Source organism: Sardina pilchardus, chromosome 7 (genome assembly GCF_963854185.1).
Source record: "Sardina pilchardus chromosome 7, fSarPil1.1, whole genome shotgun sequence".
NCBI classification, from domain to species: Eukaryota; Metazoa; Chordata; class Actinopteri; order Clupeiformes; family Clupeidae; genus Sardina; species Sardina pilchardus.
In genome coordinates this window covers 10,533,273-10,605,361 of record NC_085000.1, presented here as the reverse complement: position 1 = coordinate 10,605,361, position 72,089 = coordinate 10,533,273, and the positions used below count along the sequence as shown (strand labels likewise).

Here is a 72,089-nt window from a genome sequence, read left to right as displayed (position 1 = left end):
AGCAGCCAGACTTGACAGCAAGCATGGGCCAGTGAGCACATGTGCATTGGGAGAGGTGAGAGGTCTCTAAGGGTAGCTTAGCGTAGCCTCAGGAAGAGCGCCACAGCATTTAAAGCACATAAGGTGGGGAGTTCAAGTGTTCATCTCAAAAAGCGCATTACATAAGCAACGTTTGAAAACTTCTCCCCTGACCTCAGTGTGTTCTTATTATGGGAACGTTCTGATTTTTGGGACAAGGCAGGATTACGTAACCTCAATGGTGGAGTAGTTGGATATCAGCCTGAAATGGACTAAAAAATGACCCCCCGCCCCCCTCGAGGGTAATATGATGAGGAAGCTCCCTAGCGAACATAACGCACACACACACAAATGCGTAAACACATAAACAGACACAAACAAATGAGCAAACACTAAGTCAGGGTCATTCACTCAGGCTGATTCAATACTGACTAAGTCACTCGTGTATGTATTTGTTCCTGTCACTCTCTCTCTCGTCTACATGGACTCGTCCAGTGCATTTGTGGCCATTGTTTTCCCCTGGCCCCACATCGCTCTTAGGGGATGTCCAAGGACTTAAGCCTCTTCTCCTCTGAGTCATATCTGTTAAGAAGCATCTGAAGTACACTTATTCACATCAGGGGGCATTTGATGCTAAATGTACTGAGCTAAGCCCAGACATTATACCTGATACTGTATCAGGCGATGACAGGGAGACAAATATGAGCGTAAACAAATACATACGCAAGCTATCTTTGTCTCTCTCTCTCTCACACACACACACACACACACACACACACACATAAACAAATACATTGAATGCACGGTACAAACAACCACACACACACTTGGAGAACCACAACAAATCCCCTCTAATCTGAGATAAGGTACACTCCGGGTGGATTTCAACAAAAGCAGGCCAAAAGGGCAGCATTACGGATCGCAGAAGCAGCTTTCACCCCACAGACACACACACACACACACACACACACACACACACACACACACACACACACACACACACACACACACACAGTGGGGCACCAGGAGCTGTTCCACTTCCTAAAGCACCAAAATTACATGAGATTAAATCAGAGCATTTTTATGGCCTGCCTTTATTGTGGCTGATGGCTTTTCATTATGGAGGCCTAAGCCAAAAACACGTTATAAAACAAAAATAATAGACGTATGAGATTGTCCATCTGTCCACCAGATCCGCAAGGACACTCACGAGCGGACACACTTGACGAGACGACAGGAGGACAGAGGAATAAAACTGTATTTAAAAGGTTGGTGTGATGTTACATATGTGGATTTGCATATTCTCTGAAGACCATTTAACCAAGACATTTAACATGGCAGCAACAGCACTGCACAGAAGGATAGAAATATAACAAGACATTTGCACAACACGCAGGACTGTTGACCTTGAGTAAGTTATTAAAAACACACACACACACACACACACAGACAAACACACAGGGGGAATATGGTATAAGTGAAAGTGTACTCTGTGCCATCTGCTCTATCCATATGTAAGATGGACAGTATGACTCAGAGGGGGAGAGAACGGAGCGCGTTTTTAAATACGGGACGCTTTCCTGCATTACTGCGGCTATCGCAGGATTTGGGGATTGATGCGAGGCAGGCGGGTTTATTTCCCTTCCAGTTTTGGAGATCGTCCACGGAGAGATTTGAACAAGGAACACAGGGGAGGTAGAGTGGGGTTCAATGGTGGGGGGAAATAAGGATTGAGACAGAAATAGGAAAGTGAGAGAGAGAGAGAGAGTGAGAGATGACGGGCTGGCAGGCAAAGATCACGCTAGTCTTGGCAAGAAACACCGCAGCCTATGGTTTATGCAGCTTGGGAAATAAGTACACCAACATACACACACACACACACACACACACACACACATACACACATACTTGAACGCAAGCATGCACATGCACACACACACACACTTGAACGCACACATGCACACACACACACGCACGTGCGCATGTGCGCACACACACACACACACACACACACAGAGAGAAAGAACTGAAGTTGGCATCCCCACAGTGATACTGGAAATGGAGCCAAGATTTAGCCGTGTGCTCACACCTGTGCGTGATAATGTACTGATTGTATAGGTAAAGGGACAGCTGGGAGAAGAAGACATGTAGAGAGCAAGTGAAAGAGAGGGAGAGAGCGAGGGAGATTCGAATCCCCTTCTCCCTCCTCCACTGTGGCCCAGACTGACCCTCTCCTGCAGCCCAGAAACCTCTGTCCCTCATTCATCATTGTGATGCATCCCAGAGTGCAAAGAAGTTTCCAGAAAATGCAAGCACGCTGTCCCTTCCCTCCCTCACATGACTTTGTGCTCAGAGCCAGACGCCTCTAAAGTGATGCTGCCGCTGCAACGGCTACTGCTAGGAGCTACAGGCAAGTTACCACACAGACACGAATAAATTGATCTCCAAATATACAGCCAACGCTCCAGAAGCTTCTGTCCATTTGGTAAATGATGGGCCTGGTGTCGACTCGGCAGTACTGTCAGTTCAGCACAGTCCTAAATAAGCACTCTGTTCTCGGAGCTCCGGAGTTCAGAAAAGGCATTAATGTAACTATCAGAGGATAGAACTGCCTCGTACAAAGCAGCCGTATGGAGCATTACAATGGACCCAACTATTAGCGTTGCACTGGCCAAAGGAATGAGTTTAGTGAGATAAACAAACAGGATAGGATAAATAGTACAACAGGTTTATGTTTAAATTATGTCTCTCTTTCTTTCTCTCTCACTGTGTGTGCATGTGTGTGTGTGTGTGTCTGTGTGTGTGTGTGTGTGCTCGCGTGTTTGCTCTGTCCTCACTGCTGTTTGCATACAATACACAAACAGACACCTCTGAGCTGATGCAACAGCACAGTGTGTACACTCTACCTGCCTACCTGCCTAATTAAAAATTGTCTACACACACACACATACACACACACACACACACACACACACACACACACTCACTCACAAAACAAAATAAATAAATAAATATGAATCTGAAGACAAGTCTGTTTACATCAACATCTCCCGAGAGTCATTTCCTGCTGTGGCGTGTTAATGCACATTCACAGCATCATCCGGCACCTCACTCTCATCAGGACCCCAGTGGATGAACTGGAGGGGGGGGGCGGGGGGGGGGGTATCAGGGGGGTTGGGGCAAATATGACGGAGGGAAGCAGAGAAAAACAGGGATGGGCCAGGAGATTAGGGCAGACAATGCAAGAGATGGAGTAAGGTTGAAGGAGGAGAGGGAGAGAGAGAGGGAGGGAGGGGGAGCAAAAGAAATGGAAAGATAGAATGAGTGAATCAGAATGAGAAATGGAGGAGAGAAAGTGTGTGTGAGAGAGAACAGGGGAGACAGAATTAAAGAAAAAGAAGGGGAAAATGAGAAAAAGCAAAAGAAAGATGGCCGAGAGAGAGAGAGAGGGAGAGAAATTGAGAGAGAGAGACATTTTCGGATGGCGGACTCTATTTTGAGGGAGGGAGGGATGGCGGAAAGGTGTTCATCATCGTCAGCCAGAGACGAGCGAAACGGAAGAGAAATGACTGGATTCCTCTCTCATGTTCGCACATATTTAATGTCCTCATTACCTAGCGGCCGAGCTGGCCGCCCCGCGATAATACCAGGGAAGCACGGTGTAATTGCTTTTTTTGGGAGAGAGGGAGAGGAGAGACTGAGGGGAAAAGGAGAGAGAGAGAGAGAGAGAGAGAGAGAGAGAGAGAAAGAAAGAAAGATGAGGGGAGAGAGCGGAGCGTGCCATGCATTTCTAACCTTCTGAAGTTGGGCACCAACACACATGCAAGTGGCCTGTGTGTGATAAGGAATCCGGCAAACAAGCATGGAGCAATCCGTGACAGCTTGCGCACGTGTGCCTGTATGCGTATGTGTGTGTGCGTGTGTGTGTGTGTATGTGTGTGTGTGTGAGAGAGAAAGAGTGCTGGGGATTGTTAGGGCCTAATGGGGACGTTCAAAAGGACATCCAATTACCACCGTCTACCTGGAGAGACTTAAACCGGGAACTGTTCAACCATTTCAAATATGATTTGGGATTAGATGGGGGATTCTTATGGCCATTAAATATGGGAAAGTAATCCGCTCCTCAGCTCGCGGCAACACCGGAAAATGGTGACAAATGTTGCCGTGGCGCCCGTCTGTCTCCTCCGAGGCCGTGGCGTGGGGATGATGCATGTTCCTACAGCAAGCCACGGAGGAATCCCTGACCTCCTCCATCACCACTATCATGGTATTCACATGTGTGGGACAGAGAAGGGAGGAGGAACCAAGAGATGAGAGAGAGAGAGAGAGAGAGAGAGAGAGAGAGAGATAAGGGTGGAGGAGAAAGAGCAATAAGAGAGAATGACAGTGAGGAGAGAGAGAGAGAGAGAGAAAGAGAGGGAATGAGATAAACGTGGAGAGAGCAAAAAGAGAGAAAGACAGTAAAAGAGAGGGAATGAAAGAGAGAGAGAATGAAAGAGAGAGAGAGCGCTAGATTGAGAGCGATTAATGAAGTGCAGTACAGAGACCCCAGCGCCTACATAAGGGGACTGAACTTGGCAGGGTAAGTTTTGTAGCTCATGGGTACAATTTTCGCTCCATCTTCTTCGTCGAGCGGAAATTGTCGATTGCACACACGCTCCAGGCCTCGACACCACCGCCATAGCTGCTCGTAGCTGCCATTAGTGCTTGCATGTGACGAGTGCGGAATAAGAGAACCTACTCTGTGAAAATTATTCTTAATTAGTATTACCCTTTGAGCTATTCCTCATTTTCAAATAATTCTTATCCTCAACACACACACACACACACGCACACACACACACGCACACACACACATACTGTACTCATGCACGCATGCACGCACGCACACACACACACACACACACACACACACACACACACACACACTTACTCTTTCACTCTCTCTCCCTCTTTCTCTTTGTCACTCTCTCTCACACCCACACCCACACACACTTCCCCCTTAAACTCCTATCCTTCTCCAGCCTCAGCATCTCGGAGAGGAGACCACTAATTAAAGGAGAGATATTGGACACGGGCCTGTGCGTTTCCTAATGTGATGGGAGGAGGGGAGGAGGGGAGGAGAGGATGGGAGAAAGGAGAAGAGAGGAGACGGGAGAGGAGGACAGGAGAGGGAGAGGAGGGAAAAGGAAATGAGAGGAGAGAAGGAGAAAGGAGGAGAAGAGAGGAAAGGAGTGGAGAGAAGATAAGGGACAAGAGCTGGAGCCACATTGAGATTGCTGGGCCGGAAACAAAGACTGAGCACTCTCTGCTTCAGAGGGAAAAATTAGCCAGGAGCCAGGAAGGGGAGAGAGAGAGAGAGAATAGAAAAGGGAGGGAAAAAGAGAGACAGAAAAAGAAAAGTAAGATATGAAGAGAGAGATAAAGAGAGTGAAAGGAAGAGACAGTTAGATTTAAAGAGAGAGAGAAAGGAAGAGACAGACTTAAAGAGGGTGGAGTAAGAGAAAGAGAGCTATGAAAAGAAGATGGACATCTTTAGAGCTGTGGAGAGAGAAAGAAAGAGAGAGAGAGTTTAAAAGAGAACAGAGTAAGAGAAAGAACTATGAAGAGAAGATGGAGAGCTAGAGAGATGTGGAGAGAGAGAGAAGATGGAGAGCTAGAGAGATGTTAAGAGAGCGAGAGAGAAGATGGAGAGCTAGAGAGATGTGAAGAGAGAGAGAGAGGGAAAGATGATTACAGTAGCTGGCCGTGCCAGTGAAGCGGATGACAGGCGCTCCCTGATGGCGTGCAATTAGCTAAAACTCAACACTGCTAATGCTCAGCCACAGAGGTGGTCACCACTGTCACGTCGCCCGCCAATCTAAACTCACGACACTCCCTGGACGTCACCCACCCACGACTACCCCACCCAACCACACCCCGCCCAAGCCCCAGTCCACCACTGCCCCACCCCCACCCACAATCTCAACACTGGTCCTCTATCTGCTTCAAGCACTCACTCGGAAGAGGACACTGTTGATTTAAAGGAAATTGATCGCCCTCCACTGCGAGCACTTAATCAATGTGTTTGAAGTCTCTAAAGAATCATGGGTAAATGTTTATTAGCCTACTCCACTCCCCCCCCCCTCCACACACACACACACACACACACACTCCATCCAGCTGCTTTTCTCTCTCTTTCTCTCTCTCTCTCTCTCCCTCTCTCAGGGGATTACACAAGTGCAGTCTCAGTATCCCACTGAGGCGAAAAGAAGTCTCTCACAGTTTGGTCTAACAACACTTTGCTCATCAATAACACACTGCTGCATTCTTGTCCAAATGTCCATATTAACAACCCCAACCCCATCCCCAACCCCCCACCCCTCCCCAGCAATCCTCTCCAACCAGCCTCTTTCCTGGCTCCAGTGGAGACCCAGTTCACAGCCTTTCCTTTCTGCCTGGCTGAAGCAGGAGCTCGTTTGAGCCCGGGGGGCAGTGAGTGGCACAGGTGTTCCTGAAAAGCGTAAACTGGACGTCCCTGTGCCTCAGCCTCTCATTAGACGGCTGGTGGGACGTGACGGGAGAGAGAGGCTCTCCGCTCGCTGCGAGATTTTCAATGCCTGCTTCCGACTGCTCTTGTTCCCTGGCCACAATGGAGGGGCTGATTGGAAATAGGAGTCGTTTTAAACATAGACATGGGGATGTGTTCCGAAGACAAAAACAACACCTGCTCACCTATTATTCTCTTTCTTTCTTTTTTCTTTCCCTCTCTCTGTCTTTTGCTCTCTCTCTTTTTTCCCTCAGGGTTAGCTTGGCTGTGATGGGGATGTGTGAGAGGTGGGTCCCATGAGTGGATACTGCTAGAGTGAGAGAGTGGGAGCGTGGATAAGAGGACTAGAGAGCAAGAGGGCATTCAGCCCAACAATGCACCATGACAGAGAACATGTTGTGACCAGGGTCCAGACACACACACACACACACACACACACAGACACACACACACACACACACACACATACAAATGTATATGTACCAGTATATAAGATATATATATATATATATATATATTATTAAGACATACTATACTACAAGCTCACATCCATCCTGCCCCACTTCAGATTAGGAGCATAATCCACTATCTGTTCAGAGAGGGAGAGAGATCGAGGGACAGAGAGAGAAAAATGGAAGGATGGAGGGCTGAAAGGGTGAAAGGATGGGGGAAGGGAAGGGAGAGAAAAACCCAGAGACCCTGGCATGAGGAGCAATGAGATGGATCAGAGGGGCTGTGTTGAATCCCCCCCCCCTCTCTCACACACACACACACACACACACACACACAAACAGCCAGGCACATGCATGCGAATACACACACTTTCCACAGCATGACATATCACTCACTCAAACAGCCACAACACAGCACACTGCATCACGCCACAACCCCAAAATACACACACACACACACATTCACACAGCTTCTCGTCACTGTGGCCACACCAACGGCACACGGATCCCGTATGAAGCGGGCGGCGCTACTAAACCACCTTTTGGGAAGAGCACCAAATGGCAGCCGAGACAACAGCTCTGGCACGGGCCAGCGGGTGACAAACACAACAAATCCAGCTCCACGGTAACAAAAGAAATAAAACAGCTGTTTCCTGTCTCTCCCTCCCTCCCTCCCTTTGGCTCTTTCTCCACCCCCCCAGCCTCACTCTGCTCTCTCTGCTCCGTAGACTACCTTAGGCAGGCGCTCAATAGGCCAGCATTCAGTTCAATGGGCAAACGACTGTTCAATCTAATCAGAGCCCTTCAGGGAAGTCTGTACACAGCAAAGAGCTTTCTTTGACCAGAGAGGGTCACAGTTCCAGAAAGGGATCACGGCTGGGTGGTATGGGTCCTGTCGGGCACAAATGTGTCTCTAAGTATCCATGTGCCTTTTCTTCAATGGAACATGGTGGGAGAGAGCTATAGCCCGACAGAAAATGACATTCCGAAGCGAGGCGAGAGCTGTTTGCAAAGCAATTAAACTGGGGCTGCTTACTCGAACAGATAAATTAGATTCTAAAGCTACGAGATGTGTGGTGTGCCAGGACGCGTGCAAACAGCCCCCGTGGCACAAGTGGCCTGGCAGAGAGAGAGAGATAGAGAGAGAATGAGAGAAAGGCTAGAGAGAGAATGAGAGAGAGAAGGATAGAGAACGAAAGAGAGAGAGAGAGAGAGAGAGAGAGAGAGAGAGAGAGAGAGAGAGAGAGGCACGCGATCAGCTGTTAGGTTAAAAAACAGTTCATACACATTAATCTGCCTCCTCCCCTCCTCCGCCAACAGACGCCAGGCACACTCAAACCCACAACCCAGAAAACCATTCAATTAGTGTCAGTGTGTGTGAGTGAGTGTGTGTGTGTGTGTGTGTGTGTGTGTGTGTGTGTGTGTGTGTGTGTGTGTGTGTGTGTGTGTGTGTGTGTGTGTGTGTGTGTGTGGTGTGTGTGTAAATGTCTTTATGAAGATTTATCACAAGAAGGGATGTGAAGCCTATATGAGTGCATCTGGGTCTGTGCGTGTGAGTCTCTGCATATGTGTGTGTGTTTGTATGTATGTTGATTCATTGACACATTAAAAGATGTGTTACCCATAAGTGTATTGTGCGCTGTGTCTGTGTGATTCAATTCATCAATGTGCATGTTTGTCTGTGTGTGTGTGTGTGTGTGTGTGTGTGTGTGTGTGTATCTGTGTGCATTTGAACATGTGGCTAACCTTCGGTGTGACCATGGCTAACTCTGCTCCAGTCTGCCATTAGTGCTAGATTTCATTAGAGTGGGATACCTGGTGCCATGACCTTCCTCTCATAAACAAAGTCCATCTGGAACACACATGGCCAAATTGGTAAGAAAATTTAGCAAGGTAGGCGAAGGTAGGCCCTATGGAATGAGAGAAGACCAATGATCAATTCTAACCTTCTGTGGACTTGGCTGTAGCCGAGAAAATGCACATATGGTTAAACTGTCTTTATCGTAGCAGACCGACTGATCCCACTGCGCGCTAACAGACAAGGTAATTGTGTTTATTTAGTCAGAATGCTAGTAAACACACTGGAGCCTATTTCCGGAGAGCGTCATGCACTTCTCATTTATGCCGGAAAGCCAGACGTTCCCATGGGTTCAATGTCCCTGTTAATTAGTTTAAGCAAGAACAACCAATGCGCGTTAAATAAATATTTAAATCGATGTTTTGTTTGGCCTGCCTTTGCCGCTCTGTTGCACTCTTTTTTATATTACATAAGTCAAAATAAGAACTAAAGAAAATAATATATATTATATATCTATAAAAACAGCTTTTGATATTTTCTGCAACATAGTTGTAGGTGGAAAATCCTTTACATTTCCCGGCGGTTCGTCCATTTGCCTCCAGACAAGCTGCTCTAAAATACCAATTAGTGTTAAGTGCTGATCAGGATTGAATGGGAAAAAAATAAATAGCTCCCTCCTTACCATTACCACCGCCTCTACACATACGCTGAACCATAGGTAGGCCAAATACACCCGTATTCTAGTACCTTTAGCCAAATTGTGAAAGACTATAGGCTACTGCTCACATTGCCTAACCAGTCATCAGTCCAAAGGCGTGATGAGCGTCTGATAGCTTTCTCAACGCCATAGAAGAGAAGCGCACGAACTGTGCTTTCCATTTCAGCACCATGCCATGGCGGCGACCGCGGGCAAAACCGAGTAACAAAGCTTAATGAGCTACTGCATAAAACTGCTTACTTCATCACAATAAGGTGGAGATTTAGAGTAGGTTTAGAGTAAACTGGGGGAAAAGCTTGGGTTGGCAAAATTGAGGAATGGGGGGGTGGGTAATAGGGATTTTCTTAAAGAAAACAAAAACAACGCATTATCAAAGACAACTTCCCAGACGTCCAAGAAGTTAAACAACAAGAAAAAGGTGTTTGGTGCAACCCAGTGTTTGCCATTAATAACAATTATACCGTTGTGTCCAGCTCTGTAGGCCGTCCTGACCTCAACTAATTGAGAAACAGACCGACTTCCTTAAGTCGATTTAGCCTTTTCTGATAGGTTAGGCTGTAGGCTAAACAAGCGCGCATTTAGTAATTAACAAACTTTCAAACAACTAGCTGAAGGTTTTGTCAACTGACCCAAAGACACAAGCAGACATGAGCGTATTTCTACATGGAGAATTGTCTCAAAATTATGGTCAGGAATCCAGAGACAAATTCGTCTAAAAATGACCCCACCAGGTTGACATTTAGCCAGACTAACCCACATCTGCAGATTATTTATGTATCGGGTTAGCTGTTATCCTCGACACAAGCTGTCACACACGGCACATCTGTGCACGTAAAGTAAATAGGAAGTCGTGCGTTCTCCTTACCGTCCACAGCCATGGAGGGTATCAGCGCGTATCTCTCCGTGGTTGTTTTAGCAATAGACCTCCATCCTTATCGGCTTGTGGCTGAGAGAGAGCGGGGCTAGACCTCCTCCTCCTGTAACGTTAGAAGACGCGACGTCGGCAACCGCTTGGCTTCGACTGGATTCTTCCCTCCTACTGTGGCAGCTTGCAATAGCAAACGCGCGACTTTCTAGTGTCTCTCCACTCCAAACCCTCCCTTCACTTCACTTTGCATTCACAGAAAGTAGAGTGAAGCATCCGGCGCGCTGAGAAGGCAGGCAGCGCTCGGATTTTCTTTTTTTTTAACTCCTCCCTCTCGCACCTGACCACTGGGGAGACAGGGTCAGATGAATAGCCCAGGCATGACCTTCTTCTGGCTAGCCGTAAGCGTTGTGCTGTTTTTCAATGTGATCTTGGACAATACACAATTTCCGCGATATCTTCAGTTAGGATAAGCAGTAGGCTAGTCTAGCCTACAGAAAATGATAAAATATATTCTGCAACACAAATTGGTCAGTGGCAGTAGGCTGGGTCTTATTTATAACGTTGTGATACGTGGTCATTTTAGTATTGGACATATCGTGAATATAGTGGATGTATCACTGCGTGGTAATCTTAAAACCTGTTTGGCAGTAATTTACTCCTTTGACATAAGGAATGTAATTTGACAGACTATTTTATTTGCAGTGGCACAAATTAGATAAATATAGGCTACATGCAATCACATCAGCAGATAAATAAATACAACAGAGTCAGAATAGTAAATTAAGTGATGATATTCACATTTTTGCAAATGCGTTATTTCATTTAAATGGTTTGAGAAAGAGAGAGTTGGACTTAACAGCCAATTGGTTTAGGTTGGCTGAGCGACTATAATAGCAGGGTTTGAAGCCACAGTCCAGATCTCTCTTGTGTGTGCACAGCTCACTGAACCATCCGCTTGTCTTCACAACAGGGATGTCAATTTACCCTACGTGTGTGTGTGTGTGTGTGCGTTTGTGTATGTGTGTGTGTGATGTGTGTGTGCACTTGTGTATGTGGTGTGTGCGTGGGCACTTGTGTGTGTGTGTGTGTGTGTGTGTGTGTATGTGTGTCAGCATCTGTGTCTGTTTGAGAGAGATACAGAAAAAGAAGTTACCCACTCAGAGAAAAGGCTCGTGGACAATATGATCAAGGACTCCCTTTCCCTCCTTGGCTGTACCTAAAGAAACGAGGCTCCTGTGGACCTGAGAGACCGCCCGGTGCACCTTTTATCCACCTGTAAAGTAATGGATTGAGCACACCGAGCAAACAGCTGCTTTGCGGATCAAAGAGCCTTCACAGGAGCAATGCAGGTCTTTCAAGCTCTTCAGAATAATGTTCCTGGACAGGCAATACTGTCGAACAACATACACTGGCCATGTGTGCTCTTTGATGTAGCATTCAAAGTGGAGGTGTTCTTTGTACGTGCGCTAGGGTGTGGCTGTGGAATGGCCAGGCATGGAGGGAGTGCATTACTCTAGACAAGCTCATGGCTTCTGCTTTACCCATGCTTGACTAAAGAGGAAACAATGCACACAGCAGCAGGGTCTATTTCTGTCCTGTGTGACCTGAAGCCAGTTATGGACTACTGCGCACAGCCCCAGGGTCCACTCCCCACACAGTCACATGTGGACCACAGAGAGGAAGTGAGCTGGAGACTATATGGAGCAGGACGCGGGCCAAGGACATCAGAGCACGCTCGTCTGAAACCCTGCAGCTCTCGTCCTGCTGGTCCGCCACCATAATGCTATGGCCATGAGGGCAGAGCATGTTGGCTTCCATCATGTATCTCTCTCTCTTTTTTCCCCTCACTTTGTGGCTCTCTCTCTCTCACTCTCTATCTCCCTCTCTCTCTTTCTTTCTCTTTGTAGACCTCATGGGCAGTGGTCCATTTGTGAGTGTAGCCATACACATAAACGCTGTCAAGGATCCGTCTGGCCGAAAACAGAGGACAGGCTCTTGTGCTGGTAACTCCATTTAACACGGATTGTTTTTCAAAGCTCTATGGTTGTCTGTAGAAGAGGATGCAGTCCTCTTTGCAGTACTCTTTGTTCTGCTGTGCTCCTCAGTTTTCTGAGGAGCACCGCGAGGACTTTTATTTTCTATTTATTTATTATGGGTTTTTTTGTTGAAGGAAAAGGCTTTGCACAAAGAAATCCTCCTTGGAGTTGAAGCATAGTTCACAGAGACTTAAAAAACAAGACAACAAAAGAATGGTTGTTTTAGCATATATAGCGTTTCTGCATGCTTCATACTGTATTACACAGAAATAGAAACCTTGGTCTGTATGCGCATCCAAGCTGTTGTGCATTCATGCAGCTCACTGTGTGCATGTTACGGACATTACTGGGCATGCATGGATATGTGACAACCTTATTCAGCAGAAGTAATGAAATCTACTGAAATCTACTGAAGAATAAGCAAGCAATTGGGAAAGCATTTTCCATTGACTGACTGCGTGGTCCTCCAAGGTGACATCCTTCAGCTGAAAGAACATTGACACGAGTCCTTGTCGTGTCATATCGGACCAAACTGAAATAGGATGAATTGCCATCTGTAATGGGTGGGATGGGGTAGAGAGAAAAGAAGAAAAACAACCTTGCAAATACAAGTAGCCTACATTCCTCTGTGGAAGCATTGAAAAAAAACATGATAACAGAGACAGAAAATCAGTGGACGGGTAAACGTCTTTGTGGGCGCAAGTCAGCTGGAATGAAATTGTGGTGTGTCTAATTTGTGATCGGCACACATTGCCAGCAGGTGCCAATCTTTCCTCTGAAGGCGCGGACCATGAACCGAATGGCATAGGAGCCGCCTGATCAAAAATTTGATTGTGCCATCGCCTCCTAGTATGACTATGTGCCTGGCAGGGGACAAGTGTTGCCACGGCAACCCGCACAAAATAGTGAAGTTTACTTTTGTCGACATACTGGAACTATTGATTTTTGACGTTCCTTGCTGAGGCGGGTGGTGTTATTGAATGGCAGACGCATAATACTAGCTTTACAACAGTGCTACACTAGTGGAACAAAGCCTGTAGCCCAATGCAAGCCAGTCATTGTTGAAGAGCCTGCGGATTTGAGAAGAGGGATTGGGCTGACATCTTGTATCATCTTAATCTTAATGGCTGAGACTGTTAAAGGCTGGGGCCTGCTATAATCAGACTGTGGTTTCTACTCATACACTGTAAACCTTACCGCCTGGTATCACATTTCCAAGACAGTAAAGGTGCACAGGATTTATGTAAGTCATATATTTCGTAAACTACCATTGTTATCACCACATCCCATACCTCCACACCATGGCCCAGCTCCTGTGATTTATACTTGTGTGTGCCATGTGCATGCGTGTCATTGTGTGTGTGTGTGTGGGTCTGCATTTGTGTGTGCGTGTGTGGTGTGTGTGTGTGTGTGTGTGTGTGGGGGGGGGGGGGGGTTGTTAGAGAGTTAGAGAGAGAGAGAGAGAGAGAGAGAGAGAGGGCGTGTGTTAGAGAGTCAGTCAGTGAATGAGGGGAATGAGTATCTGTGTGTGTGTTTGTGAGAATATATGGTAGAGAGAGAGAGAGAGAGAGAGAGAGAGAGGCGAGACAAAGAGACACTATATTAATGTCTGCGATCTGAATAGCATGAAGACAGGGGCCATGGCTGTTTTTTTTTACCATTCCCCTCACATCCTCTTTCCTGGGCCCAGTCTTATGCAAATCAGCAACAGCGGTGACTAGCGACAGCATCACGCTTTCAGCCCCGGAATCTTCTCTCTGTTTATCTGTCATGCTCATTTGGGCGAACACAGCATGGTCCAGCACACGGCTTATTGGGGAAACATCTCTCTGGCAGGCCACAGCCCAGCACCGCACAGCGCCGGCCTTGGCTAACAAACACCGGGAAAAATGAAAGCGCCCGAGCCACATCCATTTGCTGCCTCTGATGCTCAGATAAGATGAAGAGAAATGAGTTTCTCCCCGTTATGCAGCCACCAATGCCTGAGCGGAGGTGTATTCACTTCAGCAAAGACCTTAGTCGTGCCACTGAGCATGCCACCCACTCCAACCCCCTGCTCCATTCAAGACAGCAGTATAGGCCCAGCTGAACCAAATGAATGAAGTACCCTTTTTAAAGGAGAATTCCGGCGATTTGTCACATAGATCTCTGTTTCTCAAGGTCACCAAGTACTGTCGGTACCAAAAAAAAATAAAAAATAAAATCTATTGTACCTAGCTAGAGTTGCCAGGCAGCTACAGTGCTGAGGGCATCTTCAAGTTCAGGGTGTCATTTTTTTTTTTTTACACCACTTTACAACCCTGAGAAACAGAGATCTATGTGAGAAATGGCCAGAATTCTCCTAGTGCACAGGCACTGAGATAACAAGTTGTCTGAGATGTGAATGCATATTGTTGCTGCCATAGCGTAGCTACAGTATGAAGGTGGCATCAAGTCAAAAAGACATGCAGCACACTGTGCCCATGCGGTGTACTTACGGGTTCTGCGTAGAGTTCTTACCCAGGGGGCAAAACCCCCTTTTTAGGGAAATCAGACATGGGCTGCTGTAAAAGGTTGTCATACAAAAATAAAATCTAGGATGTCTCAGGATCACAACCTGGGTGGCCAACCCGGTCAATAAGCTGCTGTTTGTGTGTTATCACCCTCTTTATGCCCCATTATAAGTCTATGGACGAATATATTATGGGGTGAATAGGGTAAAAAAATTAACAAATAGATATTCCCACAAAAAAATCCTTAGATGATTACTCACTGTAAGATAATACTTTTTTGTATTGCAAGTTTTCTGAAATACTACATTTGTGTAGATGAAGCATTATCAAATATGCACGAATTTGAATAGCCTTGGGCTTGGGGGGCGTGCACCTCTATCAACCAAACAAAGTTTTGGTGAAAGGTCCGGCTATGCTGAATATAGAAATGAATGTTAACATGGGACAATTTTGGGTTACACTAACCTAAAGCTACATGGGTGTACATTGAGAATCAATGCATTACAATACAATGCAAATACTATAGAGAGATTCATTGTCAAATGTTGTGGAAGAAGGTGAGACTTGTCTCAGCACATATTAAATCATATCTACAGGGTGTAAGATCCTAGAAAATATATAGGCTAGGCTCAGCCTAGGCTATTTCTTACTGTATTTACCCATAAGGTACAGGTCAAACTTTTGATAATTAGTCTATTGCGTACATTAGTGTATGATGCTTCATTTACGTATTTGTACATGATATTTTTTTAAAAAAACTTGCAATACAAAACAGTATTGCCTTAATGTAAATAATCATCTGAGGAATTTTTGTGGGGATATCTAATTGTTACAAATTTTACCCTATTCACCCCATAATATATTCGTCCATAGACTTATAATGGGGCATAAAGAGGGCGATAACACACAAACAGCAGCTTATTGACCGGGTTGTCCACCCAGGTTGTGATCCTGGGACATCCTAGATTTTATTTTTGCCTGACAACCTTTTACAGCAGCCCATGTCTGTAAAACCCCATTTGCCCCCTGGCTATCTGCTTAAATCTGCAGAACCCAGGTTCTAGTCGGACCTACAGACCTGATCTCCACCCCATCTCTTTCTTACACATCGTTTTCTCATCTTTCTCATCACTTTTCACCGTCCTATCTGAATAAAGTCAAGAGCCCCAACAACCAAAAAAACCCAAACAAGATTATTCTTACATAATAGTGGAATAGCGTGGTCTCTTGGGATGCGCAGATTGCTTAAAAGCAAAAGAGTTCACAGCCTCAGCGCTTTTGCTCTGTCCAACATTCATTCAGCGCAGAACACAGCCGCGCCTCTGAATCAAAGTTTCAAATGATCTGTAATTGAAACAGGCCCGCTGAGAACCAAGACGGAGCCCATCCAGACTCCTTGTCGCCTGAAAATGAATTCTTGAGGCACGACGCGCCAGGAATTTCATTTTTTTTAATGTGCCATCTTCTGTGTTTTATTCTCACTTTAACAGCTGCCGGCGATGAACCTATTTTGAAATCATTATTTTCTTTTTTTGGTTCTGCAGTTACTGTATTTGGTCCTACTCTGCTATGACACCTGCATAGCTGATATATCCTCATCTCTCTCTCCTCTCTCTCTGAGTGGATGCTGTCCGGTAGGAGCCAAATCAGTCAATGTCACAGCCAAGGTCTGGTTAGATCCACTGTTGTTCTGAGAAAGGTAAAAACAATCCGCCCGCCAACACGCTGAGGATGTGGGGCCAAGGACTGTGGAACAAATATCTATCACTCTCAAACTAATACCAAGAAGCACACAGCCTCAAACAGAGACTGGTTTCAGTCAATAATGTTATTTATTTGAGATGTTTTCTCCTCAGGATGAAAAGAAGATTGAATGGAGAAGGGGGAGATGCATCATGTAATGATAAATAGAGAAATAAATGAACTGACAGAAAGCTTCAAGCTAACATACTTATGTTTAAAAGAGGTAGTATCCTTGTTTGACCCATACACTTGGGATAAAACACTTACACACTGTTGTAGACACACACATAAATACACACAGACAAGCACACATACACATTCACACACACACACACACACACACACAGACAGACAGACAGACAGACACACAGACACACACACACACACACACACACACACACACACACACACACACACACACACACACACACACACACACACACACACATGATCACACACTCAATTAAATGAACACAGAAAATTGATTAACTTGAGCTTTTCTTAATTAAATCGATCAATAAGATGATAATTTAAGTGTGCAGTCATGGACATCAGATAGATAATCAAGTCTCTAGTTGGGCTGCCAGCCTCCACACATGGACCTGCGCCCGATCAGCCAGTGGCGAGGAGGAGAGAGATGGGAACGTCCAGCAGTCCAGATTGGGTTCTAAATGTAGGGAGTGCAGTACGTGCAGAAGGCTGCCGGTGCATGTATGAGTGACCTGTCCCTGCCACGGCTGCTGAGCCTCTGCTGCTAGTCCGTTCACTTGTACTCGGACAGGTCCACAGAGAGAGGGGATAATGAGCAGCCTCAGCCAGCTCCCTGGAGAGTTTCTATTACCAATGCTAAAGCTCACTCTCTTCTCTCTCTGGTTCACTCCCTCTTCACTCTCTGTCAAGCTCTTCCTCTCCAACTCTCTCTCTCATTCCCCTCCTCTTCACACTCTCTCTTTCCACCTCTTCTTCTATTCAGATTTTTCCTCTCTTCTTCCCCAGCTTCCTTCTCACCTCTATTGCCCTGTCTTACCCCCACCTCTCTCATTTCTCTTCTTCCTCACACCAACTGAAGGCGGTTGATAGACACACTTTGATTAAACTCTCCCATATTAACTACTACTTTCTCTCTCTGTCTTTTCTCATATCTCCTCTTCTTCCTCTTTCTCCAACATCTCCCACTCTGTCATTCTTTCTCCGTTCTTATCTTCTACTCTCACTGTTTCTGTTGCTAGATATGCCTCTCACCCCCTCCAGCTCCTTTACCACCCCTCTCTCTCTCTTTCTCTCTCTCTCCCCTACTCTCTCCTCTCTCGCTCTCTCTCTCTCTCACACCATAGGGAAACTTGTCGGAGCTGCAGACAGCTCGTCACACTGCTGGCACAGTCGTGCACTGCTGAAAGCCATGCCATTGTAAGAAGCAGTGCCTCCCGTTCGCTATACCCAACAAGCCAGAAGGCATGGCCAGGCTAGCTGGCATCTGTGTGGAGCTTTGCAAAGTAAGACGTACTGCCAAATTAAAGCTAAATTGCTGCCTTCTCTTGTTGGTTTGAATGAATGAATGAAACACTCTGTCTGTGCTGTTGCTGTGTCTTACTGATATAAAATGACAGTGAGTGTGAAATGTGAACTGTCTTCTGTAATAACAAAAAGACAAATGCAAAATATTACATGGGGGAAAATGGGAAAGGGTGGTTGGTCAAGGGTGATACTTAACAAAATGGAGTCCTATAGTCCACTGAATTTTATTGACTCTGAATGCTCACCCCAAGTTCTCTCTTGCCATAGGCTTGCTTCCTTCCTGTTTTCTCCAAGGACTGTATAGCCTGTGGTGTAAAAAACAAATGGTAATGTTTTATTTACTCGTTAAGTCTGGCTACTATTATACACAATCACACACACAAACACACACACACACACACACACACACACACACACACACACACACACACACACACACACACACACACACACACACACACACACACACACACACACACACACACACACTCTTTTCTCTTCCTCAGTATGTATCTCATGGGCTGCACCGGCCCTGTGCATTTCTGCCCCATCAGCAACATGCTGCGTTGTGCCTCGGTCATTGAGGGAAACAGGAGGGTCATGTAGAGGATACGTTACCTGTGTTATCGCTGTCATTATCAAATGCCACACACCCGCTTCCTGTTGACCCTTGCGCCTTTCACTTCCTCCCATCTGATTAGCTATAATGCTATTCAGATTCCTGGATCGATCGTCCTTGACATCCTTGCCGCTCCTTATTTGAATGTTACGTAACTTTTTTCTTTTTTTGTCGACTAATTATTATTTTGTCCTTAGACGAACTCCCGGATAATAGGCAGCCAAGTTTGTCTGACGATCAATGGAACTTCAATTGGCTATTTGTTACCTAAGCAAACTCTCCCTGCCTGCTTTAATGGGTTGGCCTTAATGGCATTTTCTAGTGTCCTCTCTTGCAAGGGCACGGGCATTTTTGTGTTCATATTGCACATAGTAATCATTACTAAATGAATCATTTATCTGCACAAATATTTCCTTTTTAATATGCAGGATGTTCTTATGAGAATGCATTTTGGCCAGTGACAGATGGTAATTGAGTTTTAAAAGAAAGCAAGAGCATGAAGAAAATGAATTAACCCAACTCTTTTTTTCTGTCACTTGTTTGTCCTGATCCACTCCCAGAGGAAGCAATCTGCCTCTCTCTTCCTCTATCTCTGTCTCCTCCATTCTGTCTCCCTCACTCTGTCCCTCTCTCTTTCTCCTTCACTGATTTACTTCCCTCTCTTTTTTCTCTCTTTCACCTTCTCTCCTCTAGCCACCCATTATCGCTGGCCCCTCTATCTGTCCCCCTCATTAGGCCAATGCATCATCTGTCCTTGCGGGTGTGTATGCTAGCCTAGCCACCGGGGGCCTTGCGCACTGCCTACTCCTACCTGTGCAGAGCAGAGCGCGCTCGCTCAGCTAGTGATCTTAATCAATGGTGAGCCACATGGTGAAATAGCGCAGAAGAATGGGGCCATCGCTCCCGTCAATATTTCATGGATCACCGTCTCCTGCTGGGACAGGAGCGCACGCTGTGCTGTCTGCTAGACAGTTGAGTGTGATGGCGTGGAGAGGTAGAGAGTCTCATCACAGCCTGCGTCATTTACAGTGCTAGTATTTGGATAATGATATTTCCAGGACATTGGAATGCTTACAGTGATTCACTTGAATATACTGTACAGTTAGGTCCAGAGTATTTGGACAGGGACGCAATTTTGTAATTTTGCCTCTGTACACCACCAGACTTGAAACGAAGCACCACATATGTGTTTTTAAGTCAACGGGTTCACCACAAAAATAGGAATTACAGGAATTAATTTATGTCCAGGTATTCTACTTTTGAGGCTCAAAAATTATAATATAAATATAAATATAAATATAAATATAAAAATATAATTGTAATCATTGCCATTTTACAGTATTTAATATGAGTAGGGACATAATTTGCCGTTAATGACTGCTTGAAGTCAGATATACATTACTAAAGAAATTAGTTCCCTCCACTGAGATGCCAGACCCTTACTGCAGGTCTTCAGTAAACCAGGCCCAATTAGGTTGAAGTTGCAGTAGATGACCAGCTTTTGCAACATGTTGTGCGTCCTTATCCATCTGCACTGTGAAGCTCCTGTGGTATCATTCGAATTCATCCTGATACCTAATTCCAGTTGCATCATTAAATAAGTCCAGTCACCTTGCTCCACTGGCCGCAAAACATGCCCATAACTCCCTCCACCATGTCTGACAGCTGATGGGGTATGCTTTGGCTCTTGAGCCGATCTTTTCATTCACCATACATCTCTCCCCCCCAGCATTCTGGTATAAATTCATCGAGGTGCAATTTGTCCAGAGAAACTTGTTCCAGAACTGGGTTTTTATAGGCTATATAGCCACTTCTAATCTGGCCTCCCTATTCTATCTCTCCTTTGTAGACTTTAATAATGGCTACCTCCTTAAGAGTGTCCTTGACTTGGCTAGATGTCATAAATGGAAAGAATTGGCCAATCATCCACCACAGGTGTCTTCTGTGGTCTCCTAGGCCTTTTGGTGTTCCTGAGCTCATCAGTAAATGCCTTCAAATAGTAACTGATAGATTTTGATAAATATTTTCTTATATACTTTTTTCTGCCAAATGATGGCCTCCTTCACTTGCATCAACAAGTCTTTGGAGCGCATATTGATAGTTGTAATGAAGAGCTGAATGCAAATGCAAACGCCTGGACTGAACTCCAACCCATTTATCTGCTTCATTTGTCATGGAATGACAAGGACACAGAACTGGCCATGAAACTATTTGTCAGTCAACTGGCCAATTACTTCTGGGCGTCAAAAATGGGGCGACACCATTGTTGGTCATTTCTTCAGATAATGTCATATTTTTTGTTCATTACCTTGAATTAAAGTGGAAGAGTCTACATTTCAAACACATGTGCTTCGTTTCAGAAAATTGTGCAACCATCCAAATACTTACGGACCTAACGAAAGATGTTCTCACACATTTGGACAAATAGCTAATGGGGTTGATAAAGACAAGGTAATAAAATACTCTCTAACACACAAAAGACATAATAATAATGATAATGATAATGATAATGATAATGATAATAATAATAATAATAATATATTTTATGTATAATGCAATTTACATCAACTCAATGATCTCAAAGTGCTACATGAAAAGCTCTCAGTCAGTTCCTTTGAAGGTAAATATGTAGCCATTCATGGTAAATAAAAGTTGGTAAATGTTGCCATGTTATTCCTTCTTGAGTATGGTTGTATTAATGCAACTTGTTAACTTCCACTGTCTCCTGTTGTTCCTCCATCTTACACCTCAGCCTTATGGTGGTATGTCTTAAAATCCCTCTGTCTCTCAAATCCTAAGGGATATCACAGGAAGACGAACAGACTTGATCTCCCCCTAGCTGTGTGCTTCTCAACCACATGCTTTTACATCGTGCACATGTGTGTGTGGTTAACGTTTATTGAAGTGGTCATTGAACATCTGCAGCATGTTGTGAGTGTCTTTTGTTTTAATTTATTTATGGTACAGTAAAGTGATTAGCTGCTCATGGTGGGATCCTGTAGGAAAAGCTGCCATCTGTTTCATGGGAGTACATCAAAGGGAATGATTCCATTCCTGTGGTGGACTCCTGTGTCTCTGTGTGTCTCAGCCTCTAGGCTCAACAGACATGATTTATGCTCTCCTGCTGCTCCTGGGTACCATAGGAAAACACACACACACACACACACACACACACACACACACACACACACACACACACACACACACACACACAGACACACAGACACACAAACAGTCTCCATCCCCCAGACCCCGCATCTTCTTAAGAGAGATAGACAATTAGCATAAAAAGGCAGGTAGAGGCACTCACAATGTGAGCTTAATTGCAGAGGCCCTGCTAAATATATGCTGGCGTCTTGGATGGCACGCTGATAAATCTCTCAGGTTGATTTTGTGCTCCGCCCTTGTCAGTGAAGCTTCGGGGGAAGAGCTTAGGCCGTCTCTCCGTGAAAAATGTACGTTGTAGTGTCTGTGGAGTCTGACCGCTCTGCTTACCTAGGAGTGAAATGAAAGTTAGGCAAGCGATGAGTGCGACAGGAGGGTATTACTGTGTACTTCTATGTGACTTTGGGGTGGGTTTACTTTACACAGGGGCAGTTGGGGTGGAGATCAGTGCAGAGAGGATTAGTGTTTTGTCATACAGCTGACTGCTCTCACCTGTTTGGCGCTTGTTGAGAACACAGTATGAATGGGGCTATCTCTAAATGCACCACCACTGTTATTTTCAGCATGACTGGTGGTAGTCATATGTGGCTTTGCCTGTGTGTGTTCAGAATCAGATGAAGAACGTTCCAGTTCTGGAATTCACGCTCTCTAGAGTAGCACAAACAAGATTGTTTTCCCCAGTGTTCTGCTTCCTGGTCCTAATTGGGCTGAAACAACATTCTCATGAACCCATCCTCAGTAGGTTATAGTAAATGTGCTTTAGACAGCCTACACAACAGGAGCCTGCCCTATCAAAGCCTGGCTTGATTTGTATGCTGTTGTCCACAAAATTAGAAGGCTGGCAGGCCAGCAATGGACATCCCTTTACTGCCATTCAGTGGGCCCTCAAGGGAAACAAAATGACCTCCTCCATTCAAGGCATGGCCAATGGAAAGAGTGCTGACTGCAGCAGTATCCAGTAGCAGTTTCAGCTATGTTAAACTTCACATCAAGAGACTGATGTGAGCGCTAAAGAACCTTATGCCATGTCACGGACAGATCCAATTACATTCACTGACGCCTGTCCACATGAGTGCATTTTGTGTCCGAATAGGGATCTGCAGATATTAACCAATTAATCTGACAGAACAGCTGACAACACATTTGGGATTTCTGGGGTCAATCAAATTCATTTCGACCGCTGAAAATATCCAACAGGAGAAGTGATGCCGTCCACTCTCATTAGTTGGGCTTTTTGACAGCCTTGAAAAAAAAATATGTGTTTGTGTGAGTGTCTGGGTTTGTGTGTGTGTGTGTGTGTGTGTGTGTGTGTGTGTGTGTGTGTGTGTGTGTGTGTGTGTGTGTGTGTGTGTGTGTGTGTGTGTGACTGTTCAGGGCAAAACGATGAACGCTCTCTCATAGAGGATATAATGGACGATTCAGTGTCAGTCTTCATTTGCGTTTGCAGACCCCTGTCATGAACCCACTTACCCTTTGGAATATAGAACGCCAGACCAAGGAACGTTGCTAGGAATCTGGCGCCCTCTGAATACAGGGGGCCGCCCTCCTTTTGGGCATCTTTGTGGGGCCTCTCTACCTGATGGGAATGAAACTGGTCAACACAGTTCGCCGTAGTGGTACCGTGCAAATCTAGACATGCTGATCCTGCTACCAAACCCAGGTAAAGCAAACCGATAACATTTTGTGACAGAAGTGATGTACGTTGTCTTTATGTCCTGCAAGCGGGACTGCACAGCCTTGAAGAGGCATCCACAGCTCATCACAGAGACATTGGTGCCCTCTGCTGTTCTAGTAGCATACTCTGTCTGCTTGGGCTTCCCTCATAGGTCAAGAAGACTGAAGCCAGCTCAATCGAATAAGTTGCAAACATATAAAATACAGACCAAATGCCTAATGATGTCTGCTTGCAATCACATACATCTGTATTCATCTGTTTCTTTGTTCTCTATTCAATAGGCTCTTTATGTAAAATGTGTAGGCCCTAGCACCACTGAGTCTGTTAGGCTATTCCATGGCCCTTGGAAATGTTAAACATTTTGGATGCCAAGATAACCTAGATTGTGTTTGGTTTGGAACTAGGCTACATCGTTTTTAAAAATATCTTCTGTGTAAGCATTCTTTTAAAGAAAGTGCAAGATAATTTCCCAGTATAGGCTATTTAGGCAGCAAAGCCTATCACAAACTGTGAGTGAGTAGGCGAATGAATAAAACCAGAACATATTCCATAAACGTCTGAGCATTTGTGTCAGACTGAAGGAGAGAATCATGACAATAAAAATACAATCTGTTTCGTTAAGGATGTGCATGATGAAATTGATGAGAAATTGTCAGCTGATCATGTAAGTGACTCAAAAAAGCATGTGCGTGACCTAACACCCCCTAACCTGTAGGGGCGCTGTGAAATGTCCTTCCCATGTTCATACAGGTCACTCAAGACAGGAAACACGACAGTTGTTATTCAGGAAGTGAACCGTGGTGTCGGCAAAGAAACGATGGCTAACTCGGGGAAGCAGCCGAAAACGGGGTCCAAATTGGCGACTGGGGCGCCAGGTGGGCCGGGAGCGGCCAACAATGCCCCAGTCCTTCCACTGGCGTCCCCCTTGATGGGGGGGCTAAACAAAAAGAAAAAGCCCTTCCTAGGCATGCCTGCACCCTTGGGTTACGTGCCTGGTTTGGGAAGAGGGTAAGAAGCTAATGGCCAGCGTGCTGATCAATAACAATCAACCACCGTTTGTTTTGCATGTCCTGCCATCGTTATCTAATCGCCATCTTATCGTTCAACCTGGATATCATCATTGCATGTCGTTTCATATTTGTATGCATTTGTGGGCAGAATAAGGTCAGCAGCTATAGCTACCTATGTGGCTTAGAGGCTAAAGGTAGCAGCTAAATTATCTTGTTGACGTTGTTCTGCGCATGTACATAGGCTTCCATTATTGCAGGGTGCAGGACACTTAATTGACTTATGATAACTATGACAAAACGTGGAAGAAAGATAGGATAAACAATATGTACGTAGACAGCAAGCTTATAGTGTTCCGTAATGTACGTTTTGACTCAATGAAATTTAAATCGAAACTGACTTGCTGCACACCTCTCTGTCCTCAGAGCCACTGGTTTTACAACACGTTCCGATATCGGTCCAGCTCGTGATGCAAACGACCCCGTGGACGACCGTCATGCTCCTCCAGGGAAGAGAACCGTGGGGGATCAGATGAAGAAGAATCAAGATGATGATGATGAAGATCTGAACGACACCAACTACGATGAGGTGTGTAGTGTATCTTACAATTTTAGTTAAGCTAGTAAAGGGTGTACCCAATAAGAACAAATGAAAAGGATTGTGTTTCTGGTTGACACAAAACATTCACATGATACAATATCATACAAGTCTGATCTCATGCAACCTACCATAAATCTCTCAAGCTATTAATTTAAGGTAAAGCATAACAGACAGAAGTCTGGAATCAAACTTATTGTACAAGCATGCAGCAGTACTTGGCATATTTAAGCATTTAATACTGACAGCATGTAATCTCAGTGTAAAAGGTCGGTCTTGTGTACATCTTTGACTGGAGAATAAACAGCCATGCCAAGAACAACTGAGGTGCCAAAGGAGAAGTCAGATATTGCAATCCTGTCGGCACGGGACACAAGGCTCTTCTCATTCGTCTTTTTATCTGTTCTCCCTTCCTTCCTCGGTCCTCCGGCTCATTCCCATATAAAGAACATTGGATAGACTATCCCATTGTTGCCGGCTTGCCGCCCCATCATTCTTTATCTAGATCAGTGGGAATGAGCCGGGGGATCGAGGAGAGAGGAGAGAGGTTGAAAAGGGGCAAGCGAGATCTCCGGGATGCAGAGTGTAGGGTGACAGCCACAGGAAAGAAGATTCCTTTGAACCTGCTGGTTTGGGTGTGGAGAGACCTGTAACGTCTCCTGAAGCCTCCTGTGCGCCTTGCCCTGGATGGCCTCGATGGAGGGAACCGCTGCGTTGGGCAGTTCTTTGCTTGTGTATCATAGAGCATTCCTAGACTGGGTAAACCCAGACCGATCTGCCGGCGATTGGATTGATGTCTTATCGATGTGGCTTACTCAGATAGTTGTTCTGATTGAAGGACTATCCAAGCGTACAGAGTCATTTGAACTAGTATGTCCATTGATCATGCCTCTTGTGCAGTAGAAATACGTCGCAGACTCCCCAGACTAATGTTCAATCTCAAAAGATTAAGCTTGGTCTGGTGATAGCCAGGCTAGAATATTCCAACTTCAGAACAAGAAGCAAACGATTTAGTGTGAATCTATAGGACATTAGACAAGGTACTAGCTGCTTTTAGCTTGAGCTTTTCTAATAGTTCTGTGGGACAAGCCACTGTTGAATAGGCAGGTAGAACTGAAATAGGCAGGCCGGCAGATCTGTTTTCTTTCATGGATTAGTAGAGCTTCAGATTGATTGATTATCTTAACTGAAACTAATTAAAAGCCATTTTGTTTTGCAGTTCAACGGCTATGCAGGAAGCTTGTTTTCCAGCGGTCCCTACGAGAAAGATGATGAAGAGGCTGATGCCATCTATGCAGCCCTGGATAAACGAATGGACGAGAGACGCAAAGAGAGAAGGTGGGGCATCTCTCCCCCTAAGGGAGCGTCTGGATATCTGTCCGTCTCCACCTATCTGCACTCTCCATAACACAAACCTAATCTTCACTTACAGGGAACTGAGGGAGAAGGAGGAGATCGAAAAATACCGTATGGAGAGGCCAAAGATCCAACAGCAGTTTTCAGATCTTAAGGTTTGTATGAGAGTTTGTGAATGAAACAGTATCTCAGGCACTACTAGATTTGCCCTCCTCTCAGCTGAGGATGATGGTCTGGCTGCTCGTATTGTAAATGATTATTCCAACACATCATTTTAGCATTTTAGTTTTCATACATGATCTCCGGACAATGTCCGTGCAATTACGCCCAGGTCTCAAACAGAGTTGAAATTCGGACCTTGATTAGGCTTGTTCCTCTCTTACACACGGGGCAGTGATGAATTTTTTTTTTTTTTTTTTTTAAAGTATATTTTTTGGCTTTTTGCCTTTATTAGTACAGGACAGTGAAGTGGTAGACAGGAAGCAAGTGGGAGAGAGAGATGGGGTGGGATCGGGACATGACCCCAGGCCGGATTCGAACCTGGGTCCCCGTGGGCACTCGGACCCGTAAATGGTACGAGCGCTGTAGCCTGCTGCGCCACAGCGCCCCCCGGCAGTGATGAATTTTTGACCAGGGGTCTAGTTCAATTGAACATTGGACACACGGATGTTCACAGTGTGAACATGTGTAACAGTATAACATTGTGTGTGGTCAGGGGCATGATCCAAAAATCACTATATTATACCCACTGAAAATCATTATGCCACTGATAAAGAAAAAAGCAAAAGGCACATATAAAGTACAGCTATTTCAGAAACACTGAACAACGTGCATGCCGTCTGGCGAACTTATTACACTATCAAGATAGCAATTTTGGACTGGCCACACCTCAAACGTATATAAACATTCTGTTTCAGGTTGTGTGTTTCAGATTGCTAAAATGGAGCCCTGTGGTGTTCTGTTACCTGGACACTTAGGAACCCAGTTTCTTAAGCAACACAGTGTTTTAGCACAGTTTTAATGTTGATCATTTCTAGTTGATTTGTAATTGACTTCATGAGGGTGCTAGTGTTGGTACTGTAATTGTTTTTATAAGTTCTAATTTCTCTGATTCATTCTCTGTTTCAATCAAAGCAATTGGTCCATGCAGTGGCAACTTGTTTGTTTGTGTTTCATTTCTCTCTCTCTCTCTTTTTTATTCTAAAGAGGAAACTGGCCGAGGTGTCGGAGGAAGAGTGGCTCAGCATCCCTGAGGTGGGGGATGCCAGGAACAAGCGCCAGAGGAACCCACGCTATGAGAAGCTCACACCCGTCCCCGACAGCTTCTTCTCCAAACACCTGCAGGGGGGAGAGAATCACACCAGCGTGGATCCACTGCAAGCGGTAGGACACACACACGCACACATATTTTGCAATTACACAAGCACACACACCCACATACACTCATACACTCACATAAACACAGACAGACACGCAGACACTGACTGACAGGTTCACACACATATTTTGCATTCGGACACACGCACACATTCACAGGGTGCTTGCTCAAGTCTTGAAAGTCTTAAAAAGTATGGAATTTTAAAGTGCCTTTTTCCAGACCTTGAAAAGTTTGGAATTTTGTAGAAAAGTCTTGGAAAAGTCTTGAAGTGTAGCTCATGAAGAACTGATGCAAGTACGCAGACTGAACATGACTGACACACCCTTCAGAATTTTACGACTTTTGCGATTTCATTTTTTTTTTTTTTCATTTGCAATCAAAATCCATAATTTCATGGCAGTGTTTTCTAAAACATTACAAGGATTTTTGCAATGTTTTTCTTTTAAACCTCATCTAGGATGATCTCTAGATATCAGTCTCTCAAGTCTGTTCAAGATTCAAGATTGTCTTCATTAATTCAACTCAATTCAATTCAGTGATGGGAAGAAACCTTGGTTAGTGATGGGAAGAAACCTGTGCAGTTCCACAACTCAAGGGGCTGACCCATGCAGTAAATCAGTAGCTAGAGTAGGCTACAGGATGTCCATAGATTTTGCAGAGGCGATATCCAATATGATGTAAAAAGATCCTTTTTTCTTGAGTTGACATGTTTTTTTCCCTGTTGGATTATATTTAAACAATCAATTTCAAATGTTCAAAAATGTATTTTTTTGAATATGGATGATGGTTCCAAAATCACTGAGTAATCACGTTTAATAATCGTGATGTCAATATTGAACAAAATAATCGTGATAATGATTGTTACCATAATCGAGCAACTCTAGTCCAGAGTATGTTACAACCACCAGGCTCGTTTGTGGCGATTGCAACATAAGGGAGACCACACGTGGATAAAGCGTTAAGAAAAGATATTTATTAAAGTAAATATGTATAAAAGCATGAGGTGTAGTCAGCATAAATGAGATGGTAAGAAAGCATAGTGTTGTGTCAATCAGAGTATATGCAGAATCCTAAACGCAAGACAAAGGCGACGCATGTTCGGATGGAGAGAGAGGGAACCCGAAACTCCAGCCAGGTAGCTTCTTATAGCACAGATGCCCCAATCAGGTGATCAGCAGCACCACAAGATGCACGTGGTTAAAAATCTGTCCACGATGGTCTAGATGGGCGTGTTTTCGACTCGGCAGTCGGTATCACATGGCCTCAACTTATCGCGGGAGCAAGGCGTGGCCAGGCGGCTGCTCCGCAAAAGAGCAGCCGGTCTGGAGGTACTGCGGAGAGCAGCGGAGCCTAGACCCTGCCTTCATGACGTCAGGTCTTTGCCCTAATTGGCTTTTACATCCCTGACGTGTGTGCAGATGTTTAGATGCCTCCCCATATCCACAAGAGTTCGTGCGGGTCCGTGCCTCGTGATTCGTCACATGGTCAAGTCTAGCCAAGTCTACACTACGGGAAGTAGAGAGTGTACAACTTCATAGCAGCGTTTGCATCCCCGCCCTTGCTGCCACCGGCAGCTCTCGTTGCTGCAAAAGGTCATTTGGAGTTGAACTTGAACACGGCTAAAGACAGACAGGCAAGCAAAGACCGGCAGGGTCGTAACACGCCCCCCCTTAAAGACAGAGGACCCTCAAAGAGGACCTCTGTTCAATCACGACACCCAAAAATACATGAATAAACAAATAAATAAATCAAGACAATACATAGTACAAAATATCAGTCACATCTTACTTTGAGTCCTGCAATGCATGTGAGAACTAAGAACCATGATCCCCCGCACAGCTGCAGAAAACCATCTCCCCTATCTGCATATCCCCACCCAGCAATTCTTTGCCACTAAGAAAAGCATTTAAGGAAGGACGATAGACAGATATAAGACAGTCAAAACTACAACTTGATCAACCTGGATCAATCTGGGCCTGAGACCAAGCTAACACAGTAGCCACACTCCAGTGTTGTCGAAAATACAAGTTGACCGACTGCTCGAACATCCAATGCTCCAAGCACTGGCAAAGAATCATACTACTATTAGAGAGTAACAATTATTGCGTGTTGGCAGCCTGACTCTCAAAACTACAAAATGTTGAGGTCTTGAAGAAAAAATTATACGTTTGGAAAAAGGTTGGAAAAAGTCTGGAATTTTTAGTTGACAAAAGAGCAAGCACCCTGATTCAGACACACACACAAACCATACAGAAAGGGAATGAATACGCTAATGAAGAGACTAGTTTCCTAATACTGAAAGAGCGGCTTAAAACTCTTGTACTGCTAAAGCATAAGACTGTGACTCTCTGTGCATTTGTGTGGATTGTGCATCACTTGTCAATCACTTGGGATGAAGCATCTGTGGAAATAATACTGTACAATTTGTAGGTAGATTTCTGTTAACAAGTTGTAATTCTGATGATATCCAGTAGGGGTCAGCTTGTCTCCAAGGTTTTTTTTTTTAGCTGAAACTCAAAGTAGGTCAGGTAATGTTAGAATCAGAGATTCTTAGAAGCACAGGTATTAGCATTTCATTTTCATGTGTGCAAGGCTGAATGGTTTTTTTTCAGAGAGGTTGTGTTTCTGTCAAAAATATGTCAGCAGGGAGTTTTGCTTGATTACATGAATGCTATGTATGTCGATTGCTTCATTTCTCACCTGTGTTATGTGCGAATAGCAATTTGGAGGCCTGAACACCCCCTTCCCTGGCGGCTTGAACTCCCCGTACCCAGGGGGCATGACCCCGGGCGCTGGGGACCTGGACATGAGGAAGATCGGACAGGCCAGGAACACGCTGATGGACATGAGGCTCAGTCAGGTGATGCTCACCATATGCCATTTGTTTTATTGCACTGATTCAACAGCTAACAAATTGTTTTGTATTGTGTGTGTTATTGATATCAGTATTCTCCTGAACAGAGCTGTTGCTGTTGTGAAAAGGCTATCGTTACCTACTTTCCATCGTAAAAAAAGAAATGTGAACAAAACCAGAACCCGTTCTCTGACAATACCAGATCTGTCAGTAGCATTGGTGTCATGGCAGTAGTGACTCAACTAGCCTCTGTGATGATACTTCAGACTTCGGTTGTTGCTATTCACAAACTAGGGGACATTGCATCGCTGGCATAGTTTACAAGGTGTGTGAAGCTATCTGGCTGGCACTGACACTGGTTTGTCAATTTCAATTTAATTTCACTTGTAGAGCGCCAAAACATTACACATGTCTCATGGCACTTTACAGAGTGTTAAACATTCAGAGAGAGCCCATGAGTGACAGGGGCTAGGAAAAACTCTCTTGAATTGGGGATACATATAGGAAGAAACCTAGGGCAGATCCACGACTCTAGGGCCGCGACTCAGTTACAGTACAGTAAGGTTATTTTTAAGTGTCATTTCCTGAAATGGAAAGAGATGTTTTTCAGGTCTTAGTAGTAGAGCTATACTTAAATCTTCAATAAATAAATAAGTTCTTTACCTTTTGCTGTATTAGTACCATGTCCCTGGGTCCTAGTTCTCTTCTCTTAGTTCCCCGTGTTGCAACTGCAGCTGGTAACTTTGTTAACTTCTCCTCTGAACTGCAACTCTTGTTGATAGCCTAGCCAGGTTAACTTCCCTCTCTTCTCAAACTGACAATTCAAACTTCATGACTACAGTCATTTTCATTTCAATGACTCAGTTTAATGTGGGCTTAGCTCCATAAAATGCCTGATGCTCTGCATTGATTTATGAATGAACTTAGCTAAAAGCCAGGAGTTTGGCAAAAAGCACCTGAATGACGCTCAGACCATGAGAAGCAAAATCCCCTGGTCTGATCAAATGAACATTGAACCATTTGGGCACAATTCCCAACGGCGCGTAATATGGAAGAAACCAGGCACAGAGCTGCACTGATGGCCTCTTTATCTTCCTGATAAATAAAGTAGATGTCGATTAGGAGTCTTCAGTGTGCGTACATCTACTTTCTTTATCACTGTTCCATTCTTGTGTCCTGCAGCTGGCCCCAGGGAGGTGGGATGTGCATGCACCTACTTGACCTAAACTCTTTCTCTTTCTGCCTGCAGGTGTCTGATTCAGTCACTGGACAGACAGTGGTGGACCCTAAAGGCTACCTGACCGATCTCAACTCGATGATCCCAACCCATGGTGGAGACATCAGGTAAGCTGCAACACTCTCCGTCTGTGTGGTGGGACTAAGTGCAGGTTAAGTCCGACTGTGCCTCAAGAAGCATTCACATCAAAGGTGTTTGCAAAGTACAGCGTAGGGTGGTGTCGGTGGAATGCTACTCCTATTTGCTCTTACCCGACACAATGAGTATCCTACCCGCACAGTGTGCGCTCATAACAGGGAAGAATAAAACATCACCGGCTACAGATGAGAAATAGCTTAATGGTGAGCAGAAGTCAGGGAGTCAAGCGCAATGTTCCACAGCTATGCTTCTTAATGCAGGCGTGCATGAGGAGACATTCCTTGACAAGTTACAGTACAACAGTAATGAACTTGATTTATTTAATCTCATATTGTGTTACATAATTGCTTTGTATATTTAATCTGCAGCTTCCGCTGTTTCATTTCTTTGCTAAAATAACCCACTCTGGCTTCGGCCTTGTAGACTAGGACCTACAGTATTAAAACTAGAAAATGTTTGCATGGAAAATTTGAGGAAAAGTGGGTTTATTTGGGTTTATAGTTTATTTTTCCCCATAATTTTGGATGCTGAATATGAATGTTTTGTTTACTAAGGATAATTTTTAATTAAGCCTGCTAAATAGCATAATAACGTGGGTCTCCATAGACAATACCATGCAGGGTAGAAAATGTAACTTATAGACATCACCCTGAAGATCTGTGTAGTAAATTATGCAGCTGTTTTACCAACTTTTCCTCAAATTGTCCATCAGAGGAGTGTCTAACTGTACATTGAGGCTGTTGTATGCTTTGCATTAAATCGATGGCGTTGTCCCGCAGAGCCCTCTGCGTCGCTGTGTACCCCCTCCAAGCCCTCCGGCGTCTCCTGACGTGTACCTCCAAAAATGTGTCACTTTGTGTTGAGAGACAGTGCAGACCACAAAGACTTTGATTGGTCAACTCGCCCTGTGTGTTGAGCTGGCTGCGTCAAGCAACCTGTGGTTGGGAGTAGCAACATGCTAGTTCACAGACATAAGCTTTGCAAATAAACGGTAAAGTGTCTATTTGTCGGTAACGTTTTAAAATCAGCACTTCACCAGCACCTTGCGAATAACCTCAGACTTATTTTCTGCTCACACGTGTAGTGACGGTATATGGAGTTCGCTGTTCGTTTAGGTGGTGAGGTTTAGGTTCAAAAGAATCATGCTGACATTGAGGCAATGGTGTCTTCTCTGTGAAGAGTCAAGACCAAACCATAAAACAGTCTTGAGCTTGAGGCTTCTTGTAGTGTCTGATGTGTCTGATGTGTGTGTGCGTGTGTGTGTGTTCGCAGTGACATCAAGAAAGCCCGTCTGCTGTTGAAGTCGGTGAGGGAGACCAACCCGCACCATCCTCCGGCCTGGATCGCCTCCGCCCGTCTGGAAGAGGTGACCGGGAAGCTTCAGGTGGCCAGGAACCTCATCATGAAGGGCACCGAGATGTGCCCCAAGGTGAGAGGATGGTACACACACACACACACACACAGAGACAATATACAGTCTAGGCTGAAATTGTATACCACAAAAAGAGAAAAACCCTATTTTTTTCTTCTACGTAGATAGTTTGAAACTGACAAAAGTAATCACCATTCATCATAGACCTCTGAAATTCATCTACCAAAAGGGACCAAAGCTGCCTTCTTTTCTTTTCACCTTTTCGGAGCAAGTAGTTACAGGAACTTGGTGATAGGAGCAGTGCACTTCTAAATCAGTTCTACTAGCTACTTTCCCCCAAAACCCATTTTTCATTTGCATTGGGACTAGCCATGTGGCCATAGGAAATGGTATGAGGGCGTGAGGAGTAGCGTAAGCACGGCGACGGTGTTTATAGTGTCCTCACTTGCTACAGGGTTTAAAATAGGCACCCACTCATCTCACAAATGTGACTAAATATTTGAATGATCCTCACTGTCTACTGTCGCTTCAAGCAAATCCTGATGCTGCACACGTTTTGCTTTTTTTTTGCTGTGGAAACCAAACATGCAGTAGCCTAACATTAATCATCAGACTTGATTGGGAAATGGATTTATTCCGGGGAGTTCACCGATGTTTGATTTTTGTCACTGAAGTAGGAAAAAAAAAGAGTATATCTGGTATTTTAGTGCGATTGTTGCCGTGTCATAGTACGCTCAGTTACAGATTATGATGAACATGGTGTCATCTACAGTAAATGTCATTTAAAGTAGTTTGTAGTAGCGAAGTATCGTGTAGTAGTTAAGTGTTATATTCAACTTAAAAAAAGGACTAATACTACAGAAGAGGAAGGGCGGAGAGAAGGCATCTGTCACTCTGTCTGTTTTTAGAATTCCATGCTATTCTGTAACTTCCACATGCAGTAGGTGGCTCAAAAGGGGATTATTGTGCAAGTCAAGTCAGTGGGCTGGAAGCAGCTTTCACTTCACTTACAGTTTTTTTTCAATTGCTAACAAGCGTTTGTCCATTCAGTTGACACATTTTCAAAACTCTAAACACAGTTAGCACAGCATCGGTCTTTCGTGGCCATACCATTCACACATTTCATGTTGTTTTCACACAGTATGCAGTCAGTGAATACATTTTCACAATGCTTACATTTTCTTAACAGACAAACTATACCTCCCAACAAAATAATGGATCGTTTTTGTATTATTTTCCAATGTTAACACACAACATCCCACAATAGTTAAAACAATATTCCAAACCTTAGATACAGTATAAAAACCTCTGCTTCTGCAATGTTATCAATTCAAAAGCAATATATCTCAGCTGATAATAAACAAACAATCGAATAATTGACACACAGATGATTTATGTTGGGTAAATTGGGCCAACCACAGCTGATTTCAGTCTGTCTTAGACTCAGTGGCAGGGGTCTCTATTACATTGACACTTACACAGTAAAAAGAGGAGGTGATGTTTTTGGAAGCAGAAACAGAAAAAGACAAATACTGTAATGTCTGGACAAGGAAGAGCAAGAGTAAGGGGCCCAGGGAGAAGAGCAGGCCTTGTGAGAGATGCAGTGAGAGGTGCAGGAGCACTGAGAGGAGCAGGTGCAGAGATTAGACACAGTAATATTGTGCTTTTTATTTTGTTCACCCCCTTTTTATCTGGGCTTTTTGCTGTTATTTTTTGTTCAGAATGCTGTTGTGTATCATGGATATTTTGTTCACTGCAATGCTGTAAAACTTTTTCTGTTCTATCATAGTCTTTATGATAGAACAGTATTTATACTGCACCTCCTGTAGGCCTAGTGAACAGTAAAAAATGCTTTTTACCGGAATGCATTTGAATGTGAACATTACATCTGGACATACAGTTCCTAACCAAGAAGTTTACAGTAGTGTAACAATGCTGGATTGCATGTTTTGCATGCAAATACCTGTAAAACTGAAACATAAAAGTCTATGCAGTTTTTGTAATGTGAACAGTAGCCAGTATTTTGAAACCTAGTGTACTCTGATTGACTGCATGTATCTTGTGAAGTGAAAACAAGTTTTAGTCTTTGACAAAATAACTTCATTTTGAGTCAGGTTTCCAGTGTTTTGGTAAAGTAAGTGTTTGCAGAGAAATGACGAGTTAGTGTATATGTAACAAAATGTGGTGTAAGAACATGGGATGTGCTTTTGAGAGGAAAATGATCCATTCGGCCAATTGTGTTTTGTAGGTGAGAGTCTGTGTTTAGAGTTTTGAAAATGTGTCAAATGAATGGACAAACGCTTGTTAGCGATTGAAAAAAACTGTAACTGAGGTCATCTCAAAATTGCATTGAATTATGATTGCTTGACAATCGTATGGGGGGGGGGGGGCTTATGTCTGTGTAGGCTAGACAGGATTTGATGTCTGATAAACACAACCTAGAAAAAAACCAAATAGCCGTTTCATTTGAAACTATCAGAAATTATAATCAGAAGCTCTTGGTCACTGAAAACCAGGATTATTTGTGTCCCGGACAATATTATTCAAAATTAGAGAACAATCCTGAAAAATCCAGTACCTGTGGCAACACTTATTGGAGCATGCACCACGCAGGCCCATGCTCCCATTCCAATTAGACAGACTAGATAGACAGCTTCTGTGAAATTCCCCCTAAAAGTCATAAAGACATTCTGTCGCCCAATCAACAACTGCATACCCATACTGTGCCAAGATCAAATAATCTTGATACCCCAACGTACTGGAGCCCAAATGTGTGTGGCACAGCTTAGTTGTTTTGGCATGGTTCACAAAATGTTGACAATGTAGAAATAGCTGCGTACCGTACTGTGCTGAACTGAGCCGTGCCAGTCAGTGGACACGCCATCACAAGTCCCACTTTCCCACATGCAGTAACACAGGCTGGCATATACAGTGCCTATAGAAAGTCATCATACCCTTTTGAAATAGTTACTTTTTTTGTCTTACAGCCTGAAATCAAAACCCATTTAAAAAAAAATCTTTTCCAGTGTTATTAACAAATTTAGCTGTACAACATCAAAATAATGAAAAAAAAGTAAACAGTTCTGAAAATTAATAAAAAAATGAAAAACTAGAATAACAGGGTTGGAAAAGTCATCATACCCCTGACTTAATACTTTGTAAAGCTTCCTTTTGCTTTCATTACAGCCATCAATCTGTTTGGATATGTCTCTATTATAGCTTTGCACACCTAGATAGGGGAATATTTGCCCAATTTTCCGTACAGAAATGTTAAAATTTAGTCAAATTCTGTAGGGAATGGCGATGGACTGCTCTCTTCAAGTCAATCCACTATTTTCTATAGTATTTAAGTCAGGGCTCTGACTTTGCCACTCAAGGATATTCACCATCCTATCCTTAAGCCACTGCTTTGTTCTTTTGGCAGTATGTTTAGGATTATTGTCGTGTTGGAAGGCGAATGACCTCCCCATCCTCAGCTGTCTAGGAGAGGGACGCAGGTTATCCTTAAGAATGTGGGTGTACTTGGCAGCATCCATTTTCCCTTCTATCCTGACCAATTGCCCAGTTCCCGCTGAAAAGAAACATCCCCACAACATAATGTTGCCCCCACCATGCTTCACACTAGGTATGGTGTGTTTTGGGTGGTGTACTGTGTTGGTTTTCGCCAAACATTGCGCTTGGAGTTCAGTGCAAAAACACATCTGGAATATTCTGCTACCATGTGGAAAAAGCTTATATGGTCAGATGAGACTAAGATCGAACTTTTTGGAGACTAAGATTGAAGTTTTTGGACTGAGCTCCAGGCGCTAACCAAACACAGTATACACACCCAAACACACCCAAAACACACCATACCTACTTTGAAGCATGGTGGGGGCAACATTATGTTTTGGGGATGTTTCTCTGCAGCGGGGACTGGGCAATTGGTCAGGATAGAAGGGAAAATGGATGCTGCCAAGTACACCAAAATTCTTGAGGAAAACCTGCGTCCCTCTCCTAAACACCTGAGGATGGGGAGGTCATTCGCCTTCCAACACGACAAAAATCCTAAACATACTGCCAAAAGAACAAAGCAGTGGCTTAAGGATAGGATGGTGAATATCCTTGAGTGGCAAAGTCAGAGCCCTGACTTAAATACTATAGAAAATATGTGGATTGACTTGAAGAGAGCAGTCCATCGCCATTCCCTACAGAATTTGACTAAATTTTAACATTTCTGCACGGAAAATTGGGCAAATATTCCCCTATCTAGGTGTGCAAAGCTATAATAGAGACATATCCAAACAGATTGATGGCTGTAATGAAAGCAAAAGGAAGCTTTACAAAGTATTAAGTCAGGGGTATGATGACTTTTCCAACCCTGTTATTCTAGTTTTTCATTTTTTATTAATTTGCAGAACTGTTGACTTTTTTTTCATTATTTTGATGTTGTACAGCTACATTTGTAAATAAAACTGGAAAAGATTTTTTTTTAAATGGGTTTTGATTTCAGGCTGTAAGACAAAAAAAGTAACTATTTCAAAAGGGTATGATAACTTTCTATAGGCACTGTATAATTGGGTAGTTGGGGTTAATTGGGAGTTAACAGGGTAGTATAGTTAAGCTTGGGAAACCGGCCCTTGTAGGGCCATACATTTCCGTTGAGGTGTGATATTGGTCTGTCTTTGTGTGGGTGTCTGTGTGTGCTCTTACTTGTGTGCGTGTGTGTGGTCATGCTTTTGTGTTTCGTGTGTGTGTGTGTGTGTGTGTGTTGTGCAGAGTGAGGACGTGTGGCTGGAGGCGGCTCGTCTGCAGCCTGGAGACACGGCCAAGGCTGTGGTGGCTCAGGCAGTGCGTCACCTGCCCGGCTCCGTGCGCATCTACATCCGAGCGGCTGAGCTGGAGACGGACGTCAGGGCCAAGAAACGCGTCCTCAGGAAAGGTGAGTTCCTGCATCTTCACACACACTCTTTCTTTCTTTCTTTCTTTCTTTCACACACACATATTTCATTGTATTCTGATCCAGATATGGGTAGGTGCCAGACTGTTGTCAAAGATGTCCCAGCATGCAAAAGCATACTTGTGAATATATGTTTCTGATATTTCGGTGTTCACACACACACACACACACACACACACACACACACACACACACACACACACACACACACACACACACACACACACACACACTGTATATAGATATACTGCAGAGTCACAATGACCCCTAATTCACTCTTTGTCAGTGACCATGTGTGCCCATGCACCAAACTCTTATCAGACGAATTGTAATGGTCAGAATACTCTCAGACCTAACGGTACATACATGCATACATGCATATACATGTTATCAAGGCCTTGGTTTTCAATCCTATTTTTTGTGTCTCACTTCCGTAGCACTTGATCCCCCCCCCCCTCCATGTGGCCTCTAAGAGTCCTCCCCCACAAACAACCCACCCCCATCCGCCCCCAAGCAACTGCTGCTGCCAAGGCTGTCCCCTCTACCCCTCTCCCATCCACCCTCCACCCCAGACACTCTGCAGCAGCGCTTCCCGCTCACATACCTCGCTGACAGAGACGGATAGCCCCTATTTCCACACTCTCTGCCCCAGCATGTTCACACATACTGTATTCTCACTCCCCGTCCCAGCCAAGTTTCTGGGCCTGCTCGCTCACTGGATCGTAGTTCACTGCTCTCACTTACACTCGTAGCACACACAAACGCACAAACGCACGCACGCACGCACACGCACACGCACGCTCACATGCAGGCACACACACACCCACACACACAAATACTAATGGTACATGTGAAAATACACACTCAAACTCCTGGTGTGCTGAAAGTCTCATACTTCCTCACGCATAAAACCAGACATCCACACTTGTATATGGGGATTAGCACTGAATGGGGCTTGTGTGGGTTTCACCCTCAAGCTGTGGGCAACGTGGGAATCAGGACGGCTTTATGATACTGTATTTGGACTGTAGTCAAGCGTTGCCATAGTAAACAGGTGGCTGTTCCCACAATGCCTCAAATTGATGACGTCCTTCCTGCTAGATATTTGGCATCGTAAATGTGCACTTGTAAATATAATTAGACTTGGGCAGGGTGCTTATCTGTTTTTACTACTATGGGTGGCACTGTGTTGGGCGTTTTTTTATAATTGAGATCATGTTTAATCCTTGTGTGTATGCGTGTGTGTTTGTGCGCGTGTGTGTGTGTGTGTGTTTAGCCCTGGAGAATGTGTCCAAGTCTGTGCGTCTGTGGAAGACTGCCGTGGAGTTGGAGGAGCCAGAGGATGCGAGGATTATGCTGAGCAGAGCAGTGGAGTGCTGTCCCACCAGTGTAGAGGTGTGCACACACACACACACACACACACAAAGAGAGTAGCATGCACATACACAGATACACATCTATCCATCAACACACATGGGCCGTGCATGTATACTGGTATGCATGCATACATACGTGTACAAACATAGGTAGAGGTAGAGGCTGATGCAGGCAAACACGTCTATTGGATGCATTCATGAACACATACAGGGACATGTGCACACTGAAGTCACGCACACGTATATAGTACAGGGTTCCCCACGGGTCGTGGAATTTCTGGAATGTTATGGAACTTTGGAAAGTGCATTTCAGACATGGAAAGTCAGGAATGGAATTTGATGATTTTTGAGGCAAAATCATGCAATAGCAGGGAATGTTGATACAGCAGTTTCAAATGTACTTGCCAAAAATAATACAATATTGCAAATATTTCCTCACAGAATGTGTGTATATCTGGTTATTAGCTTGACTGCTTGCTTGAGGAGCCCAACTTATTATTATTTAATGCCCTTTTTTTTTCACCTGTTGCTCTGAAAAAATTAAGCGCTATGCAGCTGCTCTGAAAATCATTGGTCGGTGTATTGTACAATTCATTATAATTAAGTCCTGGAAATTCAGCTTTTTTGTCCGGGAAAGTCAGAGAAAAGTCATGGAATTATATATTTGACTTTGAGTGGGAACCCTGATAGGATTATAATACAATTTGTGTACGTAGTCCATGAGATGAGAGGAATGCCATGAATTTCCCATAACAGTTTCCTTTCTCCCCATTTCTGTCTATATGTAGCTGTGGCTGGCGCTTGCTCGACTGGAGACGTACGAGAACGCCCGGCGTGTGCTCAACAAGGCCCGCGAGAACATCCCCACGGACCGGCACATCTGGATCACCGCCGCCAAGCTGGAGGAGGCCAACGGCAACACACAGATGGTAGAGAAGATCATCGACAGAGCCATCACATCGCTACGCGCCAACGGGGTGGAGATCAACCGAGAACAGTGGATCCAGGTCAGACACACACACACACAAACACACACACACACACACCAAAACACACCCCTTCCATTCCCGAAAGCAGTTTTTGCAAAACAACTTGTCAACTGTTGCGCCAAGATTACTACATTTTTATGGTGTGTTGGTGTCAAGGAGGTGCATCAACCAAGCCAACAACCGCTGTGTGCGTAGGTGCATAGTGGCACCTAGTCAAAGAATCTGCAAAAAGGTGTATGCTCTGAATTTTACATTAGTATCACTACTACAGCCTCTGGGCGCACACCAAATTTTGTGAAATTCCGTCAATGGAGGAACTACAATTTGCATATTTCTATATCTCAAGAACTACTTCAAGTATGATTTTGACTTTGGCATACTTGCACTTGGCCACATTTGTTCGTAGGTCCTAAAGTTTAATTTGGCTCATCAGAGAATGGCTGCCAACGGCCAATCAAAATCCAGCAGTCTGAACAATTTTTGGGAAATGAAAAGATTTGCATAAGGCGTTTTTAAAAAGAAGAGGTCATGCTGAGAGCGGTGTCTTTGCCGTGCATCTCTGTTCTATCCCTAGCACAGTGTATCTCTAGTGCTGCTGACTAGGCTCATGCCATCTGTCTCAAGAAGCTCTCTTAATTAAGAAGAACTCTAAAGGAGAACAGGGGGAAAACCAGTACAGTGACATGTCACAGTATTGTCACAGTAGTGTTCAAATATCAATGCATGCAATGTCAAAGCCTAGTGCCTAGATCTCGGTCAGCCATGACCTCATCATCGTTGTAGTTGTTTCAATTTACATTTATCAATTTAGCTGACGTTTTCGTCCAAATAGACTTAAAAGTGAGAACTTCACTAAATACAATTATAAGCATACTCCTCCTTTGCCGATATAACCCATCCACCTCAAGCTGTGTCGCAGAAGGAGACCTTAGATTAACAATAGATACTAAATATAATTGCAAACAGCATACGACAATCATAGGATGAGAGTGCGGAAGCTTAAGTATGAGATTGGGAGCGCACAGAGTTTTAGGGCCAAAGAAAAGAGTAGTCAAGAGATGGTAGATGGAAAAGGAGGTGTTTGCTAAGTTCATGAAGGTCATGTTGTCATGGCCTCAAGGCCTCTTGTGTTTGAGAGGAAATTCCTCCTGACTTTCGTCTTAGTTGAGTTGACTGGGTACATGCTGTCCATCATTTGTGGCCCCCAGCAATGGTCTTTAACTTTTGTGTGTATTGCGGGTTCCAGCGATGATGTCTTTTGTGTAGTGAAGCAGTAAGTTCCCCACTGCCCTGGTTTTGGTGTTGCCTCTGTTGTGTAACCAAGCTAGTGATATACTGCTGTGCTACATTAAAGGCATTCCTCATTGGTGGAGTCAGCAGTTCAAATACTCACACACACACACACACACACACACACACACACACACACACACACACACACACACACACTCCTCTCTCCAATTAAATTCCATTCAATGCAAATTGGCTTTATTGACTTGGCTACACACACACACACACACACACACACACGCACACGCACACACGCACATGCACATGCAATTATATATTTGTGTAGAAGTAGAAATAAAACTTATACTAGGTCAAGGTCAGTATAAGGTCAAGGTCAAGCCAAGGTAACCTTTATTATCCCCTAGGGGAAATTCATGTGGTCGTTGCACGTCTCACAAAACATAAACGAGTGACAAGACAGACAGACAATAAACATACCATTACAAACATCACAGAGACATATCATAAAAAGTAAATAAATAGGAAGATGAAAGATAGAGAACTGCAATACTTAAAAAGGAATTACATGGATGTGCAGAGAACTAAAGTGCAACAGATATTGAATGAAGTGATTATTAAAAAGATGTCAGGAAAGGCAGGAAGGAAAAGGGAGACTCACTTTCTCAGTTTATGAGTTTGTGGTGCTATTGTTGCACGACTACTATGCCCTGCCAACAAACAAGGCTCGTCTTGTCTTCATGGATAATTTGGGAGAAATTTGATCAATTTGGTTAAAGAATTTTGTCCTAACTAGGGATGGCGAAAACTACACATTTTCTTGACCGACCACCGAGTCTCATTAGCCGGTTGAAACCGGTTAACTGATTCGTTTAAAATATGCAACGCCATTTGAAATAACAGCCACGCAATTTCGCAACTCTGCATCTCTCAGTCCCCCGCTCACACACACAGCCCTGGCGCCGTCCTTTCACTCACGTCACTTTTTTTAAAGTCCCCTACAGCGCGAATCATGAGTCCCGCAAACCAAGGCGCTTGCAAGTAAGTGGAGGCTCCTTCGTTTCGAAATGGTTTGGGTACAAGGTGATCGCGTTGCAAATAAAGGCTTTTGACTAGCGTTAGAAGCTAATTGGAAAAAGAAATGGCCGATTAGAAAATGACAGCTCCGAAGAGACGCAGCTTTGAGGAAGTGCTAACAATAATAAAGAAATATGATTACCTTATTTGTTACATTTGATGACCCTTCCTGAAATGTATATGTAATGTATTTCCAAATCTAAGCCCATCTTATGCGGAAAGTTGGCTAATAGACTGCAACACGAGCAAACCAATGGAGGCACCTCCAGATTGCAGAAGACGCGTCAGCCAAGGCAGAGCGCTCATCTCGTGCCAAATGTTTTTATTGGTTTATTAAGTAGCCTAGCCTACAAGCAGGCGATTATGAAAAATTGAGTGTGAGGTATAATTTGCTAACACACAAAAAAGATCTTGGAATGAGATGGCTAGCTGTAGTAGCACTTAGTCCACTGTCTATAATAGCCTAATTTAGAGATCTTTTTTTTTTCTTTTTAACCGACTAGCGAAAACTTTGATCGGTTAACGTGGATACGGTCAACCATCGGTCAAACAGTCACCGGTTAACATCCCTAGTCCTAACCAATGTGTAGTGTTTGCATTCAGTGAGAAAGTATACTTTGCGTTCAGCCACTCTTGTCTTGGCGTGTAAACATACCATAATTTCCCAACTATTAGCTGTGGCTTATACATTGGCTTATACAATGCCTTTCCAGGTTTGTCTGTGCCCACCTCCCAACTTCCATAGAGTGTTTGCTAAATCTGTAGGAAGGTAGTTTTTTCTGTCTTTCTTTCTTTCTTTCTTTCTTTCTGTCTTTCTTTCTCTCTTTCTCTCTTTCTCTCTCTTTCTCTCTCACTCTCTCTTTATATATCTCTCTTCTTCGTCTTTTTACTTTCCCTTTTGCATTTTGTCCTCTGGTTCAGTGCCATTGTTCTGGCTAATCTTATTTGTTAAACATGGTTCCAATTCATAATTTTGTTTTTCAAGCAGATTTTTCTATCTGTTTTAGATTCTCTCTCTGTCTCTCTTTCTTTCTCTTTATATCTCTTTATCTCTCTTTCTCTTTGGCTCTTTACTTTCCCGTTGGCAGTTTGTCCTTTGTTTCAGTGCCCTTGTGTTGGCTTTGGCGCGACCGACTTGCACAGGCCCCCACAGGCCTCTAGAGGGGAGGGGCTCTCGGCTTGATGGGGGCACAAGACCATACTATCACATCCCACACAGATCCCTTAATTAAATTCCAGGGACCCCTCCCCACCCCCTGAACTTTAAATGAACGTTAAATCAACCCTTTTGTGACCCTTCCGTGTTGTATAAAACAACCACTCAAGTTGTAAGTTTGTACGGGTTTGCATATGTGCACTTGATGTAGTCCTGTGTAGGTCTGTGTGTGGTGATCTGCAGAAGTTACATGTGACTTTGTGTAGCACTATGGTCCTGGACACGTGTAGTTTAAGTTTCCCCTGACTGAGCACTGAAGGGGCATGTAGATGGTTCAAATGACCGTTTAGCCTGTCTCCAATTCAAGTGATTGTAAAGTGGAGTTGATAAGGCAGATAGCCATGTGTTCGGTGTCAAAGTCCTTCTAAACCTGACGTGTGAGTGTTTCCCTTTTATATTTTGTAAGTAAGTAAGTAAAGCGGTCAGCGAAGCGGTCAGCAAAACACAACCAAGAGTGCCTTTGTACAAAAGGTCGCAAAGCCATCCGGACCAATGAGCTCCTCTCCCCACATGTTGTTTTGAGACTGATTTTACTGCCTCCTTCCCAAAAACACAGCTTTTATTGGATCTTATATAAAATCTTTCTTTTCTTTTTTTTTTCCTTCCTGTGTGTGTTTGTGTGTGTGTAGGATGCTGAGGAGTGTGACAAGGCGGGCAGTGTGGCGACGTGCCAGGCCGTCATCAGGGCGGTGATTGGCATCGGCATCGAGGAAGAGGACTGCAAACACACGTGGATGGAAGATTCCGAGAGTGTAAGTCTCACTCACTCACTCACTCACTCTCACACACACACACACCTAGACACACACACACACACACACACACACACACCTAGACTCATAGACACAAATAGACACACGTACACTTGTTGCTGTTATCTGGGAATTCCCAAAAGTCTTTGTCTCGTTTAGATATAGTGTAGTGTCTCTGTGAATTGCAGAAACACTGTGCTCACTGTTTCTTTTATCTCACTGTTTAGTCTCTCTTTTTCACCACACACCTGTTTGCATCCCCGAAACTGGTTTCAAGTTCTTGAACGGTGTTTCAGTGATTCTCTGTTGCTACCTTTTACCTTATTGTCTTAATCATAGTCAGACATGTTAAAAGTAGATGGACTAAAGGGTTATTTTGGGAATTACTTGGGGCTAACCTGGAAACATTTCTACATTCAGCAGAACAACTCTACACTGTGTAGCACTAAGTACAACCATAATTGACTCTCTCTCTCTCTCTCTCTCTCCCTCCCTCTCTCTCTCTCTCTCTCTCTCTCTCTCTCTCTCTCTCTCTCTCTCTCTCTCTCCCCCCCCCCCCCCCCTCTCTCCCTCTCCCTCTCCCTCTCCCTCTCCCTCTCTCTCTCTCTCTCTCTCTCTCTCTCTCTCTCCCCCTCTCTCTCTCTCTCTCTCTCTCTCTGGGGTGTGTTCACTAGTGTGTGGCCCATGGTGCTCTGGAGTGTGCCCGTGCCATCTACGCTCACGCCCTGCAGGTGTTCCCCAGCAAGAAGAGCGTGTGGCTGAGGGCCGCCTACTTTGAGAAGAACCACGGCACGCGGTGAGAGAACCAGAACATGCAGTGACAAACCGCTAGCACCGACCTTCCAGCCAATCCCTGGGTCCTAAAGCCGACATGCCACAATTTCCCGACTATAAGTCGCGGCTTATACATTGATTATACACGGGGACAGTAAATATGGTATTAATATGGTTTTGTTTCTTTTAACTGCCATAAAACATTACCCTGCGGCTTATACACAATGCGGCTTATATGTGGGAAATTACTCTATTACTCATCTTTGATTGATTAATTATGTGTAATAATTCACATTTATGGATATTATTCACTTTGGACCATAGTGTCAGCTGTAGGGTCCACTATCCTTTTTCCACCAGTCCACCAGGAGTGTGTTTTCCTTTTTATTGATTTGATTTGCAGCCAGTGGGAATAATGATTCCAATGTCCAATTCTTTCATAAAAAAATCTCCTCATGGTGTAACCTGTGTTCTTCTTTTCTTTTTTCTCTCTTTCTCTCCCTCTCTACCTCATTCTCCATCTCTTCCTCTCTCCTCGGTCTTTCTTCCCCTCTCTCCTTTACCCCCCCCGTCTCTTGCTCTCCCCCCTTTTCCTCTCTCTCTCTCCTTCTCTCCTTTACGCTCCCTCCCTCTTTCTTTCCCTCTCCCTCCCTCTTTCTTTCCCTCTCTCCCCCTCTCTCCCCCTCTCTCTCTCTCTCTCTCTCCTCTCTCCTCTGACCACAGTGAGTCACTGGAGGCTCTGCTGCAGAGGGCTGTGGCTCACTGCCCCAAGGCCGAGGTGCTGTGGCTGATGGGAGCCAAGTCCAAGTGGCTGGCTGGAGACGTGCCCGCTGCCAGGAGCATCCTCGCCCTGGCCTTCCAGGTGAGCTCGACGCTAGCAGGCACACACAAGGCTATTTTGTGAATATACAAAAAAAAAAGACACTGAAACCAGGTACAAAAAGCATCTGTCTAAAGATCGTTTGGTGTCTATAAACAGGCTAGTTGAAGAGGGCCTGTCAAAGACTTCACGTCATTACAGAGTAATTTCTGGTCTAAACTTCACTGCTTTTTTTTTTATATCTTACTGCTATATCAATGCAAGAAAATGGAATGTTTAAATACTCCTTCCGTTTGTTTACATATGTGTTTGTGTGTGTGTGTGTGCACATGTACGTGTGTGTCTGGATGCCTGTTCGTCTCTGTGTGTGTGTGTCCTTGCAGGCGAACCCCAACAGTGAGGAGATCTGGCTGGCTGCCGTAAAGCTGGAGTCTGAGAACAACGAGTACGAGCGAGCCCGCAGACTACTGGCCAAAGCCCGCAGCAGTGCCCCTACTGCCAGGGTAAGCGGCTCTCTGTGCGTCTGTGGGTGCTTCTCAACATCTCTCCTCGATCCTCGATCCTCGATCCTCGAGGGGCGTTCCCACTGATCTATAACTTATACTGGATAGACTATCCCATTGTTGCTGTCCCATCATTCTTTATGTAGGATAGACTATCCCATTGTTGCTGTCCCATCATTCTTTATGTAGATCAGTGAGGATCGAGGCCCGAGGAGGAAGGGAGGATGTATAAACGCTGAATGAGAGGCACCCTGTGTGTTTGGGTGTTGGGGTTGGCTATGGTGGGGTAGCCTGACAGCAGCATCAGGGATGACTTGTGAGTGTCAGTGAGAATGAATCCTCTGGATCCTGTCCAAGCATTACACACTCTGGGTTTAGAGGGTGTCTTTGCATAAGCGCTTGTGTGATGTCAAAGACAGTGAGGGTGGGCGGAAGAGTGAGAGTGTGAGTGAGAGTGAGCGTGAGAGTAGGCGTGGGCTGCCGTAGGGGTGGCTTGTTGCCCTGCGGGGAGGTGGGGGGAAGATGTCGAAACACCGTACGCCGGATGATGTGCCAGAAGGGACATGACTAAGAGAAAGAGCTTTTCACTTCTCGTGTGAAATTGATGGCCTCCTTGCACCCCCTCACCATGTTCAACCCCCCCCACCCACACACTTTCCCTCTTGCTGTTGCCCCTAATTTTGCTCTTTTTATGACCCCAGCCCATACACGCACACACACACACACACACACACACACACACACACACACACACACACACACACACACACACACACACACACACACACACACACACACACATACACACACACATGCACTTATGCAAAACATGTTTATATGCACATTCGATCTCAGCAGACTAATGTGTGACCATTCAAAGCGAAACGCACAACGATATTTTGAGAAAATCAACAATAACAAACTTCCGGGTTAAAATGTTGAATTTCACGTTTTCGCATAATTCGACTGTATACAGTCTACAGTTTCATATTGTGAACGCATTTCACGGAAAAACATACGTTTTGACTGTTAAACCTGGCGAAGATTCAACACATTTGCTGTCATTCCCGTTGTGCACGCGCCGCTTAAAAAGGTGATTTCTCCTCTTCTGGCATATCGTGACAGGAGAACCATGTCAACTTTGGATGCGGTTATCTTAGCGATAGTTTGTGTAATACCCTCGATATACATATCGTTGGAAAGCTTAGTTTATGGCTGTTCACGTGAGCACAATAACTTAATTTAGTAAATTTTACCGAAACGACTGGTTCCGCTTTACAGGGTCACATGTGTTGTGTGATATGTTTATAAACGTCAACAATTAGACCAATAAAGACTTGTAGACATGACAACAGATCATAATAGTGGATAAGTACTATGATTCAAGACGCAATCAGAAGGGTACTTGGTGGAATTGTGGAATCAGCAGGGAACCAATGGGGAGAGGCTGGGCCTGGGTTAGTGATGTACTCACACAATTTAGTACCCTTTGCAGCTGCGTTCATCACGGAACCATTTGCATTGCTGTGGTCCAAACGAGACGTAATGAAGGCATGAATCATTTTTCCTCATCATAAACCGATCAAATAGGCTTGAGGTTGGAAATAGTTCCTGACTGCTCCTGCTTTTAGTAATCTAAACTATTTAAGGAGGTTAGCAACAGAAAGGATTTGTTGCTCAAGACATAACTCAGAATCATAGTTTACAGATGCTTCATCACAGGGATACTGTGATCAAGGGCAGAGTTTGTAGTGCTCAGTGGAATGTTTTGAATGCAGTTTGTTTACTCATCGGACATCTTTTTGTTTAGTCAGTGATGAGTTTTATTTACTCTTTAGTCTCCTCTCCTCTCCTCTCCCCTTCTATGGCCCCTGCCCCTCTCTCTATCTTCCTGTCTATCTCACTCCATCTCCATCTCTAGCTCACTCTAGCTCTATCTCTCTTTCCTTCTCTCTCTGTCCTGCTTCTGCTATTTGTACAAATGGGTAGTGAGTGTTCGTGAGAGTGTGTCCTATCTGTTTGCAAGCTCCTCATGTAGGTGGAGGGTCAGAGGAAAGCAGAGTACTAATGTCTGTCAGAATGGGAAACGGACTAATGGACTACACACACACACAGAGAGAGCGAGAGATGCACACACACACACACACACACACACAGATACATACTCATGTAGCTACACACAGATGTGCCGCTAAGTGGTTTCAAGTGACGCCGACTATCGAGAGCGGTGGTGTCTGCTTGCAGTCCTCCCACGAAACCCCCTTCACACATCCAGTCACTTTCCAGCTTGGGCAATGTGCTTTTCGGGAAACTTTCAGATGCACAGATAGACACACGTCTCCGTCTCTCTCTCTCTCTCTCTCTCTCTCTCTCTCTCTCTGTCTCTCTGTCTCTCTGTCTCTCTCTCTCTCTGTCCTTCTGTGTCTCTCTCCCTTTCTCTATCTGGGCACGTTATTGGCAGTCAGTGAGGCGTTGGTTTGGGGAAGGGCTCCGCTTCTTTGTTGCGACATGCCAGGCCTTGCAAATTAACCCTCTTGATCAAAGCCCAAATCAGGCTATCAGGTGTCCCCGCCAGGGTTGGCACGAAAGTGGGATTAGCATCATTAAAGCCATCAATCATCTGACTAGCATGTGAGAGTCTGTCTGTGTGTGGGTGTGTGCATGTGTGCATTTGTGTACACATGAGTCATCATCTGAGATTACACTGAACTGGCTAGGACAAAGGCATTTCATTGATACAGGTCTCCAGAGTGTGATTGCCACAGCCACTATTAACCCTGTTTGAGATCACCACCAAGGATTCCCACGCGCAGTCTCGGTCCAAGCGCTTGGCGTACACTAGGCGTTCACTCGCAGATCTTGGGTCCATGTAAAGGTCACCGTTGCTTAAAGAGTTAGCCGCCTCCGCAGGTCGTGCTGGGGCCTGGATCGCAGCACCTGAAGGTATTTCCCTAACAAATGCTAGGGATACATGACGACAGCAGGTGTGCGTTGTTAGGGCAACAATAAATAAATGAACACGGTAGAAGGTTTGTTGTTTGTTGTTCCAGATGAATTGGATTGAAGTGCATGTCTGTGCACAGTGTAGCAACTGAAGGAAGACATGATGCTAGATTACTGACAAGGGCCTTAAAATTCTCAGGGCTTAAAGTTTTCAGGCACTAACTAGCATTCAGTGTTGGGTCAGCTTGTTTAAGAATTGAAAATAGATCATTTTATCATGGCTTTTTTCTGATGACACTTCAGGCACATACATTGTCCTTCCTTTAGGCCCTGGCATCAGCTGGCTGTCACCATGCTTACCTTTTTGCATTAACCCTTCGTTGTCCCCTGTCCCCTTGTAGGTGTTCATGAAGTCGGTGAAGCTGGAGTGGGTGCTGGGGAACATCGAGGCAGCACAGGAGCTGTGCACAGAGGCGCTGAAGCACTACGAGGACTTCCCCAAGCTGTGGATGATGAGGGGCCAGATCGAGGAGCAGTCGGAGAACATGGACAAGGCCAGAGAGGCCTACAACCATGGGGTAGGGCACGCACGCACGCATGCACGCACGCACGCAGGTTAACAGTCACGTTGGCATTCAGTTGTTCAGATGTGCTTTTTCTAAACACAGTCTTGCAAGAGAAGATGTGAAGATTCGAGGGGAGTGAGTCAAAGACGTATAAGGATTTTCAACAGGAAAATATAAAAATATAAAAGATATTAGTTTCTATTGAACTTTTTCGACAAGCTTTTCTTTTTTTGCTTCACATCTCTGGAATGAGTTACAGAATACATGGAGTATGGATTCTTTGCCTTCATTGGAGACTTTTAAGAGAGTAATTAATACTGTGTGCACTGAGGAATGTCATTGCTTTTAGAGGTATTTCACAAAACTCTTAGCTGCTACTGTGTTTTATGTAAATGTATTAATGTGTTTGTCTGTGTCTGGAACTATTTGTTTGGCTGCCATTTTGACCAGGACTCCCTGGCAGAAGAGACGCTCAGTCTCAATGGGACAATCCTGGCAAAATAGGTTAAATAAATAAAATAAAATTACTCCCGCCAACTGTTTCCTCTTCCCACAACTGTTTTGAAGTAAAAGTCCTCACTACAACAATTTGCTATTAAATAATTTATTTATTTAAACCATCCAACCATTTAACTGTTCAGCCATTCCAACTCAGTTGTCATCAACTATCACTCCAACCGCTTATTTCTCTGTCTGACCTGTATGATTGTACTTTAAAGAATATCTAACAATATTTTACTCAGCAGACATTTTTGCATTTTCATGCACTGGTAAATCGCTGGAATTGCATTTCTAGTTTACATTTAGTTCTCTTAATGGATCAGTCTTTTTTTCAGGCATTTTTTATCAAGCAGAGCTGTACTCAATTGAGACATTTTACTATTGATTTTACCTTCTTTTAATGCCTCTCAATGCTAATGTGTCTCTGTCTCTGTCTCTGTCTCTGTCTGTCTCTGTCTCTGTCTCTGTCTCTGTCTCTGTCTCTGTCTCTGTCTCTGTCTCTGTCTCTGTCTCTGTCTCTGTCTCTGTCTCTGTCTCTGTCTGTGTCTGTGTCTCTGTCTGTGTCTGTGAACGTGTGTGTTTGCGTGTGCCCCCTACAGCTGAAGAAGTGTCCACACTCCATGCCACTATGGCTCCTCCTCTCCCGGCTGGAGGAGCGTGTGGGTCAGCTGACTCGAGCTCGCGCCATCCTGGAGAAGTCCCGCCTCAAGAACTCCCAGACGCCAGAGCTGTGGTAAGACGGCCTCACTGGCGTGGAGTGGCATGGCTGTGGCTCTTTCAGTTTCGAATGCCTCCGCTCTGAACTGAAGCCTGCTACTAGAGCCAGATAGAGAGATACCTTAGGACAGGAAACATTGGCTTGCTGTTTAGATGCATCGCTTTACTACTTGTATACTTTCCAACACACACACACACACACACACACACACACACACACACGATTGAAACACTAACACGCACGCACACATACATGGGTGCAGCCCTGGCTTGAATCAAACCCGTAAGGTGTGTCTCCTCTCAGGTTGGAGTCGGTGAGACTGGAGTACAGAGCTGGACTGAAGAACATTGCCAACACATTGATGGCCAAAGCTTTGCAGGAGTGCCCCAACTCAGGTCAGTTAACCACCTCTGCTGGCACCAACATGGGTCTGGTCCACTCCACCACAACATTCGATAGCTTCATATCTATTTTTTGTGTTGGATTACTCACTTTCCATTTGTTTTCGTTTATCTGATTATTTAGTTTCCATTTAGTCTACACCAGCACCAAACCTTATCACCGTGTCGCCGTTTAAAGGTTTATTTTTGGAATCAGAGTTGTTGTCAACAGTGGAGTGCGCCACACTTGTCGGGACTGGTGTAAATCTAAGGGCCGGAGAATTTCCAGTAAATTTACAGACATTTCCCATCTTTCCATGGGAAGTTAAGCTGGGGAATTTTGGAAATATTCCAAGTTGGAAACAGTCATGGGATTACAGGAAGGTTTACTATCGTTTTGATGAACTTCTTTTAAACCTCGATTGGCCAGCCAAAGCAAATCGCTAGCAGCAAGTTAACAGCCCCAAAACCACTGAATTTCCCAAGGTACAACAACACAATCTGATTATTTATAAAGTGTCAAGCTAAATCAGACCAGCGTTATGACCATATGGTTATTAACCATTCCATTAGAGCTTATGCAAAATGACTCCCATTGACTTTGAATGACGACAAAGTGACGACGAGCCCACAACTAGGCAACTCCCACCAGGGTTTCCCACCAGTTAGTCCCACGAGAGATGACGTTCACAATGACGTTTTCACTGGGAAATGTTTTTTTTTTTTCTGGCCCATGTCTTGAACACAGGTTTTCATATAGGTCTATGCTGATTGCTTTATGCATGTGATTTATGCAGGGTAAAATTCAACTGAATCAGATTGTTTATCGGGTTGCTTATCAGGTTGCTTTTTCCAACTACATTTAAGCTCCCTGTTGTAGACCAACTTGCAATATTAAAGATGTCCAGTTTATTCCCATGAATTCCTGTTTATTCCTGTTCATTTTGCATAGAAGTACAGTAAAAGCCTGTTCTGGAAATTTACTTAACTAAGAAGCTTTTTTCCTTTTAATGAGAAGTTGTTCCACATATATCTCCATTCATTGCGATCACAGAGTACTGTTGGTATGAAAAAACACCCCTGAAAATAATCGTTTGTACCCAGCTGGAGTTGCTGCAGCCAACAGCTAAATTGTCCAGGCAGCTACTGCACTACACTCTGGAGGCATGAACACGGGGTCTCATGAACATGCCACCATAGTGTAGCTCCGTAGCTGCCTAGAAGCTCTAACTGGGCACCCTAGCAACTCGAGCTAGGTAAAACCGATTGTTTTCACTTGTGTCCGTTCCAACTGTACTAGGTGACCTTGAGAAATGAAGATCTATGTCTATGTGAAAAATCATTGGATTTTCTCCATTTCTCCATCATTCGCCTTTTGTCATAAAGTCAGAACCACGCCGAAGCAAGTCCACTTCATTTATGGCAATAGTGGTATTATTGTCAACTAAATACAAATTACTGCATCATGGTGTTTAATGCCAGCTTGTCACGGGTGACAGACAAGCCAGTCTCCTTACATATTAACAGGGCTTATGGCATTTTTACACAATTTCATACGTTTATGGTACCTTCCTCAAACTCAAGGTCGCTCTACAGAGTGTTTGTTTTTTCATGGTGATTGTTGTAGTCTTCTGACTGGGTGCTTAAGCCTGAAGTGGACTGAAAGCTGGCGCTCTGTGTGTCGCTCCAAGCCCTGTGCTCCTCCTCACTCCTCCTCACTCCTCCCCACTGTGGCCCTCTCCCTCCCCAGGCATCCTGTGGGCTGAGGCCATTTTCCTGGAGGCCCGTCCCCAGCGCAAGACCAAGAGTGTGGACGCGCTGAAGAAGTGCGAGCACGACCCCCAAGTTCTCCTGGCTGTGGCAAAGTAAGGCTTTGCCTTTGTGTTCACATGTTGTACACAGTGTGTGTCATTCTCATAGGCCAGATTGTTTAGTATTTGAAAATAGATCTAACAGACACTATGCTTCTGATCACTTCAGGCACAAAACATTTGCTTGGTTGAAGCCCTTTGTTCATTTCGTTAGCCTTCAGTTGAGGTTAATAAATGGATTCATATAATACCGTGTAAAATTCATAATCACCAGCTCAGACCACAAAGTCTCATCTTGTTTTCCTGTCCTACACGCTGGAGCTCAAATTAGCTCTGGATAAGCATAAGAAAATTAAGTTGTGGTGTTTGATACTGGTGGTGTATTAAGTGTTGGCTAATGACTGTGTGTGTGTGTGTGTGTGTGTGTGTGTGTGTGTGTGTGTGTGTGTGTGTGTGTGTGTGTGTGCGCGCGCGCGCGCGCGCGTGTACGTGTGTGCGTGTGTTGCCTACAGATTGTTTTGGAGTGAACGGAAAATAACGAAGGCCAGAGAGTGGTTCCTGAGGACAGTAAAGATTGAACCTGACCTGGGAGACGCTTGGGCTCTCTTCTACAAATTTGAGCTTCAGCACGGAACAGAGGTACAGATTCATCAGAACCAAAACGCACTCTTAAAAAGTCCCTTCCTCTGTAAATCTATTTCTACTCCCAAAGCAGCCCATTTCAACCCGCATGGCTCATTAGTAGAGATACTGATGCAGTGTTTCTACACTGTTGGTTTTGATTTATATGTAATTGGAGGCAATATATTTAGCGTCTGTCAAATGGATTGTGGTGAAATTATGCCTGAAATCGCATTTTAATGATGTTTGCCTAAATCGATGTGATTTTTGTAAAACAACACACACACACACACACACACACACACACACACACACACACACACACACAGAGACTCCCAGACAGACATTTCTTGTGCTACTGTGTGAGCCTGACGGTCTGTTTTGCGTGGGTGGTCTGTTTGTGTGTGCCTCAGGAGCAGCAGGAGGAGGTGCGGAAACGCTGCGAGAACGCTGAGCCACGGCACGGGGAGCTCTGGTGCGCCGACTCCAAACACGTGCTCCACTGGCAGAAGAAGATAGGAGAGATCCTGGTGCTGGTGGCCTCTAAGGTCAAGAACACCTTCTGAACATGAGGGCCATGCCTGAACAAAAATGTGACAATGTAAACATACATCCATTCATTCATCTATTAGTTTATTCATGTGTGTTGGACCCACAGCACATCATATTTGTTCCTTTAGCCTTGTATTTTTTAGACTGTTTGATCGTGACCAACAAGAGTCTCAATATGTTTTTTGTTTGTTTTCTTTTTCTATTATAATTGGTACTCCCGAGGCTTTTAATCCATCTATATAGCTGTCTGTGCTTCACAAGGACTGTTAAATACTTGCTCTTCATTGGACTGCAGAAATTGTTTGATGTATTGGACAAAACTTTTGTTTTGATGTATTGGACAAAACGTTTTTCTGTTTGTTGTGGAAATATATTCTGTTGTGGAAATATATTCTAAGATTTGATTTTGAATTATTCCCCTCAACACATCGGCTGCTTTTGCCTCCCTGTGTAATGCTGACACTTGTTCTGTAAACCGTGAAAATGACAATAAATTGAGTAAGGGAAGTAACCAAATAGGCTTCCTCAACGACTGGTCTTTCGTGAATATTCAACAATACGCCTACAGTCAAAAGCAGACGTTCTGAATGAACGTCGATCAGTGGAAGGCATGGCTCACTCATTGGCTGGCAGCATGTGCCGTGAGCAGGTAATTCGTTTTGAGGAACCACGGACATGTCCAAATTGCAGATGTGTGTAGCCTACGTACGTAGTTACCGGAACCGTTTTATATGTAAAATAGAAATTTCTTCAAAGTTGGAAGACGAGATTAAATCAATTCGTGCACAAGTATGCTTTGGCGCCGTCGCCAGATGCACCCGTTCCCCCGGACCGAAACCGAAAGCAAACAAAAAGTGATTGATCGCGGAAGTTTTTTTCGACTTCATACAAGCTCCTGTAATCCAAAGCCCACCGCCAGTAGTGCATGACGAAGGAAATTGGAGCCGTGGACGGTAATGCGGCGATGGTGGAAGACACGCAACAGAGAGGCGCACTGGGTGTCAGCACATCAGCTCGACTGCTTGATTCACGAACATCTATTTAAAGTCGATGAATGCCATACAAGACGATTGACAGCTTTACTAGTATCCCAGAGATTAAACAAAATTGTATTCCACGGAAATGTGAGCTACGCACTACGAGCATTATGTGAACACTGGCTTGGCTGGGGTTGACAGAATGGGATTCACAATGGTCATTCAGCATACCATGATAAATGGTAGGTAGTGCCCTCTTGAAAATCAGTTTTGGAACTGTTCATTTGGTTTTATGATTAGTTCTGACTTGACATGGACAAGGAATTTTGAATTTGGAAATGTACATTTGCTCCCATAATGTCACGTTCATAACAGGTCGTTGTTTTACTTGTCAGTGTGTTAACAGGCCATCTGTTTGCATCGTTGTGGTGACGCTGCTCTTTGCAGTAGCCTACAGTAAACGGCGGTTGTTCGACTACGCCGAAATTTTAAGCACATACAGAAACCTGATTGTTCCAGAACTTCAACAACTAGTACGTTAAACACCCTGTCAGATGTTTTGTCAATTCAGTCTGCCACCCTCTGGTGAAGTTGCCTTCAACAAGAACTCGCAAACTGCCACTTGTTGGCCATTCTGCACTGTTGTCTGTTTTTCTTTTGGGACTTGTTGGTTCAACATATTTTGTATCTTTAGAATCTGACTGGTGACTCTTTTGCATCTGAGGGAAAAGATTGCTGTCCTTCTGGAAAGGTGCAAAGCATTTTTATTTTAGGTCACTTTATCATACAACTTATGATCATACCGGTAGGCTATAGTAACCATCAGGCAGAAGTACTCAAGAACACTTTCTCTACAGGTGCATCGTATATTTCGCTCAATCTGTGGGATGACCAAGCAGTACCTGAACAATACAGGACAGCAGGGAGAAATTGGACGGGTGGTGGAGAAGATGGAGTTTCTGATCACAGAGCAGTGCAAGAAGGTGAGACTCTCCGGAATGATCACATATTGCACAGACAACCAAAGGATTATAAGTATGCAAAATTAAATGTGATTCACAGTGAAGACATATCAGCAGTGAGCGTGTGTGTGTGTGTGTGTCAGTGAAGAACTTGTATCTTTAAGCCTCTCTCTTCTGAATCGAGGAAACAAATCTGTTGTGCTTGCAGGTAAAGCAAAGGACTGCAATGTGTAAAGGTGCAAAGCTACAAAAGTTAAAAGAAAAGTGTCTGAAACCAAAGAAGAGAAGAAGGGACCATTGCCGTAGGGAGGAGAAAATGAAGTTGGTTCAAATGCTTGTTTTTTGCTGGCAAAAACTGCAGAGTGCCACACCCCAAGGGAGGGTAAGGGGGAGTGCAAGGGATTGAAACACTGTCTCTGACAGTTAGGCCATATCCACTCACTGAATGTAAAAGCCATCATTACACATGTCTGTCCATGATGCTTGGTACCTATTTATCTTAAATTCAATTGGTCAGTATTTGAATTAAATGTTGTTTTCATATATTCTTTTTGTCACACATATGATGATGTCTATAAAGCATTATAAAGTAATAGTTGGGTGCTTACTTTATTTCCTATTTTTCTACCATATCAACATGTAACATTTACACACCGGCTTAATATGACTATTGTATTTGTACTTGTTCATGTCACCTACTGAATTGTGTAGCCTATTCAAGCTAAAGTGTCCCATTAAATATGCATAAAGCCAAATAGCTGTAATGGCAAAATGTTCATTGGTGCATCATAAAATATGTTGTATGTGTTTCTTAATAAATATTTTTAAACCAATTCCAGAATAAAATATATTATATTACTCAGTTTAGAATTATAATCGTCGCTATGCAATGCATCATAGCTATGACCAATTGTGCATACCCGGAACCTTTGTGATGGACATCGTTTCCCAGCGGAAGAAAATTAGTCAGGTACTCCGGGAGAATTGGCTGTCTATGGAATGACTGCAACACCGAAGTGAAAACTCACAACTTTTGTCCAAAGAAATACCCTGGTAAATATGCCACTATGTCAGTGAGTCAGTTGGCAATGTGTTTCGCTGTTTTTAATAACTAGTAGGCCTATGTATCATTTGGCGACTGATTTGTTGTGGAGTATGGACAGCCATAAACGTATGGAAAACGTTGGGTAACGTCATGTTGAAAAACATTTTACTGTTGGTGTGCTGACGCTTTGGATGAATTTCCTCAATGAGTTTTCCCTTGTGGCTATGTTAACTTTACATTATTTCAGATATGGCTGGAGTGGACATGGATCCGGAGGTAGCACGGGGGTTGTTTGAAGAGGGAGCTACACTTGTCCTGCTTGACGTGCCTGAAGGAACGGAGTTGGGTATCGACTACAAAAGTTGGCAGGTTGGCCCTCGCTTCCGTGGCATAAAGATGATTCCTCCAGGGCTTCACTTTCTCCATTACAGCTCCTCAAATCCCAAGAGCATGGGCGGTGAAATAGGTCCCAAGATGGGTCTCTTCCTTTCCCTGAAGCCACGGGAGCTTATTCTGGCCCACTGGGACAGAAAGGAGGAAGATTTGGACTTTTCTGCTTCTCAGAATGTGGAGGAAGTGGAGCGCGTAAAAGCAGGGCTTCGGGAACTTGACCCTTTCCTGGGACCGTATCCATACGACACTTTGCGCAAGTGGGTGTCCCTGACGGACCGCATCACCCAGGAGGTCGCGGAAGCGCTGCAGCCCTTGAACGGCCGCGTGTGCGCCTTTAGCGACGTGGTGCCCGAGTTGCAGTTGACCCACACTCGAGACCGCGCCGAGCAGAACCTGCCCCGCAACGACACCGCTTGTCAGAACATGAAAGAAGGGTTGGACAGGCTGCCCCGTATGAAACAGAGGGAGGGTACCGAACTGCGCTTCTCTCACATACCCCAGAAAATGTACCCTCCCGGGGCAACGCCTGCTCAGATCACCCAGTGTAGCATGGATCTCAGCTACGCCCTCAACTGTCTTCTGGAGCAGCACTACCCTCAGCAGCCGCTTAGCGTACTAGGTAAGTTGTCTTGGAGACACATGTGAGGGACTGCCAGGGGCAGATGTGTGCTTACTTTTTGTCACCATCTATCTGACTTGCATGTTATCTACTCAGCCATTTTCTTGCTTAGACATTGGCACAGCTTAAGTGATATGGTTTTACAGCACTTACACTAATCTGTATACTTTTTGAAAGCAATCACAAAGATAGATGATGTAAAGATGAGTGACATAAGTCTTGGTCTGTCCTCCTCAACTCTGCAGTCACTCAGTCCTAACATGATCCTGTTTAGAATGACTATAGAGACATAGGAACCCTCCCTGGGTATCATTGATGTTGTGTGTTGGACGGGCACTGAAGGAAGAGTGACCCCTCAGTTTTTCCGTAGATGCTGACATAATGTAGAAATCCTTAATTTGTTTGGTGTGCGTTAGACCATGCCTTGACGCTCTTAATACCAACCTCGTCATCTCTCTTCCACTGTCCTCTGCTTCAGGTGAGCTGCAGTTTGCTTTCGTGTGCTTCCTCCTCGGGAATGTGTATGACGCGTTCGAGCACTGGAAGAGTCTGCTGTCGATTCTGTGCCGTTCCGAGGAGACCATGCGCACGCACAAGGAGCTGTTCCTGGGTCTCATCAGCATGCTGTACCACCAGCTCGGAGAGATCCCGCCGGACTTCTTTGTGGACATTGTCTCCCAGAATAATTTCCTCACCACCACCCTGCAGGTACACCAATCACATCCACACACATTTGATTGAGTCAGTGACTTATGGGAAAGGGCTGATTTGCTACTAGTGGTGATGTATTACCATTAAGATTGACGTACAGTGAAATGATTTGACAGCTGCTGGAAAACACAGATGTCAGATATAGAAGACAATGGAAGCTCAGTGTTGGAGATGAAAATAGGAACGTTGATGTAGTAGTAATCCATGTTGTTATCGCAGGTGGCAAATTGCAGGTCATTGCTGGTGCCTCTGTGTTAGTGTGGTCAGTTTCCAAAACGGCCACTAGAGGGCCATGTCTGCAAAATAATAACAGCTATCTTGTAATGCAATGTCCCCTGTTTCAGTGAATCATAATCATGTCTTGCACTGCATTGGCAAGTGTGTCTCACTATGATTTTGATGATAAAAATGCATGAGTTCATCTACTGGGCAAATGGTCTATTATTTTCCTGTTTTCATAATCATGGTGTCTAAGCCCTGGCAACCTCCCCTCACTCACTCTCTCTCTCTCTGGCCATTCCTCAGGACTTTTTCCAGTTCGCCACTGGGCCCGGGATGGACAGCACGCTTCGGAAGAGGGCGGAGAAGTTCAAAGTTCATCTGACCAAGAAGTTCCGCTGGGACTTTGAGGCTGACCTTGACGACTGCGCCCCAGTGGTGGTCGAGCTCCCTGAGGGAGTCACTCTAGACTGATGGGTGTGTGTGTGCCTGCGCCTGTGTGCTTGCCTGCGTGTGTGTGTGTGTGTGTGTGTGTGTGTATCTATTTGGATACACGGATGTGTGTTTATGTGTACACCTCCCTTTGGGCCTTAATCGTCACCAGTTACTCATAGCATTCTCTTACACACCCCTAAAATGGGTCCCGTTCCAGGCCTGTGGATCGGATTCTCTCTCATATCAAAAACTGGAGGGGCAGAGGGAGTGTTCAAATTATTCCATAATGGAATGTTTGAAAGTTTATACAAATTTAAAAGTCGAAAAATGTGCCATGTGTTTTTTGTTTGTTTGTTTTCTTGTCTTGGCCTTTCATGATCAGCAAAACCAGGGAAGGGGATTTCTGCTAATTGTACAGATGTTTTTTCTTACAACTTCTCTAGTAAACTCTAGCTTTTATTTGATGACTTGCTTATCTACTAATTGAACACAAACCCATCTTTTGCCCGTACCATTCCCATTACAATCTAAAGTGATGATAAAGCAATCAATTCCCTGCCATTCCCTGGACATTCCTTGTAATAAAGTTTTTTTGTTGTTTAAGTTTTTGTATTCATTTCTTTTTTTGCTGATGGAGGTAATCCAAGCATGGTGTAATGACAGCCCGTTGTGATTTAACTGTGCAACAGCTCATCCTAACTGCGTGCCAGTATCCGACTCTGGCATAGCATGGAGTGCTCTCTGTCCACACAGAATCTATTAAACACGCGGCTATATTGCGTCATCTTCCTCTTTCAACATAACAACGTGACTGACAGATAGAAAATAGAATAGGGGGCTCCGACAAAAGTTCTGCTCATCCCGGTGCAGAGCTCTGTGTCACATCACATCCAGTTCAGACATTACAACTGAAAACAATGTAATCCCTACTGATTTAGTCGCTAACGCTCATTTGTTGTTTTTGCTGAGATAATGAGGCCCTATGGTTTTTCTTCTGGTTGGAGGTTTATCACTTACCCAGGAGTTAACTTACCCAGGTTATCTTTTACCTAGGAGTTAACTTAGTCAGGGCTATCTCTAAAGTCTAAACCACACTTTGGAATATTCCATTTGGGTGAACAAAGGTTTACAGACAACTGTAAGTGCAGACAGTGTTCACCAGAGGGCAGATTGTTCCTTCTGAGAGTGAAAGATATTGTCAAACCTCGATTAAATTCAATTTGTGACTCATGATCTGACTTTTCTAAAATGACATTCACATTTTGGCATTTATTCTTCAAATGAGATTAGATTCTATAGCTCTATTGTCATTGGGCTCAGTGCAGATACAAACCAGGGAAATACAATTACTTGTGTGTTGACGGCGTGTTCCAGAATGGAGCTTTTTATTTTCAGACTGGCCTTGCAGATCTGTTGCACAGCTTAGAAACAGAAAACAGGGTTGGGGTGCGCTGTGAGCTTAGTATAGCACCCCCTGACCGACACACACACACACACACACACACACACACACACACACACACACACACACACACACACACACACACGCACCCTCCAGGCCCAGCCAAGCTTTTGTGGGCTCCTTCCTGCCTCTTGTCTACCTTTTTGTTGGCTGCGGGGTGATTTATCACTGGGGGACCTCGCTGTGGGAACGTGGTGAAGGGATGGGGCATGGATTCAGATCGACCCCTCTGCACCCCCTGTCTAGCGGAGAGGGCAGTGGCAGACGCTTCCCTTGTTCAGCCTGGCGCTTTTGGGGGGCAAAGACTGTTTGAGGCTTTTCTTCTTATGTTGAGGTGTCCCTTTTAGACGCCTTGACGGCCCCAGAGCCACAGCCAGATCTCTGTGTGGAGTGGATTGAGTGTGGGAAGAGACTGTGAAAGCCCACTGGCTGGGTGGGAGTTCGACCAGCTGGATAACCTGATTAGCCTTAATTGCATTCTTGAAGTTCTGAAAGAAAGATTGAGAAGGGAGGAATGAATGAATGCATGGAAAAGACAAAAAAAGAGCTCTTTCATGAACACCTCTCTCTCTCCTCTCTCAAGTGATGGTAATGATCTCATGGCTGCTGGCTTCCTCCTATTCATTCCTCACTTACATCCGCCATTTTCCTCTCCTCCTCCTCCTTTCCTGCCTGTCTCTGCCCTGCTGCACTGCCACTTTGCAGCCGGACTCCAGCTGGGGCAGAAGGCCTCCCTGTCTCTCTACAGCTCCCTCTCACTGCAGGAGAAGGTGCCAATTGAGTTTCATTGATGCTGCTGTGCAATGCTGTGTGTGTGTGTGTCTGTGTGTCTGTGTGTCTGTGTGTCTGTGTGTCTGTGTGTGTGTGTGTGTGTGTGTGTGTGTGTGTGTGTGCGCTAGCATTAACAGATAGATGGAGATATTCCGCTTAATTCAGCCTTTTCATAAAAGGCTTTCATCCAGTGCTCTTTGGTCCTGAAAACAGGACGGATTTTCACCTGGCTTCCTCTTTTGTCTTGTCATCGTCCGGAGCGGATGCTTGCCAGTCGGGCTCCCTGCCGTCCAAAACACCGGTGGTTTTAATTAGCCGGTCAGGATGGAGGCATCAGCTGACCCTCTCTGACCTTATTTATGGCTCTCTCCGGATAGAGGCTCACGAGCGGGAGTGGAACAGCATATCTTTGATTTACACACACACACACGCTCATGTACAAAGAGAAAAGAGTAACACACACAGACACGTGCACATGCTAGTGCAAAGATATTGGAAAGGGACACATACTCTGACAGACTCAAACAACTCTTTGTTGACAGGACATAGTTACAAATAACACACACACACACACACAGTGAAAAGGAGAGATACACGCACTCACATAAAAAGGGAGAGAATGATACGCACAAACACACACAAAAGCTAGCACTGCACATTAGCCCAAAATGGATTAGCCTGGACCAGGACAAGTTGGGGTAGAATAACCATTTAATTGCTTCCATGTTGGTCTCTGCTCTGTTTTGCCTGAAGATGACAGAGTCTATTACAGAGAGAAAGAACTAACTGAGAGGAGAGTAAATCAGCCGAATGACAATAAATTCATGTTGCCCCCTCCCCTCCTCTCCCTCTCCTCCTCCTGCCCCACCAGTAATCAGTTCTGTGTGCTCCTGCCATGTTTAGATAACTCCCGTCCCATATTTTCTTTCAACTAAGCGCTGTGCATTTGGACGGGAGGTTACAAGCCTGATTGACTGAATGTGTGGACGATTTTAAGCCCTCCGGACATCCTGCACAGCCATTACTGACTCCACACGCGTCCATGCTCATCGCAAGTCATATATTACACTAGTGGTATATTACACTACACAAGTCATATATTACACTACACAAGTGGTTTCTTACACTACACAAGTCATACAGTATATTACACTACACAAGTCATATACTGTATTACACTACACAAGTCATATATTACACTACACAAGTCATTACACTACACAAGTCGGACATTACACTGCACAAGTCATATTACACAACACAAGTGGTATATTACACTACACAAGTGGTATAATACACCACACAAGTCTAATATTACACTACACAAGTCCATGGTTTAATCAGGCTCTCTGGCATCTTTAGTGGAGAGAGGACTTGTATACTCCTCACACCCATTTTGTAAGAGGTATGAATGTCCATCAGTATCAATAATAAACACAATGTAATCCCAGCACTCAAGCGTGTGTTCTCACAGACTGGTCCATGGTTTGAGGCGTCAGTGTGTGCGCTCTGTAGAAGATGCTGATGTATTATGCATTAGGTAGTCTCATCAGGGAGTCGCATTCCTTACGCCATTGTTTGTGATGGCCAGGTGATTCCTCTCGCTCTCAAGCGACATTCTTGGCACCGGTCACAGCAACAGTTTCTGTAAGGTCTTTAATTGGTCTCGTTCTCCCCCTTTGCCCCCTCACCAGCGGGGGCAGTGAGACTGACTAGTTGCCCTGATTGCTGGGGCTGGTGGAGGATAATCAAGGGTGTCAGTCACTGTCAGGAGTTTTGGCCCATTGGGTCCATGATGGCCCAAGCTGTGAAGGCTGTGGAGCTGCTCAGAAAGCCAAAGCAAACATGGGCCCCTTCAATCCCCCCATAGATGCTCAAAGGCAAAACACTCCGCCTGACACAGTCATATGTCGAGGCAGGGAGGCTGGGAACGAGAGGCTGTCACAGTGTATGTGTGTGTGTGTGTGTGTGTGTGTGTTCGTGTGTGCGTGTTTCTTGTAGAGATGGAGTTCACTAATGAATCAGTCATGTCCCAGAGTTTCTCAGGCTTTCGGCTTCTCTTTGAGTCGCTCTGAGACACCGACGCAGCACAGACTGCCTTCAAGCAAAGCGGCTGTCTTAATGAAAACAAATGGCTTGTCAGTGTGGGCCTTCCATCTCTAATTGACCATGGCTCTGTGATTATACGTTGTGTGGGTGTTGGGGTGGGAAAGGGCATGTGGGGGGCACATGGTATTTGGGTGGTGGTGCTGAATGCGGCATGGTGGGATTTGACATCTTGTGCCATAAATATTGGCTTCAGTCTTCTGTGCTATATAGGTTCTCTGGCCTTTTGACGAAGTACTCAGCAAATTTGTCCTGACAGTCATAAACATTGTCTCTCGAGATTTATGTTTTTACAGTGCCAAGTGTTTTTTTTCGTAGTGCTTAATAGAAATCAGTTGTTCCATAAGCATGCTGGCGGAGTCGTAAACACACAAGCGTGTGTGTGTGTGTGTGTGTGTGGAGTAGACTGTAAATACTTGAGGAGGTGGAACGGCGACCGTGACGGGGATCTGATGCGATGTGATGGCCGCTCTAGTGCTCCAGTGCTGCTTCATGCGTCCCAACATCTGTGAGGTGGTGATGTCTTTAGCAGGGCTGGCTCCTGCCGAGGTTCTCTCTCTCTCTCTCTCTCTCTCTCTCTCTCTCTCTCTCTCACACACACACACACATGCTTTCTCTCCTTCTCTCCCTCCCTCCCTCTGGTCAGACTCCGCTCTTGGGGGCTGCTTGTAAGGAGCCACAGGGTTTCCTGTGTACTGCAGTGTGTGTGTGTGTGTGTGTGTGTGTGAGAGGGTGGTGGGCAGCTTGTTGATAACTGCTCCAGAGGCGGCTCCTGAAATGCTCCGGCTTCACATGGCCCTTCTGCACCCCCAAACGTGACGCAGGCACGTGCTCAACTTTTACTGCCACACACACATACACACACACACACACACACACACACACACACTCCTGTGCTGTGGTTTTTGTGTAAGCATTTGAGTTTGAGTACCATTTTGCATCTGTGAATTTTGGTGTGTCTTTTAAGTGCCTGCTGGAAGCTGGTGTCAACATCAAATCCAGGGAGTGCGCGTGTGCGTGCGTGCGTGCGTGCGTGCGTGCGTGCGTGCGTGCGTGTGTGTGTGTGTACATACCTGCTTAGTTTCCCCCTCTCTCCTGGCTCTCCTTGGTGGCCTGTGTGTTTGCATGTGTTCTTCTGGCCTTGCGTGCTTGTTAACAGCAAGCTCTGCAGATGTGATTAAGCAAGGAGGCTGAGGACAAGGCCCCTTTCGGCCCCTTTGAAGCCGCGGGTGTGCTGGCCTGCGCTCTGCCCATGCGGCCACCACCCTAGAGCCCAGGTGGAGCGCGGCTGGAGGCCGATCTCTGCTTACGGAGCTCCACTCTGAGTAGGTGGAGAGAGAGGAACCATATGTCGGGTATACGTTTCACCAATTAAAATAAAGTGCTTTTATAAAGTAAGGTCTGTGCAATAAAGACATCCCGTACATGTGTCTGTTCTGTCAATGAGGAAGTCCTGGATTAACACAACTTTGTTTTGTTAATTACTGGTTCCTGCAAATGTGAGGTGGGAAAAAGTGTCTTATTTCATCGATTTAGAGACAAAAGCTTGTTTGTAACAAATATAAAACAATAAATGGTAACACTTTACTTGAAGATATCTACATAAGGGTTCATGTGTCATGACAAAACCAAACAATACTTAGAAGCGTTATGTCATGGATGTTAATGAGTTGTTTAGAATGTTTAAGACACGTTCATGACAGTGTCATGTTACTCATATGTAGATCCCTTCAAGTAAAGTCTAACCCGACAAACAGTGACTGTGTTGTCATTTGACCGCTTCAACCTTTTCTTTGACTTCCTGCTTTTCACCTCGGTTCCCCTGACCCTTAGACTCACTTATTTCTCCATCCTTTCCTCCTCCACCCACTCTCCCCTCCGCTATTCAGGAACCCTAACACCCAGGAGGAGACTCACAGGGATGTAGTGACGACAGGCCATGGAATGTTAATGAAATTCAATGACTTCCAGAGCTTTGCAGGCCAAGTGACAGTTGGCACCTCAATGTGGGAGGGTTCCAACTCTCGCTTTCAGCTAATCAGGAGCTTAGCGCTCAGTTAAAGAGGGCAGGCTAAGCAGTTGTTTGGGCTGCTTGTGATTGACAGTTGGCCATGTGAGGTTGGTGGCGTGTGGGATGAAGACTTTGTGTGCTCCTTGGACAAATCAACCATTATTTCGGAATGGTTTTAAAGAGCAGGTGGCCTATTTCCTTTATTTATGGATCCACTGCTACTTTCTGTGTGTGTGTGTCTGTGTGTTTATCCCCTGGGTAGAATCAGCGGAGAGACATGGAAGACAGCCACACATGTGACCTCCATGGTGTATGTGTGTGTGTGTGTGTCCTTTTGTGCCTGTTCATGCGTGTATACACCTGTCTATGTGTGTGTGTTTCCTTGAGTAAAAACTCAGGGGAGAAGCATGGAGGACCTCCACACATGTGACCACCTCAGTGTGTGTGTGTGTGTGTGTATGTGTTTCCTTCGGGTAAAGACTCCGGGGAGCCGTATAGAAGCCCTCTGCACGTGTGACCAAAAGGTGTTTGCGTTTTATACAAAAACCACAGCCACAAATCAGTGTAATGGTGACTTTTACTTTTCTGGTCGGCACTCAGCTCTGGTCTCTAAACGTGGCCCAAGGGCCCTGCCGGTTAACCTATGATTTACCACCACTCATTACCAGCGCATGTGCTCTGATGTCACCCTGTTTGGACCCTAACGGACCGGTCGGAAAAACAAAGATTCATAGAAACACCCAGAGAGCTACACGCTCTGTTTCCACATTCAACACTCTTGCAGAATCAGCTAAAACTAAATAACACAGAAATCTATAATACAATCTACCTATTTCAAAAACAATTGTTTTTGTTTGTTTGCTTGTTGTTGTTGTGACGGGGTATACTGGCAAAACTATACAACTAAAGCAGACAAAATTAGACCTTCAGGGGAATTGAAAGAACGCCTGATGTAACCATGAATGAGTTAAGGGGAGTGTTGCTTCACAGGGAGAATTTCCAGATCCCTCCCTCTAATGTAACCAAATTAAATCAAACAAATTAGATTAATTAATTGATGTCTGAGTTGTACTTGTTCAGACATCATTATGTCAGTCATTGCTGACATCATGTACTCTTTCCTTTAAATTGGATGGGAAACTTGTCTTGGCTTGGAGCCGTAGTAGTAAACGCAGCACTCAAAAGCTCCCCTTTGTCCAAATTACCTTTATATGTCATGAAAGCCAATGACGTCTGATATTCCATAAATGTTAAAAGCTGTTTTCATCTTATTGGCTTTGTGTCACCCCTGATCCTATGTGTCAGATTATGGTCCGAATGACTTTTCTGAGTAATCCAATACCTGATTTGTTTTGATTGGCACATAGAGGCTGTCGGTTCATCAGAGGTGGCATTAAAGACTCCTGACGGAGACATTATTACCCTTGCTCATTGGCAATGAAACTGTCAGACAATACGTGTAAATTGATATCACAAAATATATGATATTACATTCAAAGTTCTCCATCACTGTCAGAAGTTATAGATTAAAGGTAGCTTCTAAAGTAAATGCAAACTATTTGACGTTTCAAGATTTTGATTATTGATGAGATTTGAATGTAAACTCCTCATATTGTAATCCCTGATTTCCAATGTAGACGTTGGCTGCATGTTGTCTTGTCAAATATGAGTGGTTGGCTGGAAGAACACGCATTATAGTCTGTTGCCATTAGCAAGCTTTGCTGCTAGCAGTAGCTAGCTAGCTGAATACAGAAGGCTGGAATAGCTCAAATGTTGTCTCACTGGCATTTTGAAAGCAAATGCTGTACAACATACAGAAGAGTCCTTATGCAGCCCCGTTTCCTTCCTAGTCCTTGATCCCCCATCCTCCTCCCTCTGCTGGTGTATGGTTTCATCCTGCTGTGTAGGGAGTGACACTGTCGTGAACTCTCGCTGCGGTCCGTGTCTTTGGGAGGTAGTTTTCCTGTGGGGTCACCATAAGTGGGGGCATGAACAGGTCTCTCCCTCCCCTTCTCTCTCTCACCCTGTTTCTCTCTCTCTCTTTTTATTCATGTCTTTCCACAAGTCTCACTCGTTCTATGTCTGTCTCAACCCCATCTCTCCATCTTAATCTCCCCATCCCCATCACATCACTCTCCTTCCCATCTGTCCATCACCTGCATCCTCAGGTACTGAGCTGAGGGCAGAATGTGTGTGTGTGTGTGTGTGTGTGTGTGTGTGTGTGTGTTCATTAGCACAGCCTCCTGAGGTCCCCTCAGCCTCCTGTTGTTTTTGGCCGCCCCTGCTCAACTTCGGCAGGCCCTGTAGCAGGGGGACCAGAGATCTGAAGACTCGAGGAGCTACAATATACTTCCCTTTTCTCTATCTCTCTTCCTCTCGCTCTGTGTGTGTCTTTCTAACTTACAGGGGTGGTAGAACGCTCTCTTAACATACTCCCAACCGGTGTGCTGGGAGGCCAAAGTGATGCATATGGTAAAGGGGAACAAACTGAGATTTCAGACCCTTGACCCACACCTCCTCCAGAGACTTTCTAATGAAGAGGCATAGCACTCAAAGAATCCTCCATAGAAATGCATGAGTTGTCTGCACATATTCCTCCACTATCTGTGTGCCTCCCCCCCATTCACATGAATAGGAAAATAGCTGCCCCATAACTGGCCAAAGTGCAAGGTGGGGTGCTCTGCTACCTGCTCTGCTGTTCTTGGTAATATGATGTATAGATTTATGTGTGGGGTAGCTGTGTCAGAAAATTACTTTATCACTGTCTGCAGTTCTGTAAGATTTTCTTCCAGACTGTGGAACCATTGGCAAAAATGTATGCGAGACATTGAACATTGTTCTTTGAATGTTTGTATTTTTGTATAATTTCACTCTGTGTTTTTTTTTTTACTGTGATATAGATTCCTCTGAGTCTGAAATAAAGAAGAAGAATATTTGGCTTGGTCTCCACAGAGATGAGGTGTGGCAGGTCACGCTGATTTGTTTGGCGCAGAGGAGACTGGGGTGGGTGGGGTTGCGGCCGGCTCGCTGATCTCCACCAACTCGCAGATCTCCACCATGTTCCTGCGGCCGCTCCAGCTCCAGCTGTAGGTGCTGAAGGTCTCGGGGAAGTTGGCGCTATCGGACAGGTTGGGATAAAACTTCTGTAGGGACCCCCACGACTGCACCGTGTCCCACCTCTTGCATCGTGTCAGGCTGCACAGGTACGAATTCACTCCGGCCTTAGTCTTCCGAGGGAAAACATGGGAGAAAACACGAAACCATTTCAGGGAGGAAATGGTGCAAAAAAAGAGAGAAACATTCACAATTTTCAAATTAAAGTGGAGGGTCACTAGCCTAACGAGTCTGACCCACATCAAGATGTAGGTCTAGGAAGTCGCCATAGCAGGGCTCAATCGGAGGGGTGGGATAAACGGTTGTCTTTCAAAAATCCCTCTCCACGCAATAGGATAGCGCTAAACTAATCATCTTCTTGTTTTCAAGTAGCAGGATACTTAACGGTCACAACTTCTGGTCGCAGGTCAGTCGTCATTATGTTAAGCCTGCCTACCGTCTCTATACACAATGTGATTGGCCGAGGGAAATCTCCCAAGGCAACTGAGAGTTGCTAGACTAGCCTGGCAGCAAATTAGATTTCTAGGCTAGAGGGTCACAAAAGTTTACCTAAGAAATGGCTATTAACAAATGGAGAAATGAATGTATGATATTTAAGACCTGTGACGGGACGAGTCGCCACCGTCACGGCAGCGAGACGCTGCCTACTATCAGACATTTAAAATGCGCTTACTTTTGTATGTGTTTGTTGAAGGTGTGTGATGACTGTGTTTAAGTTGATCTGCTTTATTAGGCCTATGCCAAGTTCAGAATAATGCTCTAATGTATATGTCTAGATGTGTAGACTCATTGTTGGCTGTTTGAGCTTTGTGTTAGTCTTTGGGCATCGGAACACCCCTGTGCTGTTTTACATTGGTATGATCCAATTAACAGGGGTGCAATCAGGCCCTATTTAAAACCCATGCCTGTACTGTAGTTGCTGGGAGAGAGAGAGTTGCCTTTGAAGAGACGTAAGTCTAGAAAGCTCTGCTCTAAATTTGTGACTAGTTGCGTAGTCTTTTGTGATCTATCTTTGATATTGTTTTGACTAGTCTTATGTCTTTGTTTTCTTTGACTATCAAGTCATTTGTTTTCCCTTTCTTTAGTCAAAAGTATTGTATTTTTCCTTTTTTTAACATTCTAAACGGATGCCTTTGCTGGCCTTACTTGGGGAACCAATAAATCCCATCTTAAACCTTATTTTGAGTGCTATTCCATCTTCCTCACAACTGCCCGACACATCTACCTTTAACAAGACCCTTAAAAGATAAAAGGATTACTAGTTCGCATTTGATGACAGTTTGCTCTAGGAAGCACTGCTAGGTGTTAATCACATTGTTCAGGTGTTTGTAGTATGTCTTATGCAAGGATATGCTCTGGTTTTTGTGTGTGTCTGTATGTGCTGTGTGGATCACCTTGCTTCTGATCTGGTTAATGTCATCATAGGTCAGCACTTCTCTGTTCTTCACCCTCAGATGGACCTTCATTTTCACAGGGGTGATCAGTACTTTAGTCTTCTCCCCTTCTCGTTTGACTGTTAGCTGGTGGGGTGGTAAGGAGCATGTTAGCAAAAGAGCAATGATTGTGTTCCACAACCACATACATGCTCTATTATTATTATGCATACATATACTAGGTGATTCCTTTCACAAACCATTACTTTCTATACTGGGTAAACCCAGTCCGATTTGCCGGCGATTTGATTTTTCCCAACAGCTCAGGCTGGACACCTGCACATGTATCTCTCCCTGCTTCCTTTCCACGTTTGCTCCAATCACAAACTGGCTTATCCACTAGGCGCACCCGGGTCGTTGGTCTGGTTGGTTGAAGGACTATCCGTGTGTACAGTCACTTGAACTATGTGCACCGATCATGCCTCTTGCAGTGCAGTGCAAATACAGCACAGACTCCCCTGGTTATTGTTCAATCTT

At 44.6% G+C, this 72,089-nt stretch overlaps 4 protein-coding genes across 4 annotated transcripts in view; 2 read left to right on the top strand and 2 right to left on the bottom strand.

The window, feature by feature from the left end:
• Nucleotides 1-10,608, bottom strand: part of samd10b (sterile alpha motif domain containing 10b) — a 67,675-nt gene extending 57,067 nt beyond the window's left edge. The window contains exon 1 of the mRNA XM_062542156.1: nt 10,381-10,608. Within this exon, the coding sequence (XP_062398140.1) occupies nt 10,381-10,393 (13 nt within the window). The 5' untranslated portion in view covers nt 10,394-10,608. The remainder of the gene's footprint in view (nt 1-10,380) is intronic.
• A 13,814-nt stretch (nt 10,609-24,422) lies between these two features.
• prpf6 (PRP6 pre-mRNA processing factor 6 homolog (S. cerevisiae)) lies at nt 24,423-55,870 on the top strand. Its single transcript, XM_062540706.1, has 21 exons — nt 24,423-24,636; nt 25,062-25,224; nt 26,453-26,571; nt 26,666-26,744; nt 27,796-27,972; nt 30,687-30,827; nt 32,071-32,165; nt 33,469-33,625; nt 38,327-38,489; nt 39,784-39,902; nt 40,672-40,890; nt 45,043-45,165; nt 45,840-45,961; nt 46,663-46,801; nt 47,143-47,262; nt 50,607-50,783; nt 51,872-52,005; nt 52,294-52,385; nt 54,121-54,235; nt 54,694-54,820; nt 55,216-55,870. The coding sequence occupies exons 1-21, from the start codon at nt 24,446-24,448 to the stop codon at nt 55,366-55,368; spliced, it is 2,925 nt and encodes a 974-aa protein (XP_062396690.1). The 5' UTR covers nt 24,423-24,445; the 3' UTR covers nt 55,369-55,870.
• A 2,319-nt stretch (nt 55,871-58,189) lies between these two features.
• On the top strand, nt 58,190-61,318 carry aar2 (AAR2 splicing factor). Its single transcript, XM_062540707.1, has 4 exons — nt 58,190-58,346; nt 58,586-59,350; nt 59,829-60,058; nt 60,587-61,318. Exons 2-4 carry the CDS (start codon nt 58,588-58,590, stop codon nt 60,752-60,754), a joined length of 1,161 nt encoding a protein of 386 aa, XP_062396691.1. The 5' UTR covers nt 58,190-58,346; nt 58,586-58,587; the 3' UTR covers nt 60,755-61,318.
• Nucleotides 61,319-69,960: 8,642 nt separating this feature from the next.
• Nucleotides 69,961-72,089, bottom strand: part of LOC134088234 (uncharacterized) — a 5,883-nt gene continuing 3,754 nt past the window's right edge. The window contains exons 9-10 of the mRNA XM_062542155.1: nt 71,574-71,699; nt 69,961-70,292 (exon numbers count right to left, since the gene is read on the bottom strand). Of these exons, the coding sequence (XP_062398139.1) occupies nt 70,035-70,292; nt 71,574-71,699 (384 nt within the window). The 3' untranslated portion in view covers nt 69,961-70,034. The remainder of the gene's footprint in view (nt 70,293-71,573; nt 71,700-72,089) is intronic.

Bases quoted from the DNA above. Each gene is read 5' to 3' on its own strand.
- prpf6 (XM_062540706.1), top strand. From the start codon at position 24,446: ATGGCTAACTCGGGGAAGCAGCCGAAAACGGGGTCCAAATTGGCGACT. The intron at 27,973-30,686 runs GTAGGACACACA...ATGTGCGAATAG, and splicing joins GCGTGGATCCACTGCAAGCG to CAATTTGGAGGCCTGAACAC. The intron at 40,891-45,042 runs GTCAGACACACA...GTGTGTGTGTAG, and splicing joins ACCGAGAACAGTGGATCCAG to GATGCTGAGGAGTGTGACAA.
- aar2 (XM_062540707.1), top strand. From the start codon at position 58,588: ATGGCTGGAGTGGACATGGATCCGGAGGTAGCACGGGGGTTGTTTGAA. The intron at 59,351-59,828 runs GTAAGTTGTCTT...CCTCTGCTTCAG, and splicing joins GCAGCCGCTTAGCGTACTAG to GTGAGCTGCAGTTTGCTTTC. The intron at 60,059-60,586 runs GTACACCAATCA...GCCATTCCTCAG, and splicing joins TCCTCACCACCACCCTGCAG to GACTTTTTCCAGTTCGCCAC.